The sequence below is a fragment of the Silene latifolia genome, chromosome Y, assembly GCF_048544455.1.
Source record: "Silene latifolia isolate original U9 population chromosome Y, ASM4854445v1, whole genome shotgun sequence".
Classification (NCBI taxonomy): Eukaryota; Viridiplantae; Streptophyta; class Magnoliopsida; order Caryophyllales; family Caryophyllaceae; genus Silene; species Silene latifolia.
Window position 1 is genome coordinate 40,387,871 of NC_133538.1, and position 72,089 is coordinate 40,459,959.

The 72,089-nt window shown below is 37.1% G+C and overlaps 1 non-coding gene across 1 annotated transcript; it reads right to left on the bottom strand.

The window, feature by feature from the left end:
- Window positions 1–29,066: 29,066 nt before the first annotated feature.
- LOC141635183 (small nucleolar RNA R71) lies at window positions 29,067–29,174 on the bottom strand. Its single transcript, XR_012539887.1, has one exon. It is a non-coding gene; the product is annotated as a small nucleolar RNA R71 (small nucleolar RNA).
- Between the last annotated feature and the right edge of the window lie 42,915 nt (window positions 29,175–72,089).

The window sequence follows — 72,089 nt, forward strand, 5'->3', positions numbered from 1 at the left end:
AGACGGGTTAAATAGAAAAGTTACTATATCGGGAAAGTTTCCATTTTTGGGAAGTTCTATCTTTGATAACTCTCTATTTTGGGAACGGGAATAGTTAAGTAATTGTTATCATTAAATTATCTTTCAGAGGGCGAATTGTTGTGGAATATTACTGGACACCCGACCATTTGACTGCAGTACTGAGGTAGGGAAATACACTTGACTTATTATCGTTGTTGTTGAATTGTGTTGACTTGATTCACGGTTGTTGATTTACGTTATGATTCATATACGGGAAGGTGATTGACTGAATTGATCGTATTGAGTATGATGTCACAACATTTGGTAACCGGCATGATTTTTTATGATTTATCAGTTCAATGATATATATATATATATTGTGTTGCATTAATTTCTTTTGAGCATTCATATGCATTGGAGATGGAGGATGTTGTGGTGATGTGGTGTGGTGATGATGATGTTGTGATAAGGCCCATGCGTGTTCTGCAGGACTTGCCCTGGTGTCCTCAACAAGAGTGCGGGCGGATCGGCTACGGTCGATATATATATAGTCTACCGGGGATCGGTATGGCTGGGCGTTCCGGGTTATGAGTTATGAGAAATGAGATATGAGATATGAGTTGAGATGGAGATGGAGGTGACGGAGGATCATGCATATCTATTTTGTTGTTTAATTGTTTTCCCTACTCAACCTCGTGGTTGACCCTGTGTATTCGTGAACACCTGTGATGACCCAAATATTGGCGAGCAGACTTGACAGGTTTAAGAGATAGAACGGGAGCTTGGTGGGCGTGAGACACTGGATCAGAAGACTTAGTAGCTAGATCATCATTTAGAAGACTTTCACTTTTATTTATGTTAGTTCTTTGTAATTTGATGTAAAAGAGGTTTTGTAATAATTAAGTTAAAGTAATTATATAATTTTGCCTTGGAGTTTAATTTGTTATTCACTATCTCGGGAAACCGAGATGGTAACAGTACGGTTTATTAGGGAATGTCTTGCTAAAGGCTCCTTCATAAACCGGGGTGTTACAAACTATGATTATGTTTACCACTAATATAATTAACATAATAATTTCCTAAAACACCCCATTATTTCGGTCATATTGAGATAAAATGGATTCCATTTTATCTTTGTCAATTTGTCACATGTCACATGTCATGTAAAATTGTTATGTATTTTAAACATATTAAAAATCAACGCATTAATAAAATACGTCATATACAAAATCGACTTAGTAATTCATAATTACTTGTACCAAAATATTTTACCAATTATAAATCACAACATTTTGTATTTATAATAAATTATTCATTCAATTGCAATTGTTTCCTTAAACAATAATTTCGTCTAAGCAATAAAACAATTCGATCACTTAGACCGTATCTTATTTAATCAAATTATAATGAGATACGTAAATATTACTTCCAAAATCGTCCGTCAATTTTAAGCAATTTAATTAACCCGTATCGTCATACGATCAATTAAATAATCAATTAAGAGTGTTACCCTTTAGGTATGACCTAAGGGGATGAACTGGTCACCACCGTCGCACGACAGTAATGTCAAACTCTAGTCAGCCAATCATTACCGATATGTGTGGACCAGTTGACAGTAAAATATTACTTCCCAATTGTATCCTTTAAAATGAGACTTAAACATGTGATCATCATGATCGACAGTTGTGATAGCACTATTGTCGGAGGACACATATTCCAACAAAAGTCGGGTCACTTACCGTCTCAATCTGAGAAGAATCCACATGAGACGATAAATTTGATTAACTTGCGCAGTGGTCTTTCTTATGAAGGACCCAAATTGTTAGCTTTTGAGGACATATCAGACCCGGAGGATGTCGTTGCTGACGATGAACAGTCGTCCATTGCTGAAACCATGCTTTATCTAAAGTAAATACTCGATCGACTGATTTCTGGAGGTCAATCGAGTAGAATTGCTGATAAAAATGATCGATCGAGTGGATCTGAGGGTCGATCGAGTAAAGTGGATAATCAAATATTCGATCGAGAGGCTGAAACAGCTCGATCGAGTGAAAATTCTGGCAAAGGTGTTCGATCGAGTCAAATTGTGCCTCGATCGAACAATGCTGATAATAAAGGGCTCGGTCGAGAGGCTGAGAATGCTCGATTGAGTGAAAAAGCTGCTGAAAGACCTCGATCAAAAGGTAAAAGAGATTGATCGAACAGAAATGAGTTTGAACCTATCGAGACATTGGAAGAAAGGAATAAAGGGCTCGAAATTCCTATCACAGTGCCCTTTCCAAGGCGATTGCAGAACAATAAGGCTAACCAACAATTCGGAAAATTTGTTGAGATACTGAAGAGCCTTCACGTCAATGTTCCCTTTGCCGAATTGCTTACCCAGGTACCCTCTTACATGAAATTCATGAAAGAAATTTTATCGCGTAAGAGACATATAAATGACCATGAGAGGGTAGCTTTGACTGAAGTAGAGACTGCCTTAGTTCAGAATAAGACACCACCTAAACAATTAGACCCGAGTAGCTTTTCAATTCCTTGTCATATAGGGACCCATTTGATTGATAACGCGCTATGCGAACTGGGAGCTAGCCTGAGTGTCTTACCCATGTCTCTCGCTAAGAGACTCAGTTTGACCAAGTTTAACTTTACTAATATGAACATTCAGATGGCTGACCGTAGTATATCACGGCCACTAGGAGTTATAGAGGACATACCTGTAAAGATCGGGAGATTCTTTATTACCGTAGCCTTTGTGGTCTTAGACATACTAGAGGACACTCATACCCCTATTATTTTAGGGCGACCATTTTTGTTTACTACCCGTGCAGTACTTGACGTCGGGGGAAAGACCCTTACATTTCAGGTAGGAGACGAGGAGCTAATATTTCATCAGTCCGAATCTCGTAGGGCACCCATGCAAGTTCAACCTTGCCATGCCTTAACCTCTATCGACCAGCTTCAGACACTCTAGCTGAGAAAATTGAATATTGCGCTGCTATTGTAACCCCTCCACCTCAGACTGATAGCAAAAAGGAGGACCATTCTACTGTTTTCCTTGCTGCAGGTACAGATAGAGTGGAAGCTGGAGATGCTATTTGTCAAGCTACAGTTAAAGTCAATCAAAGTGATGGGAATGCCGCCAATACAGATAGGAATGTCAAGGGGAAGAAGAAAGTTCGGGCGTATGTGGATGCCAACTATTCTCCTTCCATCAGTTCGAGTACAAGCTCGTGGCGATCAAAGAGGACGGTCCGAGATGCTGAAGGGACCTCCTCCAGTAAGAAGCCCTCTTATGGGCTACTACCGTGTTTTGGTCGATGGGCGGGGAATGCCCCGTTGTATTAATTTGTAATTTTGAATTTCCGTTAAGACTTTTTAATTGCGTTTTTAGACTGTTAGACATTAGCTTAGTTAGTTTTAGCAAAAACCGAATATAGACTGCATGTTTTTTCTGATTTGGTATTTTCGGGAATTATTTTTGCGTGTTTTTATGCAGGTTTGGGGAAGATAAGTCGCATTGGGACGTGTTCCATAGTAAAACAACTCGATCGAGTACTTTTTGTACTCGATCGAGAGGATTGCCCAGAAAAAGAACTCGATCGAGTGTTTCAGACACTCGATCGAAATGTCAAAAAGGAGGAATACTCGATCGAGTATATCTCTGTTCGATCGAGCAGAATGGATGCTGAAGTTCTCGATCGAGTGAATTCAAATCACTCGATCGAGTGAATTTGTTTATAACACGCAGGAAGTCTTCTTTTTCTTCCTCTATTTTCATTCTAACTCGTACTCTTCCTCTTTTATGCGACATACTTGCGATAAAACCCCCAAAAACCTCCCTTAATCTTCCCCTAATACCAAATCAATCACCCAAATTATTTTCCCTGTGCCTATTTCAACATTAGCCCCCTAATTTCCCCTGAAAATTCGTCTTTGTTACTTTCAATTTGGGTAATTAGAGTTTATTCGGATTTTAGCCGAAATCCGATTATTCTTGCGATTTTTGTCAATTTCTTGGTTCTTCTTGTGGGTTATTCATCAAGTAAGTGATTCTCTTTACTCCTTTGTTGATTTCCTACTGTTTTCGACCTAATTTGAAGGATTAGGGTTTAGGGGTTTTCGAGATTTTTCGAAAAATTAGGGATTTCGTGGTTAAATTGCTAAATTGATTAATTTCCCTCTTACTTATTTGATTAGGATGGATAGTAGCACATAACCTTCGACTAGTTTGACTGTTGCCCCACCCTTGACTTAGACGGTGGTCCCTACTGTTACCATCGTCACCTCTACTACCAAGCGCCGCTACTGGACGGGCTTCCTCTTCAGGTACTGGAGGGCGTGGACGGGGTCGAGGATGAGGCACACCTCCTGCTGGACATGTCACGTTTCGTGCCGATGAGTCTCTTGACCTGCATCCTTAATACCAGTGGTACGTTTCGTTAATGCTATTCATCGTACCCGTTTCATTGACTTAGAGAGCTGTGAATTTGATTCGACCAAATTTTTGTTCCAAAAATCGCCTGAGAAGTTAGGAATTTACGAGCCTGTAGTTGAGATATTGAACGGGGGAGGGATGTCTGGACTAATTACGATGAGTGCCACGATCTATAAGGAGCTGGCCCTCGAGTTTTTCAGCTCATTCACTTTTTCTGCAGCTGCTTATGCCACTAAGAAGGGTAGCTCGTGTGTCTCCTTCCGGTTGTTTAATCGGACTACGACCTGGACCCTAGCTGAGTTTGGTAGTATGTTAGGTCTGTATTTCCACGGTGAGTCGGACCCTCCTAGGAAGGTCTTGCGTATTCTTTGGAGGACTTTGGCACATACACCCTTTGAGGAGCGCAGACTCGCTCATGTCTACCTCCCCCCGGCCCGTTACTTTTTGCATCTCATTGGTGGGACGATTTTCGGCCGTAAAGAGCCCATCTTGTCCCTTTACCTACTGTTAGGGGTAGGATACCTCCACCTTTGCCCTTCTACCACCTTCCACTCGCTCCACCTATCATTACTTCCGCTGCTAAGAAGCGGAAGAGACCTGAGACTGGACAGGGATCCACACAGACCGAGGCTGGGCAGTCTTCCACGCCCACGCCTCAACCGATCCCTATTCCCAGTCCTTCTTCTACACAGTCAGTCTAACCGGCTAATTTTATTCCTCCTCCACCTTTTGAGGCGTCCGAGGTCATTGACCAAGGACGTCGTGACGGTTTGCTTCTTGAAGTTCTTACCAGGCAGGCTCGAATGGAGTGGGACATTGCACTTACCTTGTTACCTCTAGACGAGTATCACATGAGACGAGGATGCCCCGTTCCTCAGGGCTGGCCACACCTTTCTTTTTACCGGTACCCGGCGGAGGGGTACCCACAGCCAGCCAGCGAGGCGGACACATATGAGGAGGAGGAGAGAGCCCGAGCTTAGGAGGGGAGGAGGAGGGATCAGGAGCGAGATTCCGACTTCGTGGTGGTATAGGAGGAGGAGGAGGGTGACGAGTAGCTGCTGGTCTACTCACTTCCCCAGTTTTCTGGCTGGTTTTGGGATGTTCGTCATTTTGTATGTATTTCTTGCTCTTTTCTTTATTTTCGTCTCCTTTCTATTTATTGTTTTTTCATTCATTTATTGGTTGTATACCCTTTCCCATTATATATCTGCTAGTGTATGCTGGAGGACAGCGAGGGCGTTGACCGTTTTGGTTTGGGGAGGGTATTGCATCCTTTCAGTGTGCATTTATATTTGTTTTTTGCTTTCACGTTTACTTTTTTTTTTTGCATTGTAATTTATTTCAACAAAAATTCATCAAAAATCCAAAAAAAATTAGAAAATTTCAAAAATTCAAAAAATATTCACGTTTAATTTTGCATATAGGTTGAATCGGAACGGTAGTTTCCATGATGACACCGCACTTTAACTTGTCATATCACTTAAGCCTTGCATCTAATTGGCATATCTACGAGTTATTGTCAAAAATATAGCTGACTGTGTAGACTTGACCTATAAATTGGCAACCTACATTATAATTTCTGAGTTTTAGAGCCATATAACTGGTGTCATTCATGACCAGTTCATGTAGGAATTGTAACATTTTGTTTGATGTCTATGAGTGTCTTGGTATTGGATTTGATAGTTGATGATATTATGGAGCTAGCAGCATTAGAGGAGGGTAGTTGGTTATGTATGGAGTTGGTGTCGTGAGAGATATATATGTGGTAGATACGACATAGTGAGTCATGTTGTGGAAGTAAACATAGTTGGTGGAGTGGGTGTTAAGAGTTCATGTTCTATGTTCGGTCGAGTTCTTGAGTCCTTAGCTAAGTTGTGGTGTCTTGGTCGAGTCAGTATGGTTGTTTTTATGTATGGGTTGAACTTCGGGGACGAAGTTCTTTTTAAGGAGGGAAGACTGTAATACTCCGTATTTATAAGTCTTTGGGTACTCTATCGAGTAGCCCTTACTCTGTCGAGTAAGGGTGAGTTGCGTTTTAAAATAGTTTCTGACCTATTGGGTACTCGATCGAGTAACGTGGGTACTCGATCGAGTAAGGGGGTACTCGATCGAGTATCTCGGGTACTCGATCGAGTGTCCGGTTTTACGGGGAGTTTTCTCGGGTTTTGTTAATTACGCAATTAAGGTATATAAGCTTTATCGTCATTATTCTAAATCACTTTTGCAAAACCTAAATTACTGTTTAAGAGAGAAAGCAAGCAAGTTCTTCATCCTAATCGCATAATTAGCAATCCCCGGAGTTTGGAAGGTCAGTTATTAGCGTTGCTTATACCGTTGAGTTCCTTGCATCGAGGGTAAGATCTATGTACCCTTTTTGTTGTATTTCCTTTATTTTGGTTAAACCCTAATTAAGGGATTTGGGGGTTTTTGTATAGTTTATGATTCGGTAGCATTTATATGTCGTATGATAGGAGGAGGTTTCATAGAGGAAGCTTTTTGACACAGCAGTAGATACCGTCTGATTGTGTGCTTACCAGGTAGGATTTCCTACTCAGTATTAGTCCCATAATGGGATGATTGTTGATGTGTTGAGATTGATTGTTTGATATAGTAATTGTATTGTGACGGCTGTGATTGTGATTGTACATTGTTGATAAATTCAGACGGTTGTTGATATTGTGATTGTGATTGGTTGCCTATGGTTCTCGAGATGCGTTCTCGGCTGAGTGGAGTCACTTGCGGGAGTGGCTTCACGCCCTAGTTTCGCCCTTCGTGGAACCCGCCACGGAAGGGGATGTGCACATTAATGAACAGGGAAATCGCTCAATATGAAGAGCGGGGATTTGGTGGGTACGGCTGCGTTCCCCCACTGGCAGGGCTGGTCCAGTGGACAGTCGGTGATTGAGATTGTTGGGATAGGTGTGATTGTATGTGTGACGGTGTGAGCTGTCTGTTTATCGGATTGTTGATATGTATACTGACCCCGTTTAAATGTTTTAAAAACTGTGGTGATCCATTCGGGGGTGGTGAGCAGGTGCTTGGCCGGTTATATCTTGGATACGCGTGGGATCTAGCTGGGGATGGAGTCATCACATATCAGAGTCTTTAGTCTTCCGCTGTGTTTGTTAGGACAGTTCCTTTCGGTTGGTTTATAGTTTGAGAGCAGTTGTATTTTGCTTACAGTTGGTTTTGTTATGTAATCACTTAACTTGTTTAATAAAGTATGTTTCTTCATTGTCTTATGATTACCATCTCGGTTACCCATACTTAACTTGTTTAATAAAGTATGTTTCTTCATTGTCTTATGATTATCATGCCTCGGGTAACCGAGATGGTAATATCTTCATACCTGAGTGGTCCTGGTAAGGCACTTGGAGTATGGGGGTGTTACAGGAATTGAGAGTAGTACTCCTTGCATAACATGTTCATCACTTTTGCACATTTATGAAATTCGATTGCTTGTCACTTGCGTACATTCGGGTTTGTGGTCGGTGCACATGCAGGGAGGTGCTTACGATTTCCCCCTTTCTTTCATTTTCACTCATTTAGCTCCACATTAGCCAAAAATAGCCTTTTGACCCATTAGCTACACCCAAATTAAGCTTGCCTGTCAAGCTAGTTTAGTTTAATTTTTGTGGTATATTTTCATTGCTGTTAGTTGGTTTGTTCTCATTTATATGAAGTTGGTAGAAAAGGAAGAAATGTGGGCAGGAAAATGAGAAAAGCATGGAAAAGGATGAAAAATACAAAAAAAAAAAAAAAAAAAAAAAAACGTGAACAGAAAAAAAAAAAAAGAAAAAAAAGAAAGAAAAAGGAGAATTTGAAAAGAAATGAGACCGTATTAAAAAAGGGAAGTTTGTGACGGTCTACTCCTCCACTCTTATTTGTATCTTTTTGAGGGGATTGTGTATTGGGTAGTGAGTTGTGTGCCAATGAAGGGTGCACTTGTGCTTTATTTTCTAGACAGCTAAGATTCGGATGGTCTTATATGGTCCTGTTTAGGTGCTAGATTGACTACCTCCACATTTCCATAATCTGTTTTGCCTTTTCTTACCTGTAACCTCACTTTCCCATATCTTTTGTAAGCCCTCGGTTGTGACGGACATTGTTGGTTGGAATGTATGTATGGTACTTGAATCGTCTATCATTTTTGTTTTTATGTTAGGTCGCAGTTTAGGTGAGTGACTCTCTTCTCTTTCTCTCTTTCACATATACTTTCACCCTTGCTTCATGAGAGAAGAGTGACCCGTGAGAGTTCGATTTTTATGGTCCTTCAAGGTCGACAGGTCAGCTTATTTATGGACATCATACAACTCGTTTGCATATTGATTGTTGTAGCTATGACTGTTAATTTTTTATTGCATTAATTGGTTCGGTTTGGGAAGATTTGATACGTGTAATTTATATAGACTTTTTAGCCTCTTATTGCACGTATTTCTATGCCTTTTTGTATCGCTTTGTATTGCAAAATGCCCCGAATTGGCTACTTGCAGAAATGGACCCGAAAGTAGCGGAATCACCCCTTATTCGTCCCATTTAGCATGCATTGTAAGGAGACGGAGTTGTTAGAGCAAGAGTCGTACCTCGGAATGCGTGAAGGAAGGTCATATGAAGCTGCCAAACAGAGTTGAAGGCTGTTCTCAGTGGAAAGCACTCGATCGAGATGTTCTGGAGTTCGATCGAGTGGTTTGGCAGGAACAGAAGGTCGATCGAGTAGTCTTTTATACTCGATCGAAATGTGATTTTATGGAGTTACTCGATCGAGAGCCTAAAGTGCTCGGTCAATTAGATTTGCTGGAGAAGACCTCGAACGAGTAGTCTTTAAGTACTCGATCGAGTAGATTGCTGTGTTACACGGGTTTTAGTAATCCGTGATAGCTTTAATTATGTTAATTTTCGCTCCCCTATATAAGGGAGTCGTAATTAGGTCATAAAACACTTCTGACATTTCTGCTTAATCTCTCTTCATATCTTTAAACACTCTTGACTGTTTAATCTCTTAACTTTGCTCTTACTTTGGTGGATTGTTCTTTACGTCGGATTCTATTAGATTGTAATCATTCCTTTCTCCTTAATCTCAATACTATATTTACCTTAATTTCTTGTTCTCTTATTATTACTCTTGCCTTTGTCTAATTTATACTTGATTGTTATTCCTTAATCATGTTTTCCATTAGCATGCCTTTTGTTATTATTGTTGATTACATTAAAAACATGAGTAGCTAATTTCCTATGTTAGGATTAAGGGATCCATGCTAGAATTGTGACGATGTAGTAAATAGACTAGTTAATTTACATGTGAGAATCTGTCCCCGTAGCAATATAACTGTAACACATATTTAGTTGAGTGCACGCTTCTAAATAACATTAATTTGGTTAACTTTGTTCCTGGATCAGAAGATTGGAATAAACATACCTGCTATGAACAGTAGACTACCCTAATGAGGACGGAAGTTAAGTTAGTGGAATTCTAGGGTTAATAGTGGACCGGAAGGACCTTTCCCTTGCCCCTCTCACAATAGATTGTCTAGGCTATCTGCAACTGAGTCAATAGACTGCCATGGTGAACCGAAATCCTGACATACCTCTTTTATCTGATTACTTATCTCTCAATTTCTCGCTTTATTACTCTTGCTTTATTTCTCTTGCCTTTTAATCCTGACATAACTCTTTTATCTGATCACGGAAGTTAAGTTAGTGGAATTATAGGGTGAATAGTGGACCGGAAGGACCTTTCCCTTTCCCCTCTCATAGTAGATTGTCTAGGCTATTTGCAACTGAGTCGATAGACTGCCATGGTGAACCGAAATCCTGACATACCTCTTTTATCTGATCATTTATCTCTCAATTTCTCGCTTTATTACTCTTGCTTTATTTCTCTTGCCTTTTAATCTTGAGTAGTTTAGAAAACCAAACTCAACACCCCCCATTTGTGACTTAAATAGACGGACTTACAGATAGATACCTTGACTCCCTGTGGAGATCGACCCTACTTATCAGTAGCTTCTGTTAGTTATATTTAGGTATTATTTTTGGTACATAATGACCGTATCAGGCGACATAAGTGACCATATCATCTGGAGTAGTGCTTGGGGATACGGTCATGTTCATTAGTGCTTGCAGCAAGGCTTGACGATGTTCAAATGAGCTTAAGGTTTGTTGCCAAATGGAGACATCGGCATTAGTATTTTCGAGCTGCTTAATGAGGGAAGCCTCTGAGGTCAACCCTTCAATAAGTGCCTTGACTAAAATAGGTTCTTTTGAGGGTGCCTTGTCCGGGACATCCTTGAAAATAGAGGTGTGTCTTGCTTTCTCAACACGATAGGGGCACCCAGATCGAGTCAAATGATTGGACTCAAGGACATCCCTTCTTAACTTCAAGATTTCATCTTGGGTTCGTGGGACAATTGCTCCTTTGGTAAGGTAGATGTCATCTTTAATATCGTCCCAAATTCCATGGATTTCATTCCCGCTTCGGAGAATGTATGGTGTGCAATTGATACCGAAATCCCCAAATTGAACTTCGTTCTTCGGGCTCGGAAGGTACTTTGAACAATCAATAAGTACTTTTCCTACAAAAGATTTCTGGGCCGATGGTGGCCTGGGACCGGAGAGTCATAATTGATATCCTCTGAGGGTATCAACCGGCTTTTCGTGTGCTCGATTTGTTTCTCAAATTCAGATATTTTCGATGGGGTGGTTACAGCTTTTTCTCCACTCATCCTTTCTGCAATAGCATCTAATCGGGCTATCATCAATTGCACAGTTTCATTCAGCTTAGTGACGGCAGCTTCCATTGCTTTCTTTCGGGTTTGAGGTGGCCTTTCTACAAGAAAAACCTCGAACAATTCAATACTTGAATTAAAATCCCCTGCACAAACAAGTACTCGACTCACAGACTTGACCTTTGACTCAAACCTGACTAAAAGGCAGAATTGGACCCACGAAATGAGCTAAGTGGCTCACTTGTAAAGGGGTCATAAGGGAGAGGGGTCTAGACCTAACAAGGGCTATGACTCAACTCAACTAACTTCTTGACTTAGACTTTCCATCGACTCGGTGTGACTAACCCGTGATTGAACCAAACATGATTCATAGGCTCACGAGAAACGTCCTAGGTGGCCTAGATCGGACGTTTTCGTGGTTTGACTTTGACCAAATGGTCGACATACTTGACTTGGACCAAAGATGTGGCTTGGGTGAATCTCTAGGGTCGTGTTCTTGACACGGTTCACTTGAACCGAAGATATGACTAGACTTGACTTGAAACATATTCTATTTTTGGGAAAGGTGAGAAATCATTTCGGAATTGATTTGAAAATGGAACATTTGACAAAAAAACGAGGTTTCAAATAGGCAGCATGCCGGCTATAAAAAGCTCATTTGGGTCGAGAAAAAGCTACATCTATTTCGGCAGCATTCCGAGTTTGAAAACATGCTTGATTTGAAGACGGTTTTCAAAAAAAAACGGTTTTGACAAAAACAGTTGAAATTTTCGAAAAACATGGAGGATGACCACGTAGCACATAAGCATTCGCATATTAGTCGTGCATGAACCTATACTCTCCTAAGTCTCGGTCGATCTTCTAGTTGGGTCTATGCCAAAGATCCACCTTATCAAAGAAAGTCAAGCCTTCCATAAGTAGAAGTGTGCAATATATTTGGTAAGATCAAGTACTTAGAGATCTCGGCGGTACCATCTTGATACTTAAATCAGCATAGTGGACGTCACCTCCTAACAATTGAAATCGATCCAATGGGTGAGGTGGTCCCCCTAAAGTCTCAAATAGGTGATGCATGTATACAAAATGAATCATAGTAGTAGTCCTATTAGCCATAATTTTCCTTTTCAAGTTAAAACTCCCCAGCGGAGTCGCAAAAATGTGGATGTGGTGATTTGATCGCAATCCACGGGTTTGAAAATCGTCTGGAGTCGCCACCAAATTTAAGGAAATTTGGGAACCATTTTGAAAATGAGATTTGAGTTCGTTGTTGAAATCACGTGATGGGAAGTTCGTTAATAAACAACCACCCCCACCCGTTGTAATAACGGCCTCTACTAAGGACTACGATGGCTAATTGGACAAGACTACGATTCGTTGTAAGAGAATTCAAAACACCATTTTGATCCTAACATGTGAGCTTGGTTTCTAATCGTTTAATGCATCTAATCTACTTTATCCAAATGATTTAGCATGTGAGGTTGATTTGAACTATACTAACCAGCATTCAAAAACATGGCTTAGATGAGAATGGGGTAGCCGTTGGGGAACTAACTATTACAACCCAGACGATTCTCGTCGACTCGATTTGCAAACAATTGAATTAAAGATACAACTCATTCTAAATACAATTTCAAAAACATGACACTTGACTCATGCTTCACACACCTATCTAGGCCTTGAAAAACGTGCCAATGATGAGGCCATGGATCACATAGGACTTCGTTCTTAGCTTCATCATTATTTTGTGCACTCAATTCGATTTAATTGATTAAATACTTCAATTTAACCAACTAAAGCAAAGGTTTTGTAAAACCATTTTGACACAAAATAAAGGACTTACTAGACTCACATTTTAAAGTACAAATTACATTGCTTAACATGAATTACAATAATTACAACGATTAAATTACAATAACAATTGAAATAAAACCGCTACAATTAAATAAGACAAAGAAACTGAACCAAAGTGGCACGAAGGCCGAGGCATCATACGGCCAAAGGGGAGGCCAAAATTGACTATTCTAGTCATCGAATGCAATGAATCGGATGCTAAGCATGCGAAAATCAACTAGCGAGAAATCGTCTTAAGAAAAGATGAATTCATTTAATTCTTTAAAGAGATTCATTTAAAATCCTATGTTGGGTTTTGTATGACCTATGAATGTCTAATTCATTTAATATGCATTCTACATATTAATTAGGCCAAGTTGAGATTTAACAATTGATAATGATACAAATAACATATATGGATCATAAATCAATTCAAACATGCGATTTAATCTAATTATTCCATAATAAAAATCAAACCAAAACATTAAACATGTCAATCAAATCAATTACTTCGTAATTAAAATCATTAATCATGTGATATCGAATTAAACTAACTAAAATTTTATTTTAATTAATTTAAGACACGTTATCGTCATACAATTGCAAACTACTTCATTAAACATGTTAATTATTCTAACTAAGCATGTTATCGTCATGATTGAAAGACTAAACTTATGATTAACGTACTATTTATTCTAAACAACAATTAATCCATCATCAATATCATAATTATGAAACATTAAGTAATGAAACGATAATTAAATGACGATAAAAAAAACGAAATAAAAAGGCCACATGGCCATGACATACACGAGTAAAAGAGCGAAAAAGAGACGGGATTTTGGGCACCCTCAAGTTACATGTAAACTTGGACACCACTCTGGATCCTGTATGCAAGTGTTGCTTCGAAGGCGCATCTTTGACGATTGTAAAACAAATTTCGAAACAATTTCACAAAATCAATTTCGAAAACAAAACAATTTTTCTCGCGTAAAAGGCACTTCGTGCAGCGATTTTCAAATGAAGATTGTGACTTCGTTTCTTACTCAAATCTAAATCCGAAAGATGTTCTGAAATCCTTAGATTCAAAAGATTCTAAATTTAGTAAAAAAACAGAAGAAAAAAGGATTTTGAAATGATTAAAAACGAGTGAGAACAGGTGCAGTTCACACAAGTTCAAAAACGCGATTTTGTTGTACTTCGTACAACGATTTTCAAACGAAGATTGTGACTTCGTTTCTTGACGATATCTAAATCCAAAAGATGTTCTGGAACCCTTATACTCTAAAGATTCAAATTTTAGCAAAAAAAACAGAAGGAAACATGATTTAAAAACACCGAGAAACGGACGTGAACAGAGGCTGTCCAAAACGCGGGAAAAAACAACCAAGAGATGAAATCGATGCTCTAATGCTTGTCTAATACTTTGTATGAACTTTTTAATTTGTTTCTGGGTATGAGAGGAGGTTAGGGTTGCTTTTAAATGTGATATTGATGGAGGTTTGCTTAGGGTTTCGAGCTCTCAAAACTGTGTGCTTTTTCTCTCTCTTTTTTCGTCCAGTTTTAAGGTGTGTGGAGGTTGGTTTATATAGGAAATGGGGTAGGGGATCTAGGGTTAGGTCATATAGTCTGCTTAAGGTTGGCTTGTGGAAGGGAGAAGAGAGTTGGGATGAGATATGGAGTATGGAAGGAGATATGTCAGTTATGGAAAGGATAGGATTTAGGAGATTGTTTCGGTTTTGGTAAGATTGTGTGAGCTGGTATGGGAGGTGGAAATATCTTGTTTGCTTAGGGAACAAGTAGGATAAACGAGGGAAGGGAGTATGGGTTGAATAGGGCTTCAAAAAGGGCTCAGGGAGAGCCCCTTTTGTGCCGCGCAAAACAGGGTATGGGTTGGGGTTGTGGCTGCGGGTTTTGAGCTGGGTTTGGGCATGGGTATGGGTTAGGTTGGGTGTTGGTTTTATGGGTCAGGTTTTTGGGTAGTGTTGGGCTAGTTAGGTTGGAGTTTGGGTGGTGTTTGGTGTTGGTGTAGGCTCGGGAAAAACAGGGGGAATGATGTTGTTGATGTCGGGTTTGGGGTGGAAAAAGGGAAGGGAAAAGGGGGTTGTTATGGGGTTCGAACCTGGGACCTATGGGGGATTGGGTTGGATCAAAGCTTTCCTCGAAACTCGTGCCGAAATCCGTCCAAAAGTCGAGCTTAAAACCGTCTTAAAATCGAACTAAAAATCGCTTGAAAAAACTCGTTTTAAAACCGCTTTTAAAATTAATTCTTCAAATTAAAAATAAATCGATAAAATAAAACCTTCACATATCTCATTTCAAATAAATTAAAATAAAAACTTTGAACGATAATTTATTTTTGAAATAAAATATAAAAGCTTAAATTTTAAATAAACTCGAAAAACGAAAACCGATGAAATAAATTTCATTTATTTCAAAATAATTTAAATTTCATTAAAATTATAAAACTGTCAAATAACGCTTGTCCCGCATCACTAAACGAAATCCAATGACGAGCGGTGTAAGTAAACATGTGTCCTATCATCATCGGGTGTTTTGTCGGGATTTCTGTAAATTCCAATATCGACGGATACGGGTATCTACACCACTCCAAGAAGGATGTGCACAATAATGCCTTGACTTACGGAGGGACTCGTGTTGTTGAGACACGAAGTCTGGCAGGGGATCCGGTTAGCTTCTAGGCCCAGTACGTCTGGGCGTATCCCGGTACCTATTTGTGGTTGGTGGTATGTCTGGGCGTGTCCTGGTACTAGTGTGCTTATCCATATGTCTGGGTGTGTCCCGGTACCTTGATGGTTGTAGGTACATCTGGGTGTGTCCCGGTACCGGTGTGGTGGTTGTTTGATTGCATCTCATTCATGTTATAGTCATGTTACATACTCACACACTTTGAGTTGTGTCACACTTTATTTATTGAAACTACCGTTTGTGTGTCTGTGTAATTGTCACCTATTTCTAGGGTAGTCTGTGTCGATCCATATGATATTTCCGATCATATGGGGAGTAGGTTAAATACGGGTTTTGCTTGTTGACGTGATCTGGATTTGGGCCGCGTCGTGGACTCGGAGTCGAGTAGCATAGCATAAATGACATAGATGATAGTCACCTTGTAATTTGTATAGTTAGCATTTATCATTTGTTTACGTTATGGTTTGTAATCACTAAACTTATTTATTAATGAAGTTTTGTAATTGTAATTCCGATTTCACTGCCTCGGGAAACCGAGACGGTAACATCTCCCAGTTACCTTGGCCGGGTAAGAAGGGGGTGTTATATTAATGACTTGAGTTGTGAAAGGACTCGTGTGGTGAGGCACGACGTCTTGCAGGGTTTTGGTTAACGCATGGGTCCGGTACCATGGATGTGTCCCGAGTACCTTGTTACGGACTGCGGTCCAGCAGTTTGGTGGGGCGGTGCTGCGTTGTCGCCACCGGGTGTGGTATCGTGGGTCTGCCCCTGGTATCGGTGCGATATACCTGCTTTATCATGGTTGTAGTATTGGGTCTCATGCATTCTATGTCGTGTTGCATACCTATAAACTTGTGTCGTGTTTAAGTATTTATATTGTTGAAACTGACGTGTGTGGTTATTTGTAAATTGTCATCTATTTCTGGGGTGACCTGTGTTGATCCATATGATATTTTCGATCATATGGGGAGGACTTTGTATACAAGTTTGGTTTGGTATCTAGCGGGAGACCGGACGAGCCAAGGGCTTTGATGATCAACGAGTCGGGTGTAGTGCTCTTTAGGAAGGTTGTAGTAGTCATGACTTGTACTCTTTAATTATTTATTTATTCATTTTTAATTCATTAAATATGTTAATTATGTAAATGTTTCTCAACTGTAATTCCGATTTCACTGCCTCGGGAATCCGAGACGGTAACATCTCCCAACTACCTTGGCCAAGTAAGAAAAGGGTGTTACAATATCATTTTTAAAATGTAATGTGTTATAATTCCAAAAATCCATTAAATATATTTCCTTGATAGAATTTGTATCGTAACCAAGTAGCACACATTTAAACAAGAGTCTCCTTATTAGGTTTGTTCCTATTTATAAGCCGGAATTTGGCTGTCGAACTTAGTTAATAATACGAGTGTATAACTAGATTATCAAACCAAGTTTATTCAATTTAACTAAGGGACGATCTTAGGCCCTCGGTAGTTAATTCATTATAAGAATTGTTTCCTAGTTCAATTTTTTATTAAGCTCGCTGTATACTATTAACTTTATTAACAGAATAATCCAAGTTGAGAAAATTTGATCGAAAGTGGTAAGTGACTTGTTTTATAAGTCCAATTTGGTACTACTTTCATAGTAGACTAAATAATAATAATAATTATTATAATAAGATCAAAGATTTCGGTTTTAATTAAGAAACTAATTTTCAGTAAATATATGATAAACTTTCGAAATTTGACTCTAAAATCCCAATCAAGTGAAATGCCAAACTACCAATAGTTAAATTTTGAAATGAAACTCTTTTAAAAAATTTAAAGTGATAACAAATGACTCATACAATAAGTCAATTCCAAATTTGACACTAAACACATTTGTCAACTTTACTTGGACTAGTAATATCATGAGTCAGGCCTAAACGATTACCAAGGTTTTAAAATTCTACCTTAATCATAGAAAATAAACAAGGTCTTTAAATTATTACATTTTTGGGGGTATCGAAGGTTAAGTCTCGCATCCAATAATAAAATTATATAGATTCTTAAATAAAATAACGAAACAGAAATTAAATTACAAGGCTTATAATCATACATATTTATGTGACTCATATTTACGCACATTTAGTCCCCTAACTAACCTCGTTTTGTATGCTTTTATGTGATTATTAGAGTTGTTTCTTGTCTTTACCTTTCTATTATGCAATTCTACGAGGTGTGGCGCCTTTGGTAGGAGAGGAGCATTAACCATAAATGGATCGAGCATTTCGGAGCTAAATTGATTGCATTTAACCACCAAGCATCAAAGAGGAGACCAAGAATAAAGGCCTTAGCAAATAAATCAAGTTTTTGGGCAATGAAGGACAATACCCATGACCCAAGAATCAGTCCCCACAAGTTATTGGACAAGAATGACGAGAAGGAAGCTATTATAAGAGGAAATTACTTGGACACAAACCAAGAATCGCTTGTTTGGCTCTAAAACTAGGATAGATAAAACAGCGTCGATACATCAAGTGGCTTAGGCTTTTGAATCACTCCAATAGGAGTCCGGATCAGGAAATGACGTCCGTTTTATAATTCAAATAGACAAGTTGAGCACTAGCTCGCTCGAGCTCCTACTCAGCTCGCTTAAGGTCCTACTAACTCGCACGAGTTCGGTGGTAGGATTGATTCTTCAGAGCTCAGGTCGTGCGATTTGATCCAGGTCTAGCGAGGCGATGGATTCGTCTAATGGGCCTAGCCTTCATTTAAGCTCTTAATTATCAAAGATCATAGATCCATATTAGACTCTCTAATTAAAAATTAAATTATCTCATAATTCATTTTTATGTGATCTATTTAACATGCATGAAAATATAAAAGCATACTAAATAAAGATTAAGGAAATACAATTTCCTTACATTGATTTTGATTGTAATATGGGCACAATCTAGATCACCTATCTAGATTGTTCTTGTGCTAATAAAAGATGGATGATCCTCCTAGAACAAATATTCAAGTTAGAAGATCTCCTTCAATATGCACCCAAGAACAAAACCCAATAATCTAACAAGTATTAACTAGATACTTGTTAAATTTAACCTTGATAATATTTGTAATATTACTAACACTCTTAGTAAATATATATTTTACTAACAAATCTTAGTAAAATGGTTTTATTATTTTTAGGGAGATAAACCAATAATTTTATTTCACATGCAAAAGTGTACAAGTGAGTAGTAAATAAAAGAACAAAATGTTGGTCTATATGGAGGGAGTGGACGGGTGGAGTAGGTAGTGTGAGGGAGTGGATTTTCTCTTTTTTATGTCCAATCCTTTTTCACATGAAAAAAGAACAAAAGATAACTTAGGAAAGAATATAAAGCAAAGTGAAATGATTATATTTATAATCATCCACTACACTCTGTTTTACACGGTCCAATGCCCATTTACGGGTCCATTTTGGTTCTTATATTTGTCGCACAAATACGTGTATTTTACTTTAAACATCGTTTTATGTTTAAATGCTTCCCGATTAATTTTGTTCAAAAACACTCCGTAAATATTCGTGTACCGCTACACTTATTATTTACGTACTAATATTAATCACATTAATCAATTAGCACAATTTTAGTGAATTAATAATTAATTAACTAAAACTCATCTCATAAAATTTATTATTCAATTATCGCATAATTAAATAATAACTTCCGCGCCTAGAGTTCGTAACTCGAAATATCTCTAAAAATGATCGACTAACCTTTTAGTCTATAAATCAAGGGACTAAATAAATTGTATCTCATACAATTAATTAGTTGTCAATTGGGGTTCGTTCCTTTAGGTGTGACCGAAAGGGGTCAGTTGATCACCGCCGTCTCCTGACAATAACGTCAAACTCTAGTCAGCCAACCGTTATCGATTTACGTTAATCAACTGACGAGGATCAAATAATAAATATTCTGATGATATTCCTTTAATGAGATTTATTATGTAAACGCACTATTGTGGAGGACACTAACTCCAACAATCTCCCTCTTGTCCGACACAAGGTGTACGCTACCAATTCTCTTGTCCGTTTTAAGCTCCCACTCAATGCAAGGTGTCTTTCAGGTCGCACTTGCACATGAACATATCGCGAATGGTTTTCTCGATCGGGAGTGTGACTACTAGACCGGAAAAATCTCCCACAGATTACTTCCGAGCGTGGCCACTCATTTATAGTCACAACAACTCGAGTGGCCTTGAGATATAGTTGCCCAACGTGGGTGGACAATTCATGTATGCCCTATATATCTTTACCCAATACAGATCATCATGACTCAGCAGATGTCTTTTGGCCTCCTTTCACGGTACGACCTAGGACAAAAACCAAAGTCTTTCGAAAACTGCACTGACTTAGATAATAGTCTCCAGTCAAAAAAATCGACTCGTAGGAACATCTTAGAGATCCCTGCCACGACAAGGCGTCTATAATAAAACTAAGGGACTCTCTAAATGGTCATTGTACGGCAAAGTGTCACACACTCTGTCTATGTAATCGACTAGTCATCACGTATGACCTCATGGTGTTGAACAACCATCAATCGACTAACAATCTAGTCATTCCGAGACGTCACCTCATTAAGTGACTAGGGGCAAAATACAATGTTCATCTAATTCACTTGAATAGTGTTCAACATTGTCTCCACAACTTATTCAGATAAACAAGGTATTAAAAATTTAGTCACACTAAATAAAAGATTCATAAATGAATGCTTAAACAATGAATGCGATTATCATATATATAAAAAGAGATACTGATGTGATCAATATTTCAGCATATTTAGTCCCCGAATTAGCCTCGTTCTTATGCTTTTTAGTGCATATTTGGGTCATTTACTATCTTTAGTCATTTGTTTTGCATATTCTTTGAGGTTTTGTTTCCTTGGTAGGAGAGGGGTGCAAACCTTGCATTTTCATGGCAAAATAGAGCTAAATTGATCGAATCTAATGACCAAGCATCAAAGAGAAGACAAGACTAGAAGGCCTTTGTACATAATATGGTAGATGGGCAATGATGAAGAAGATCCTTGCATCCCCGACAAAATCCCGGAGGATTGTTGGAAGAAGAAAAGAAAAAAAGAAGAAAAGGAAGCTGAGGCGGAATCCGCTCGTCCAAGCCATCGGGACACCCGTCCAGCAGCTTCCCATGACCCTCGTCCAAGCCACCCAGACGCCCGTCCAGCAACTCCCCAATCCGCCCATCCCGACCCTTGGACGCTCGGATTCTACTCCAGAGGGACACATCCTCTTCTTTCTTCATTTGAGATGCGCATATTTTTGGAAGACTAGCTAAAAGGAGACCCGCATCTTTTCTTGAGAGGAGCGATTCCTCAAGGATTTAATCGTCATTTAAGCCCTTAGTAACCCTAATTTGTGCACCTAATCCCCACTATGTGTGGACCAGTTGACTGTAAAATATTACATCCCATATGTATTCTTAAAATGAGATTTAATAATGATATTTAAATCATGTGATCGCACTATTGTTGAGGACACATTTCCCAACAATCTCCCACTTGTCCTCGACAAGTGTGCGTCACCAATTCTCTTGTCCTATTACTATCTCCCACTCAATGCAAGGTGTCTTTCAGGTCGTACTTGCAAGTGATCATATCGAGAGTGGTTTCCTCGATCTGGAGAATAACTGATTGACCGGATTTATCCACTCTGGATACCTTCCGAGCGTGGCCACGCATTTCCAGTTCATTACTCCTCGAGTGGCCCTGAGATATTGTTTTAACCCTGACAAGGGGATGGACAATTCCTATCGCACTCATTCCCTTCGACTAGCCACAGCCATCATAACCCAAAATATGCCCATTTGACCCCATTTACGAAGGTCGTAGTAACACAAATCAAAGTTAATCAAATCGAGCCATCTTAGGTGAATAGTCTTTAGTCAAAAGAATCGACTCATTTGAATACTATAGCAGCTCTCGCCACGACCAGGCTATATAAATTTGCCAGAACTCTATAAGCGGTCATAAGTCCCGACAAAGTGTTCCTAACAATCTGCCTATGTGATCGACTAGTCATCTCACATGACTGTATGACACTTGAACTTGCCATCAATCGCATCACACTCTAGTCACTTCGAGACCTCACCTCATACAAGTGACTATGGGCGAATACAATGCTAATCCGCGTTCACTTTAACGGGGTTCAATTGTCTTTACAACCCGTTTGGATGTAACAAAGTATAATATAAGAGTTTTAAAGTAAAACTCGAACGACAAATACGATTATCACATATGAATAGTCAATGCCTGATTACTATTTCATATTCTATAATCTAATTTGATCTTGTACGTAGTTTGTTCATTTCAACTCAATTGAAATGACATGACTCATCATGTTTAGCCTTTGAGAAGGCTTTGGTTAGTAGGTTTTATCAACTTCCTGTACCTTACTCAACCTTACTACATACTCGTTTTCCTTTGTAATGTATACATTTGCATTACAAAACTTTCTGAGTACGTGTCGAGATCTAATCAAGACATAGGCCCTCTAGCCTTAGAATAGCTCCCACTGTTTTCACAGTGTGCGGGACTCATCATTCTTGCACATCTCATGATTGCAAGTGTACTCAATTTCCGTTATAAATATCTCTCATTGTTCTTTATTGCCTAGAACGATTCTAAAAAATCTACTTCTTAATTATCATAGCCACAATGGTATCTTAACCATCCTAATGTGTTTTGATTATGGTTTTGTCGGAAACCATGCGCAATCTCAATTGTCAATTGTCACTTGTGTAACACCCTTTACACAAAATTGCATCATAAACACTTTGCTTTACTTCCTTAATTCTTCTGCAAGCACTTAAGGGTAATCTTTATAGCTTACTTGGTAAATATTACTTAAATTCGATTTTTGAAAACAACTCATCATGCTCAAAGCATATGAAGTGTTATACATCATTTCCTTTTAATTGATTCGGCAAATGAAGCAAATGAAACCAATCAAATATGTTCAATTTAATTGAACTGGTCATGAATCTTATCAACATAAGACTTCTTATTGACGCTAATATCACGTGGATTTATCTTCATAAATCCGTATATTAAAGATGTATTATAATACTCCAAAAGTCTTAAATCATTCGCAATGATCAATATGTCATCCACATATAAGACTAATTAAAACTTCCGTAACTCCCACTAAACTCCATGTGTAAACACAACTTCTCGACTTATCGAGAAATGTTTTACCACATGATCAAAATGTTGATTCTAACTCATTGATGTCCTACTTAAGACCCTCTCTTAAGTTTTACATTATCTTAGGATTGCAAGAATCTACTAAACTCAAGACATGTATTGAATACATTCCTTCTATTGAAGAAGTGGGTTTTAGATTCACTCGCTATGTATTTCATAACCTCATGATGAAACACAATCCCTAAGAAGATCCAAATAGACTTAATCATTTCAATTAGTGCAAAATCCTTTGCAACCAATCTTGCTTTGAAATATCTCATTATTAGTGCAAAACCCTTTGTCACTAATCAAGCCCTTTTGTTTCGGATTTTCATGGCTCTAAGCCTTGTATTGAGTTGTGACTTAAACACTCTTATGCAAGTCATATGTTCATTACTTTCTAGAAGTAATCAACTTGAATCAACCAATTTCTTTTGTAAGTTATAAGCTCTTTACTTTCTTAAAAGTAGAATGAATTCATCATCTTTAACAAGTGACGAATTTAACCTCCTAGGTTTTAAAGAAACAACGTCTTACACAAAACGTCTCATGTAGCCAAGAAAGACCAGTTTCTTGCGACATAACATTCTTTGTGGCTCTTGTATAATTTTCTCCCACTCTGTCTTCTAGAAATAAACTTGTATTTCAGAAAGACATCTTCACGAGCCACAAACCCGGTGTACTCGTGATTATAATAAGAAAAATGAGCATTTGTTTCTTGTGAAAACTTACAAACATGGTACCCTTACCATTTCATATCTCATATGATTCTATTTAGTGGAAAAAATAATTTAGACAAAAATGATAAAATCCCCAAAAGTATCAAGTAACTCAAAGTAACTTGATTGAAGTCCAAACCATATCGAATAGCGTTTGATTTCTTATCCAACCACACATTACTCCATAATGCGTGCTAAGAGAGATTAACTTGTGATACTATATCACATTTCCTTTGTCTTATATCAAAGTCTTCACTTTGATAATCCCATCACGACTAAATCATGATTCCTTGAACTCTTTGAATTTCTTCAAAAGATTTTTCTATTTACCTCATCAACTTAAATCGTTGGTAAAAGAAAATGATCAACCTATTTTGGATCAATGATTTACAACCTCGATCTCCTTTTCAACCAAAAGGCACGAGACATCTTGCTTTGAATACAAGATACGCATATACCATTAACAATCTAATGGTTTCAAGAGTACTCGATAACTCTTTGCGTTCATTATTCCAAAACTTAAGGTTTAATCTTGGGTTACCAATTTTGAGTCTTGCATCATCTTCATGATTTATCATTCTAGTTTGGTTTAGAATATAATCACCTTGATAATGGGCTAGCCATATATCAAATCGTGGTGTATAGGGTCACAAAAGTGAAACCTCTTTTGTAACTTAACAAGTTTATATTCTTATTTAGAGTTTATGCACTTAATAGTCACAATTAAGTACAACTATAAACCCAAAACTAGATTGATTACACAATGACTCTATCTCTCAATATGATTGTTGCTAGTCGTCATATTCTAATCATCCTATGTATCAAGTACAATGATGAAAACCTCCATTGGTTTCTAATATTGACGAAGTGATACTAGCAAAATTTATGTTTAATCAAATAAACATTTAAAGAAGAAGGTCCCATTAGATGTCCTACAACTAACTTGTTGATTCTTCAATAATTTGGGGTAGTTTCCTTTCTCGTGTCCAACATTTGAGACAATGGAAACTTTATCGGTCGGGATTGATAGGTTTAGTATCGTCATTCTCAACAACTTTACTTTTAACATTACCTTGTATCAATTCCATTATAATCTTTACTTCTTGAACCTCGTCCTCATCTTAACGGTTTAAGAGAATGCTCCCACTCATTTCAATGAGTCTTTGCTTTGAGTAGCAAAATTGAATTCATGAAGAACACTCTTCATTTGTTCGTTTTAGTCTTAAAAACTTTCATTGAGGTAGTTGCGTTATTTTGGTCAATTACGAATTCTTGACAAAACTAATTACCAAAATAATTTATCGCTTCAAGGTACTTAATTCAATTAAGTATATGAATAAAAATCCATTCTAAGTAGATGTGTTAGTCAAGAATCAAAAACCTGTTTGATAATGAATAACTTTAATCTATACTCTTTACAAGAGATCCTTAGCAATGGTTCATTTGAGGTTTTTAGAAGCAAAATTCAAATTTGTCTCTAGTTACGATGTTTTAATGGAGATTTTGAAAAATCGAAATGATATCGTATATGAATTGTGGTAAAGAAATAGAACAATATAATAACGGAATAGTGGAAAGACTTAACATTTATCGTTTTAAATCATACTTGTAAATAAATTAACAAGATATGAGCATTTATATAGTGACCTCTACCCAACTATAAAAATGATTCCGAGATCCAAATTCATATCAACTTGGGCACGGGGTAGCCGATGCAACCCTTATCAATATAACTCGGTGGATTAACTCTTTAATCGATTCTACTTTTAGAACTCTCGGTCGATAAAATTACATTACCATTTATCTTTAGCCCAAAACACATCCGACAAGGGCACGGGGTAGCCGATACATCCCTTATCAAAAAACTTTTGTTGAGTTCAATCCAAATTTCGAATAAATGTGTCCATTATCCAAACCCACATTAACTTGGGCACGGGGTGGCCGATACATCCCTTATCAACATGAATTCGGTGGATAGACATTTATCACCCACTTCCCCTACGTAACAAGGTTTGTACCCCGGGGTAGCCGAGCGCACTCCCTCGCGAAATAGGTTTTCATGGTTTCTACTATTTGGTAAGGCTATGTCTCAATTGATTGTTTTAGCGAAAGGTCATGTCAATTTATTATCTATCACGTTTTAAGTGAACTAAAGCGGTGAACTACGATAATTTTAATTGACACGGTCGATAAACTCGATAAAATAAGGATGCATGTTTTAGTTATGGCGATTTAGCGATGCATGTGACATAAAATAAAATGCAAGCATAAAGATAAATAAATCCTAGTATGGCCTTTCCTAAAATAGAAAAACTATTTATCTATTACATATTCGGAAACCAACTCCATTGGTCCCTTGAACTTCGGTTGTGGCACGCATCTCGAGGTAACACCGTCTTTATGTATCGCCATTCTTGAAGAAATCCGTCTTTGGGAACTCCGGAATGAATAAAATTACATAATAAATTACATAATTTCCTATTATACATTTGTAACTTAAAATAAAATAAATCTATTTAATTACAAAACGGTGATACGAGATCACAATAAAAATTACAACCGAATCGATATTCCCATACATTTCGGGAAATACCAATTAAAAACTAAGGCCATACTAAGTAAAATTACATAATTCAAAATTACATAAATTAAAATTATGACAATCATAAAGAAAATGCAGCATTATAATATGTATGAACATGCTCAATTTTCTGCTAAATCGCCTTTAATTAGCCAATATCGTACATTACTTGGTTTTTACGGATTTGCGTGATTTCAACATTTTATAATCACAAAAATACATAAACTCATATTTATGCATAAGTTAATTACCCTAACCTCTTAGGACTCAAAATTTAGTCTTCACTAATAATTTGACCATAATTAACCAATATTTTATAAAATTGTTCATAAATGGACCAAAAATTACAAAAATAAGCTATTAAACTTCAAATAAATCACAAAATTTCAAATAAATTCAAAATTCAAAATTTAAACTCATGAAAATTCTGGAAAATTTCCATGACACTCATAATGTTCAAAATATTAGGTTAAAAATTTCGAAAATTTACCAGAAAAACAATGTTGCGGTTTATCGATTTTTAATAAAATAATCATAAAAACATGGAAAAATTACTTTCACTAACTTTTCAATTTTAGATCTGAAAGATAATAAAATGCAACATTAGACGTTTTTCCTAACTCATAGATTATGTTTTATTAATTTTCCACTAATAATGTCACTATTTATGCTATTTTTATTCAAAAATCCATAAATCATGCAAAAAGACTTTTTTATAGCCAATTATTTTACACACATCTTGTAAAATTGCATGTGACAACATATTAATTTTCTATGACCAGATTCGAAATTTAACTCATATTAACCTATTTTTCACCTAAATCCGAATTTAATAATGAAAAATTCATTTTTCGAGCATAACAAGTCCAAAAATTATGAAACTTTACAGATTATCTCAAAATAATATATGTAACAACATATCCAAAAACCAACTGAAAATTCGAAGTATAGCTTATTTTAGACCAAAAATGACATTTTTACTCATAAAATCATATTTAAATGCCATTATTGTAAAATATGAACAATAAAAATCCGTAAAATTAACCAAAATATCCTAAAACATTTTAGGACCAGAAATATTAACATGCATGGATTAATTTCGTGATATATCATAATAACACAAATTTTACAAGTTTTATTTGTTATTCTTATAACTCGGAAAAACTTTTAACCGATTTGCATGCAAACAACCTTGGCTCTTGATACCGATTGAAGGAAATGTAGATCTTTATACATACTAACATTCTCATATATGTTTAAATTAATTTGTCATAAAATTAAATACGGATTTTATGCATGCAAACAAATAAACAATATAAGGAAGAAAAATAATTTTCTCACCATAAAAATCGGATTTATGGGCACAAGTGAATTCACCTACTCACTTGTTCTTGAGCTCTCCAAATGGAAGAACAAGGACTCAAAGGTAGAATCCCTCCCAAAAGCATATACCCAAGGAATACATCTTAATAAACCAATACTGTTTAGATCTAGTAATAATATTAGTTTTACCATAAAAATGACACAAAATAAATTGTATTTTGGCTCTTGAAAATTTCGGTCAAGAGGTGATGTTTTGTGAGATTTTATTTCTCTAGAATTATCATTAATTGTAGAGAGTTTTTGGAGGATTTTCTTACACTAGAAAAAGATGGGAAGAATGAATAATGATGATAAAGAGAAGAGCTCTCCTCTCTTTCTTGTGGGAGGCTGAAAAAGAGAGCATTGGGTAGTATGCCCAATGCCTTTTGTTTTTGCTCTTCTCAAAAGCTTAGGCTTGCAAGGCTAGTACTTAGATATCATGATTGTGTTTTCCACTCAAGATAAAAACACAATACATATCTTACACTACCTCCTCATTTTCGGTTTTTAAGCATAAAATGGAGAATCCATTTTATTTTGTAATTTGTCAAATTTGTCACATGTAACATGTTACATGACATGTCACAATGTAATGTATTTTTAACATATTAAAAATCAACATACTCATAAAATATGTCATTTACAAAATCGACTAGTAATTCGTAATTACTTGTACCAAAAATGTTTCAAAATTATAAACTACAACATTCTGTATTTATAATAATTTATTCATTCCGTTTCAATTGTTTCTTTAAACAATAATTTCATCTAAGTAATAAAATAATTCGATTACTTAGACCGTGTCTCATTTAATCATATTTACAATAAGATACGTAAATTATACTCACAAAATCACTCGTCAATTTTAAGCAATTTAATTAACTCGTATCGGTATACGATTAATTAAATAATCAATTAAGAGTATTTCCCTATAGGTATGACCTAAGCGGATCAACTGATCACCACCGTCGCACGACAGTAATGTCAAACTCTAGTCAGCCACTCATTACCGATATGTGTGGACCAGTTGACTGTAAAATATTACATCCCATATGTATTCTTAAAATGAGATTTAATAATGATATTTAAATCATGTGATCGCACTATTGTTGAGGACACATTTCCCAACATTTTCATCACATTCCGTACCAACCGAGGAGAACCTACTCAATGGTACTCCCACACCACAACACTTAACTGGAAATTTCATTGCAAAATCCGCATTTATCCAATTAGTCGAAGGAAGCCAATTTGGGGGGATGCCTAGTGAAGACCCTCATTCCCACATGGAAACTTTTTGTGACTATTGTGATGCGATTTCATAAACCTGAGTGACTCAAGACCAAATTCGATGGGTCTTATTTCCTTTTTCTCTAATTGGCACCGCAAAACAATGGTTGAAAAGCCTTGATAAGGCTACTCTTGGAATTGACTCTTGGAAGAAGTTGGCTCTAGCTTTCTACAAAAAATTCTACCCTCCGGAAAAGACTAACATGCTAAGAGCTCAAATTACGGGTTTTAAGCAAAGGGACGAAGAATCTTTGTATGAAGCTTGGGAGCGATTCAAAAGAATTTGTCGCTCATGTCCTCATCATGGACATAGCGAGTGGTTCTTGGTACAACAATTTTGGAATGGTCTTTATGAAGACTCGAGAAACATTCTCAACATGGGATCAAATGGTCTGTTCACCGAAGTTGACGATAATCAAACTTGGAACAAGATTGAGGAAATGGCGGTACATAATTAACAATATAGTAGACCTCGCAAGGCTACAAGAGGAGGAAAGCATGAAGTGGACTCTATTACTCAATTGGGTGCTCAACTTAGTGCTCATATTGATACTATCAACTTGAAGTTCGAGAAGGCTATGGCTAAACTTGAAGAAGCCTCAAAATCACCAAAGCATCATGTTAATGCCATGGTGGCATCTTCATCAATCCCAAGTGGGATATGTGAGAATTGTTGAACTTTGGGACATGACCAAAGTGAATGTAGGGGAACAAATAAGCAAGTGAATGCTTTTCAAGCATACAAAAGTGGTACCCCTTATTCCAACTATTACAATAAAAACACCAAATTCCACCCAAATCTCTCATACGAAAGCCAAAATGTTCAAAACCCTCAACCAACATACACCCCACCTCCCATGAGAAACCAAAATCAAAGACCCTTTTACAACCAAAACCAACGTTATCAAAATCAAACTCCATACAATCAACAAAATGACCAAGGTTTTGATGTTCAAAAAGCGGTCCTCCAAATGCAAAAGAATCAACAAGAATTTTCCAGTCAAATGCAAAAAGATAGCCAAGCAAAAGACATCACCATCAACAATATCCTAGCCCACACAAAAATGTTGGAGACCCAATTGACCCAACTAGCATCTTCAAACTCTCAAAGGCAAAAGGGGCAATTACCACCTCAAAATAATCCCCCAAGACATAAAACGGTTAGTGCCATTGACTTGAGGAGTGGTACGAGATATGAAGGACCAAAAAATCAAGTTGAAGATGAAATTGTGGAAGCTAGTGACAAAGAAAGAGTTGTGCAAAACTCTAGGGAAGAAGAACCCACCAATCAAGAAGTTTCAAAGAAAAGTGAAGAAAAGGCCAAAGAGAAGGAGCCCATTGTGATTAGACTTCCATTCCCGAGTCGTCAAGCTAAGCCTAAGTTTGATGACTAACTTGGAAAATTCATGGAGATTGTGAAGAGTTTAGAAGTCTCGATTCCTTTCACGGAATTGATCAATCACGTTCCGGCCTATGCAAAGTACATGAAGGACATCCTTACGAAGAAGAAATCAATCCGGAAGCTTGAGACTATTGCCTTCACTAAAGTGAGTAGTGCCATCTTTCAAGGGAGCTCACCTCCAAAACTCAAGGATCCGGGAAGCTTCTGCATTCCATGCACTATTGGTGACACTACAATCAACAAAGCTCTATGTGACCTTGGGGCAAGTGTTAGTGTCATGCTATATTCGATTAGCAAGAGGCTAGGAATGAGAGAACTCAAATGTACCAAAATCACGCTTCAAATGGCGGATAGATCAACAAAGACACCTTTAGGGATATGGGAAGATGTTCCCGTGAGAATTGGAAAATTCTTCATCCCGGTGGATTTTGTTATTGTTGACATGGAAGAAGACTCCAACATTCCTATTATCTTAGGAAGACCTTTCTTGCACACCGCGGGAGCGGTGATCGATGTAAAGCATGGAGAACTCACCCTTGAAGTGGGAGATGAAACCATCACTTTCAATCTTGACAAGACCATGAGACCTCCCCGATTGCATGAGCCGTGCTTTATGGTTGATCACTATAGCCGGAAAGATGATAGGAAAAAGTTGGAATGGAAAAATAAAGTGGATGATGCTCCATCAAAAGAGAAAGAATGAGAGCTTGAAAAGCTCACTCATGACAAGTGAAGAATATGGCCTCATTAGCCAAGACAAGAAAGAAGGAGAGTTGTCTTTATCAACTCAAGAAAGTTTTAATGATCAAGTAGATGAAGTTTGCGGTTTTTGGGATGATGAGTTCGAAGGGATATTCAATCCGTTTATTGGTAATGCTATGAACCAAGACCATCATGGAGAACAACAAGTGCAAATATCTATTGAGAACCTTTATCATGATAATGAGCAAGCTTTCGACTACTTCTTCAAGGTGTTGAGTAACATCATCAACACCTTGAACATGCCCCCTTGACATCTCACATTGGATGAGAGTTTGGTTAAGTCCTCCCTAAACCACCATTTGTAAATATTCTAACTCGCTAACTTGTATTTCAATTATTACATTGCATTTTTGTCATTTTTGGGTTTGTATTTTTGTACCTTGATCAAGATATTCATCGTTTCGAGAGAAGTGAGGGAGGGACTTATGGTTTTATTAATGTGTAGTGCTTTAGTTTAGTGTAGGGATAGCAATTGCCTAGGCTATTCATGCCTTTATAGTGCCCCTACAATGAAGAACACGAGAATTGAAGAATCAAAATGACACGGGTTACGAAGTACCCACGGATGGACCTGAATTCGTGTGGTTAAGGAGGAATCCGAGCGATCAAACGGATAATCTGCTCGTCTTGAAGACCCCGAGCGTCCAAAGTCACCAGACGCTCGTCTGGTAGAGCTGCAGAATACAAAAAACTGGTATGTTCTCAGCTGAGAATCCGCTCGTTTCATTCTGGACGGTCGTCCTTCACAAAAGACGCTCGTCTTTTTAATGGGAAAAATCTGGGATTTTCTCTGTAAAGGAATCCGAGCGTCCACCCAGAAAGACGCTCGTCCCTACCCAGGAATCTGCTCGTCATAGAAGCAAGACGCTCGTTCTGTGGCGTCTTTTCCTGAGCCAAACATTGGAAGAATCCGCCCGTCCCAATGCCTGGTCCGCTCGTCCTCTGCTGCACTTTCAAATATAACGGTTCATTTAAACCCCTTTTCTCCCATTCATTCTCATTTCTTCAACATACAAACACTACCCACTACTCAAAAACCCCAATAACCCTCATCCTCTCCATCAACAAAATCAAATTTCCTCAACCAAACTCAACCAAATCAATCTAAACTTCCTCACAACAAAAATTAATCACTCCTTTTGCAACAACAAGTGATTCAAACACCAAAATCTTCAACCTTTGAGTCGATTTTTAGGATACAAAGAAACATTCATTCATCCTAAATCGATTTGGGTATAACTAAAAATTGAAGATTTCAATCTCTCATTGGTGTAATCAAGCAAAGGAGAATGGCAAGAACTAAAGGAGGTAACAAGGCACCCCAAAAGAAGACACTTTCCAAAAGGCGACTAGCTCTTCAAGCAAAACAATTGTCAAAGGCATTGGTAGTCCATGAGGCAAGGTTGGAGGTTAAATAACAAGGTTCCCCTATGGAAGCTACAACATCAACAACTCCGGTCATTGAACAATTACCCAATTATCTGGAGGTAACTTTCACTTCCGACTCTCGTAGAGAGAAATTCATTCTCTTTGCTAAAAAAAACATCATGCCTACTAAGTTTATTTGTCAAAATGCATTGTCAAAATTGGGTGTTCTTGAACAAACCAAAACCTTCTTTGAGTCTATGGGATTGGGTAAATTGTTTACAATGAAAGAATTGACATACCCCTCCCTCACCTTTGATTTTTAAGTTCTTTGAAAGTCACAAGGGTGGAGACTCGAACCAACATCGAGTTTCATCTTAAAAATGTTGATAGACGCATAACTTATGGCGAATTGGGTAAGATATTAGGCCTTGGTGATAATCCGAAATATACAAAGACTCCTATCAAGTATGACCCCGCTCCTCTTTGGATGGAAATTTCTGGAAAGAAATTTGTGCGCTTTCATGATTGTCGTGCTCTCTTAGTCCACCATCCGGGCATTAGAGTATGTTATAAGGTCATTGGGAATACTTTGATAGCTAGAAATGGCACAAATCATCTTACCAAACTCGATTGTATTCTTCTAAAGTCGGCGTTGAACATTGGGAGGGAATTTACCAAGCCATACAATACTCTAAGACTTTTGGTTGAACGATGGCTTAATGTCGATTGTGGCAAAGAAGGCGCCGCCTTTATTGTCAATGGAGGACTAGTTACTCATTTGGCTAGGCATTTTAACCAGGATTTCAACAAAAACAACACTTATGTGCCGGTTAAAGGAGGCCATCTTGTTGATATGGACACCATGATTCACAAGTTCAAGTGGGTCAGGCATGACACTCTTGACGATAAATATGGGTGGTTAACAAACGAAGCTAGATCTTTCACCTTGCCTTCCAAAATTTGCCGATTGAATGTTCACCGACCGAACTACCTTCTCCCACTCTCCGAAGAGACCCGAGTATATAATTCAACAACAAAGGGGCGAAATTGCCGAGCCCTCCTCCTCCATTATCACCCCACCTTACCCATTTGAATACCAAGAGTTCAAACCCAAGGATGTCAAAGTGGGAAATGACTACTTGACACTACTCATGTGGGAAATGCACAAGCAAGCTTACAATGATAGAGTGGATGCTTACAAGGCCCAATATCCGCCCCTCCTACATCTAGCTAAGCAAGGACTTCTTGATCCGTCTTGTCCTTTTCCTAGTTGGGCGGATAGGGAAGTATTCTTTCCTAGCATTCCTAGTGGTGGTAGACCGGGTGGAGAGGAGATGGTTGTTGGAGAGGGTGGTAACCAAGAAGAGGTTCAAGAAGAAGAGGTTCAAGAAGAAGAAGCTCAAGAAGAGGAAGAGGAAAGTGAGGAAGAACAAGCAAGTGAAAGTGATAGTGGACATGATTCCACATCTATGGAGGTTGATGATGATGATGATGATGATGATGATGATGATGATGATGATGATGATGATGATGATGATACAATGGGTGAGGATTAGCAAACTTTGGAGGCTCCTACATTCTTACACCTCCTTTATGGTTTATCTACATCTCTTGTTTTTATTTTATCTTGATCATTTACTTTGTGAAGTCCTAGCAACATTAGAGGACTAACACCTTAGCTTTATTAAGGTGTTCTTTACCTTTGTTCCCGATTTGTAAAATCCAAAATGACAATCTTTAGTTTCATGCATTGCATTCGATGTGCATAAACTCCCCCGAAATTTGTGATGTTAGAAATAATGTCTATTTTGGTTTGGGAAGTCCATGCATATGCATCGGGAGCTAATTTAAATTATGCTCTCCGCCATAACAAAAACACATGCATAATGTAGTGTAGCTTAGTATAGCTTGCATTTAGTTTAGAAATCATGCATATTCATTGCATAGTTTCCTATCGTATTGGCCATTGAGGACAATGCCCATACTAGTGTGGGGATGGGAAATTCTAACTTGACTTTTATTCAAAATCCAAAAAAAATCAAAAATTTCAAAAAATCAAAAAAATTCAAAAATTCAAAAAATTCAAAAACATGTTCATTCCTTTTTAGTATAGATTTGTATATATTGTTTTGTATATATTGTGTTTGTTCATCCTTGTTCACATTGATTACCTACGCCACATCCGAGACATGAGGATATTGAAGACCGCATGGTATGATCTTTCCAATCTCCTTTTTCCCTCTTTATGTTAATGACTATGTGGCTTTATTTTGATTGATGAGGTAAAAACAATGTGAATTTAGGATTGCATTTAGATTATTTGGCATATTAGTTGGTAGAAGCATATACATTAGGATGTATATATGTTAGTTGCATCATGGCATATAGTTGCATTTAGGAAAAATTTTGTGAAACCGTCTATTTGGGAAACTTGACAAGTGTATATAGGCCCTAGTAGATGCTTTTTCTTCTTAAGACTTTGCTTGTTAGAATACTTGTAAAACACCCTAGGATATGTCATGCTAGTATCCTTTGACCCATCGATTAAGGCCTAGTCAAGAGTACCTTGTGGTGTGATAACTTCTTGGCTACCGTTTATTCCAAGGTGACCCTTGAAACCATGCAACCATCATTCATCCATGTTCTACCATACATTTTGTCATCAAAAAGGGAATGGGCACAAAAATCATTCAAATTGAGTTCAAGAAATGAAATGAAAAGTCAAAAAAGTTTGCAAAATGCATAAAAAAAAGAGGAGTAACAAAAATAAAAACTCCTATGCTTCAAATATAAGGCACCCTCGTTACTAATTAGGGTGACTTTGAAAATGATCAAAAAGAAAATGCAAAAGTTGAAATAGTCAAGTATTGAAAAGCCAAACATCAAAAGAAATGGCAAAAAGAAAGTGTTCTCAAAATGTCAAATGCCACAAATTGGGGGGGAAAATAACAACAAAAAGCAAACTCCTAAATAAAACTCAATTACTATTGATCCCTTTATCCATCGTATCCATTTTTGTGCATGGTAGAGAGGGAACAACCCTTCTTCTTATCTAGGCAAGAAGGGGAATTCCGCGATCCTCCAGTGTTTCTAACACCATATGGAGTCTATTCTTGACAAAAGCATTTAACGATTGAGGACAAGGGTACCCTAGCTTGACACAACTTGGAGGTGATTTATTGGTATCCTTCTAGGCTTAGTAGTTTGAAGAAAACATATCTATGAAGGAGTGTGTACCCTTGAATTGCTTCCCCTTTAGATAATTTCCGCCACTTAGATAAGGAAAGTGGCTATTCTTTTGTAGATGCATCCATTACTTGATTTTGTGTGCTTTAATGCTTGGATGTGTCGCCATTTTGGCAAGACCCACCTTGCCTTGCAAGAAGGCATCCTACCTCATGGTTGTCTTGTTGTGAGTTGAAGGGGCGGAGTGAGACCCTCTAATTATCTCATATCGGCAATATTTGTAGGATAGTTTAAATAAGGGTCCTAGTTTTGTCATCTCTTTACTCGGGACGAGCAAAGGTTGAGTTTGGGGATATTTGATGTGATCAATATTTGAGCATATTTAGTCCCCGAATTAGCCTCGTTCCTATGCTTTTTAGTGCATATTTGGGTCATTTACTATCTTTAGTCCTTTGTTTTGCATATTCTTTGAGGTTTTGTTTCCTTGGTAGGAGAGGAGTGCAAACCTTGCATTTTCATGGCAAAATAGAGCTAAATTGATCGAATCTAATGACCAAGCATCAAAGAGAAGACAAGACTAGAAGGCCTTTGTACATAATATAGTAGATGGGCAATAATGAAGAAGATCCTTGCATCCCCGACAAAATCCCGGAGGATTGTTGGAAGAAGAAAAGAAGAAAAGGAAGCTGAGGTGGAATCCGCTCGTCCAAGCCATCAGGACGCCCGTCCAGCAGCTTCCCTGAACGCTCGTCCAAGCCACCCAGACGCCCGTCCAGCAACTCCCCAATCCGCCCGTCCCGACCCTTGGACGGTCGGATTCTACTCCAGAGGGACACGTCCTCTTCTTTCTTCATTTGAGATGCGTATATTTTTGGAAGACTAGCTAAAAGGAGACCCGCATCTTTTCTTGAGAGGAGCGATTCCTCAAGGACTTAATCGTCATTTAAGCCCTTAGTAACCCAAATTTGTTCACCTAATCCCCACTATATATACCCCATTAGTCTAATTAGATTATCATGTTCTTGTTATCAATCTTTAGTGTAGTTTATAATATTCTAATCTCTCTTTAATCTTGTAATCAACTTCTAATCAAATATTAATACAAATCTCATTTCCTTAATTTCTCTTTTGTTCATCCTTTATTTTTGGGTTATTGAAGTTTATTTGGGTTTATTGGGAGATTGACAACCTTCCATCAATCATCAAGCACTTCTTTTATTCTTTGCATTATTATTTTGGAATCATCATTAGGTATAACTCTCTTAATCCCTTTTTAATTATTGTTAATCATCTTCATTTATTCATCATGTTTTGCTTTGTTAATATGATTGACAACCTTGTTAACATGATAAACTTGATAATGAGTGAGTAGTTTCCTAAACTAGGGTTACTGGGGAATTAGGGGAAACCAACATGGGGGATGATTCATGCTTAATTTTATATGTTTTCATAATCTAATTGCTTGCTTGTTGTGATATCAACTTATGCACATATTATGTTTGATGAAATGCGAGCCTATGAATCCTTGTATTTTTTACCCATCACCTACCTTTTCAATGAGACTTGTAAGACATAAACCAACTCGAGTCTCATTAGACCATGCATATAGTTGAGTGGGGAGGATTAAGTCGACTTGTAGGTGTTGTACAATCTAATCTATTCGGCTCCGGGACCCAAACCTTCCTAGGATTGTAAGATATAAACCAACTCGATCCTATCAAAACAATAATTGCTTGCTTATAATTTGAGAATATGTTTGTATGGTCAATTCCCATGAATCCCCTATGAACCCATGACGCCCTAGTGCTTTTAATCATTTGTTTACATCTCATTTTAGTCATCTTGCTTGTTTACCTTTATTGTCATTTAGTTTAGTGATCTTCTCATCTCAACCCAAATCATGACACCCCTAGACACCACTACTTGCAATCGAAAATCCTACATCAATACCCGTCCCTTAGGATGCGACCTTTACTTGCCTCTTTACTAATAGTAGAGTTGTTTGTGAAGTTTAAATATTGTTTTGGTCTAGGTGCTCCTAACGACAAGTAACCGAAATCTAAGCTCAAAGCGGACTTGACCAGATACACTATCCAATTATTACATATCCATAATCTAAAGAAAATCTGGTACTCGTCTCAATCCCAATACGACGACATGACCATCATGCTTAGCCTTTGATAAAGGCTTGGTTAAAGGATCAGAAATATTATCATCTGTCCCAACCTTACAAATGTCTATTTCCTTCCTTTCTACATAATCTCTAATTACATGTTATTTCCTTTCAATGTGTCCAGATTTGTTACTAGACTTCGGCTCTTTGGCTTGAAAAATAGCCCCACTGTTATCACAATATAGAGTGATCGGATCTTTGCCGGAATGGACTACTCCTAGTCCCTCCATGAATTGCCAAATCTAAACAGCTTCCTTTGCAGCCTCAGACGCTGGAAGGTACTTAGCCTCTGTTGTAGAATTCCCGATAATGCTTTGCTTGCAGCTCTTCCAGCAAACAGCTCCTCCATTTAGCTTAAACACATAGCCGGATTGGGATTTCATATCATCCCGATTGGTTTGGAAACTTATGTCCGTGTAATCTCTTACACGCAATTTAGTTTCTCCTCCAAACACTAAGAACGAATCCTTAGTCCTTCTCAAGTACTTAAGGATGTTCTTTACGGCTATCCAGTGACTCTCACCAGGCTTGGCTTGATAATGACTTGTCATGCTCAAGGCATACGCGACGTCGGGACGAGTGCAAATCATAGCATACATGATAGACCTAATAACAGAAGCATGAGGGACGGTCTTCATCTATTCAATCTCCTTAGGGGTAGAGGGAGACTGTGACTTGCTCAAAGTAATCCCTTGGCCCATAGGTAGAAATCCTCTATTGGAGTATTTCATATTGAACCGGTCAAGAACTTTGTCAATATAAGCTTCTTAACTCAATGCTAGTATCCTCTTGGACCTATCTCTATAGATCCGGATACCCAAGATTCGTTGTGCCTTTCCCAAGTCCTTCATCTCGAAGTGATTCCCTAGCCACTCCTTAACGGAAGTGAGCGATGGAATATCATTCCCGATGAGCAATATGTCATCCACATATAAGATAAGGAATACAACCTTACTCCCACTAAACTTCATGTATAAACATGATTCTTCAACACTTTTAGTGAAACCATATTGTTTAATAACATGATCAAAACGATGATTCCAACTCCGAGATGCTTGCTTAAGACCATAGATGGACTTCTTGAGCTTACACACCTTCTTAGGGTTAGATGTATCCACAAAACCTTCAGGTTGTATCATGTACACTTCCTCTTCTAGAATCCCATTCAAGAAGGCGGTTTTGACATCCATTTTCCAAATCTCATAATCATGAAACGCGGCAACCGCTAAGATTATCCTAATGGACCGAAGCATAGCGACTGGAGCAAAGGTTTCGTCATAGTGTAGACCATGAACTTGGGTGAAACCTTTTGCCACAAATCTAGCTTTGTAAACATCTACATGTTTATCCACGCCGAGCTTAATTTTATATATCCATTTCCACTGAAGGGGTCGCACTCCCTCAGGTAAATCCACCAAGTCCCATACTTGGTTCTCGTATATGGAATCCATTTCGGGCCGCATGGCTTCTAGCCAGAGCGAGGAGTCGGGACTAGACATGGCCGATTTGTAGGTAGTGGGTTCGTCACTTTCCAAAAGTAACAAAACACCATCCTCGTTGATATTTCCAAGGTAGCGGTCAGGTGGATTAGAAATCCTACTTGACTTTCTAGGAACGATCACCGTTTCAGAGGAGGAGGGAACGTTATCCTCCACATTGTCCTCTACCTCATTCTCGGTTTGTGGCTCACGAACTTCGTCAAGTTCAAATTTTCTCCCACTATATCTTCTAGAAATAAACTCTTTTTCTAGGAAGACAACATCACAAGCCAGAAACACTTTGTTCTTGTGTTTATTGTAGAAGTAATAGCCATGTGTTTCCCTTGGGTATCCTACAAAAAGACATTTGTCAGACCTGGGTGCATGCTTATTGTCAGACTTGATCTTGACATATGCTTCGCAACCCCAAATGCGCATGAATAACAAATGAGGGACTTTCCCTGTCCATATCTCATATGGAGTCTTATCGGCCACTTTAGTCGGGCTTCGATTTAGTGAAAATATTGCAGACAAGAGGGCAAAACCCCAAACGAATCAGGAAGCTCGATTAGACTCATCATAGACCGAACCATGTCTAATAAAGTTCGGTTTCTCCTTTCGGCCACACCATTTAATTGTAGTGTGCCAGGAGGAGTCCATTGTGATACTATACCACAATATTCTAGGTGTGAATCAAATTCAGAATTTAGGTATTCACCACCACGATCGGATCGTAGGGTCTTAATCTTTTTATCCAATTGGTTCTCTACTTCATTCTGAAACTCCTTGAACTTGTCAAGAGCTTCACTTTTATTCTTCATCAAGTAGATATACCCATATCTACTCAAGTCATTAGTAAAAGTAATGAAGTAGTGAAAACCTCCTCTAGCGGTGATGGTTAATGGTCCACACACATCCGTATATATCAGAGCCAAAACCTCACTCGCTCGTGTCCCTTTTCCAGCAAAAGGTGCACGAGTCATCTTGCCTAAAAGGCAAGACTCGCATATACCATAAGATTCAAAATCAAATTGTTTGAGCACTTTTGATGAAGCAAGTCTCTTAATGCGTCTTTCGTTTATGTGAGCTAAACGACAATGCCAAAGGTAGGATTCATTTGGATCACCCGTTTTGAGCCTTTTAGTTTCCACATAATAAACGTCATTAACATCATTTAAAAGATAAATGTCTCCATTAGAAATGGCCTTGCCATAAACCACATCATTCAATGAAAAAGTACAACTATTGTCCTTAATCATAAAATAAAAGCCTTCCGCATCTAACCCGGAAATGGAGATGATGTTCTTGGTTAAAGTTGGTACAAAATAACACTTATTTAAATACAACTCTAGACCACTAGCTAAAGTGAGCACATTGGTCCCCACGGAAACGGCCGCTACTCTAGCTCCATTGCCCATGCGGACATTCACATCACCTTTTGCTAGTGCTTGCACGTCCCTTAAACCCTGCAAATGATTACAAAGGTAAGAGCCACATCCGGTATCTAGTACCCAAGTAGATGTGCAAGCATAATTAACGTCTATCACATAGAGAGAGGAAATCATACCAATAGGCGTCACACGCCCTTCCTTGAGGTCCTCCAAGTATTTGGGGCAACTCCTCCTATAATTCCCTTTCCCATTACAATGGAAACATTCGGTCTCGGAGAGTTTGACATTCTTTTCCTTGGGTTTGCCATTCTCAACGGCTTTCCCCTTTCCCTTGTCTAGTTTCTTTGACGATTTCTTGAATTTGGACTTTTACTTTCCATTTCCCTTCTTAACTCCAAGGGACATGTTCTTTAACTTCATGGTTAGAACATCTCCTTTTCACTCCCACTAGCTTCCATATCCCTCTCCGCTTGGGTGAGGAGTGCATGAATTTCATGATAACTCTTATCCATGCCATTCATGTTATAGTTCACCCTAAAATGGGCAAACTTGGAATGAAGTGAGTGGAGGATGCGATCTACCACAAGAGTCTTAGGAATCTTACACCCTAGAACCTCTAGGATGTCGAAATATTCGACCATTTTTAGCACATGGGGACCAACCTTTTGGCCCCTCTCAAGCTTTGCTTCAAAGAAGTGTGCCGCCGCTTCGTATTGGCGGACTTTTGGTGTTTGTGAAAACATAGTATTCATACATGTGAATAACTCGTACGTATTCAAAGAAATGCATGAAAGCTTGAGATTTGGGGACATCGACCATATCAACACATTTTTGATATCATTAGACATCCTCACATGGTCATCATAGGCGGTCCACCGCCGATGATGCCCTTGAACCGGGCTCGATGGGAGGGGCATCGGTCAAGTAAGTGAGCACGTTGTCGGACAACGCAACACTTTTGATGTTGGATTCCCATTCAAGAAAGTTACTACCATCATATTTTAAGATACATTTGTCCATTACGGACCTTAGCCATGAATCTTTGCCTAGTGTAGTAGTCGATGGAGTTGATGAAGTTGCCATTGCGAATTAAAATGCTACAACAAAATAAGGAAATATTAACATTCATTGTTTTAAAATTACTTGTGAAACATGTTTAACAAGTTTTAACATTTATATAATGATCTCCTACTAAATTATATAAATGATTCCAAGACCCAAATTTTAAACAAAAATGAGCATCGCTTAGGCGAAACATCCCATAATCGTGTAAATTCGGTAAGTCAGCGGTTCACTAATTCTACGTCTTAACTCTTGGTTGACGAATTTCCTTAAATCCATCTACTAGCCGCGGAATACAAGACCGTCTTATACCCCGTTGAGTCCAACCAACTTTGGCGCCTGATAACCGTTTACCACCCTACTTACCCAAGGTAAAAAGAGAACACCCCGCTTGGGCGAGCGTGGCTCTAATGGACAAGGGATTCATAGGTGTTACTAATTGGTAAGGCTAATATCAATTTTAGTTCTGTGAGAGATCTTGTCAATTTAGTCATAAATTCCCTATAAGTGAACTAAGTCGGTGAATGTAAATGACGTGAATTGACAACCGCGAAAATAAAATGCATGTGAATGGCGATTTTGGCATGCGCGGAAAAATAAACGGAAGCAAGCATATGAATAATCCTAGTATGGCCTCCTAGTTAATAAAAACTAGACTATTACATATCGGAAACCAACTCCTTGGTCCCTTGCCTCTTCATTCCAAAAGTGGCCTCTTATTGTGGGATTTGGAACACCTTTCCAAAAAATAGACTCCGTCTCGATGTAAATCCGTCTTTTGGAAACGCCGGTAAAAATAACTATTACAATTAAATTACATAGCTATTCCTATTATACATTAATTAATAAAAAATAAATAAAAAATATTAATTAATTACAAACCGACGATACGAGATCGTATTTAAATTACAAACAAATCGCTATTCCCATTCATTTCGGGTAATAACGATTAAAATAAACTAGGCCATACTGGGTACAACAAAATAAATACTTTAAATAAATGACAATCATTCATTAAACATAAATAAATATGTTTAAAATGCTCTAAAAAGATGCCAAAATCACCCTATCTTACAATCGTTGGTATCTTGCTCGGTTTTGTGGATTTAGTCATTTTTAACTTGTAAAAATCAACAATCAACTTTTAAATCTCATTTAAGTCCAAACTAATTGTGCAAACTGTTTTGGACCTCAAAATTAGTCCTCACTAATTTGATGATGAATAATTAATTTGATTTGGTGATATTTGCTAACTTAATCGGTAAAATCATAACTTTTAAGTAATAAATCCCAAATAATTGAAAATATTACCAAAAATTGAAACAAAAATTTTGAGTATTCTGAAACAATCCCAAGAACACCAAAATATCAGAAAAAAATGCCCAAAAATTTCGGATAAATTTTATGAAGAAAAAGATCGATATTTATCGGTTTTTAACCAATAAAACCAATAAACATCAAAACAAGGTGAAATCACATTTTAAATTTCACTTTTAACTTTTAAATCGTATTTTTGAATGTACATAAATTTATCAAAGGCAGAATCATCCATTTCAAAATTATGATTAATTTATTTCACTTTTATCGACTTTTATCTCATAAAATCAATAAACATGCAAAACTTCAAACCAACCTTCGAAATTTTACATACAATCTATAGAAAATATGCAAGAAACAATCTAAAAATTTCATGACCCGAATCAACATTTAACTATTTTAATTAACTCTTAACCAAAATACGGCATTTTAGACTCGGTTTTCTACCAAACATCATTAAAATAGCAAAATAACTTCACAAGTCACCAAATTTTACCACAAACCTTTTGAGATTAGTAGGTATGCATGTCCAAAAATTTTCGTGCTAAAACCTCTTCTAACACAATTTTTGAGTTTTTCAAATTATCTCATAATTTGTTTAATATGCTTAAAATCAACATGCAAATTACAAGCCTAGCTCTGATACCACTTGAAAGATCATAGATCCATATTAGACTCTCTAATTAAACATCAAATTATCTCATAATTTATTTTTATGTGATCTATGTAACATGCATGCAAATATAAAAGCATAATAAATAAAGATTAAGGAAATACAATTTCCTTTTATTGATTTTGATGGTAATATAGGCACAATCTAGATCACCTATCTAGATTGTTCTTGTGCTAATAAAAGATGGATGATCCGCCTAGAACAAATCTTCAAATGAGAAGATCTCCTTCAATATACACCCAAGAACAAAACCCAATAATCTAACAAGTATTAACTAGATACTTGTTAAATTTAACCTTGATAATATTTGTAATATTACTAACACTCTTAGTAAACATATATTTTACTAACAAATCTTAGTAAAATGGTTTTATTATTTTTAGAGAGATAAACCAACAATTTTATTTCACATGCAAAAGTGTACAAGTGAGTAGTAAATAAAAGAACGAAATGTTGGTATATATGGAGGGAGTGGACGGGTGGAGTAGGTAATGTGAGGGAGTGGATTTTCTCTTTTTTATGTCCAATCCTTTATCACATGAAAAAAGAACAAAAGATAACTTAGGGAAGAATATAAAGCAAAGTGAAATGATTATATTTATAATCATTCACTACACTCTATTTTACACGTTCCAATGCCCATTTACGGGTCCATTTTGGTTCTTATATTTGTCATACAAATACGTGTATTTTACTTTAAACATCATTTTATGTTTAAATGCTTCCCGATTAATTTTGTTCAAAAACACTCCGTAAATATTCATGTACCGCTAAACTTATTATTTACATACTAATATTAATCACATTAATCAATTAGCACAATTTTAGTGAATTAACAATTAATTAACTAAAACCCGTCTCATAAAATTTATTATTCAATTATCGCATAATTAAATAATAACTGTCGCGCCTCGAGTTCGGAACTCGAAATCTCTCTAAAAAGGATCGACTAACCTTTTAGTCTATAAATCAAGGGACTAAATAAATTGTATCTCATACAATTAATTAGTTGTCAATTGGGGTTCGTTCCTTTAGGTGTGACCGAAAGGGGTCAGTTGATCACCGCCGTCTCACGACAATAACGTCAAACTCTAGTCAGCCAACCGTTATCGATTTACGTTAATCAACTGACGAGGGTCAAATAATAAATATCCTGATGATATTCTTTTAATGAGATTTATTATGTAAACGCACTATTGTGGAGGACACTAACTCCAACAAATTAAACCTTAAACTTACTTAATATATATACTTCATTTGTAATACTTAGAGAGGAAAGCCTCTTTCGTTTAGGTTAAGCCTCCTTAGATTAGATTAGGAGTAGATTAATCTTTAATCTTTCCACAAAGCACTTCAATCTTTCAATACTTGTTCTTTCCAATTACATCTTCAATAATTTACATCTGGATCTCTTGGGTATAAATATTTGAAGACTAATTGACAAGTCTCCATCTTTATTCAAAGACTAGTTGGAAAGCCCGTGCGATGCACGGGACTCCTATTAGAATTATCTGTAAAAATATATTCTTAAGTTGATAAAAATGTCCTACTATGTTGTCATTGATGAAAAAAAATTTGTTATTGGTGTAAATGATAAATCGATGAATTATAGTGCTTTTAACATAAAAGTTTTGTCATGGAGAAGTATAACATCAAATGACGTAATTACAGTATGTAGCTAGCTTTTTCATTGTTACAAGCTAGGTAGCACGAATACTTCTCTTAATCAATCGTCCCGTGTTCGACACCGTGTCGGACATCGACACTCGTCGGACACACGCCTAAACGTGTCCGACATCTATAAAGTCGTATCTAACTTTCTAATTTTATTTGGGCACGTGTCCGATGCGTGTCCATGGTATTTGGGCACGTGTCCGACGGGTGTTCTTGGTATTTGGACATTATTTGGGGTGAATGATGTTCTTTAGACCAAAAATGAGATGTCGAAAGAGATTGATTAGAATATAGGTTCGGTTGGAAATGAAAATGAGTTATAATCAAGGCCAAATTTTACCTTCACGTTGATTCGGTCTAAACTTTGTCGTCTAAGCTAACCAATTAAAACAATATTTATAATCTCAACTAACTACTCTTAGTAGAGTTGAAAATAAAGGTCGTATCCCATGGGATGGGTATCGGATTAAGTTATCGATTGCAAGTAGCTATGTCTTAAGGTGTCAAAATTTAATTTGGATTGAGATGGCTATCTAAACTACTAGACAAGTAAAAGAAAGTGAATGGAAAAACAAAGCAAGTAAAGTAAATGGGGATGTAAACAATTGATAAAAGGAACTAGGGTGTCAAGGGGTTATTGAAGGAAATGTAGATTCATATACATGTTAACATACTCATATATGTCTAAATAATTTTGTCATAAAATTAAAACGGATTTTATGCATGCAAACAAATAAAATAATAGAGGAGAAATCATGTCCTTACATTCAATATTTCGGTTATATTGGGCACAAGAGAGATCACCTTTCTCTCTTGTTCTTGAGCTTTTCCCTTATGGATGAACAAGATCTAAGTATAAGATCTCTCCCCAAGCTTTATACCCAAGGCTTAACACTTAATCTAATTAATATTATAAGTACTAGTATAATATTAATCTAGGAGAAAATTGAACCAAAAATATTATTTAACCCTTGAATATTTCGGTTTTTATGAGAGAAGAAGAGAGGATTTTTCTTCTCACTAGAACTTATATTTTGGATGATTAGTTAGAATGAATAATAATACATAACCCTTAGTATATTATTAGGTAAAATTATAGAAAAACAATGATCACATTTGCCTTCTCAAAACCGTGTAAGAGGAGGGCATTAGGGGAGCCAATTCATGGAGAAATTGTTCTTCACAAGGAACAATAGGCTTGCGTGGCTAGGTTTGCTTTTTAATCATTGTGTTTTCCACTAATTACAAACAACATATAATTAGCTTAAATCCTTCTAATTTTCGGCCCACTCTATAATATGGATTCCATATTATTTTTGTCAATTGTCTATATGTTACATGTCACATGTCACATATATTTGTTATGTATTTTTAACATATTAAAAATCAACGTATTATCAAAAATACGTCACATACAAAAATCGACTTAGTAATTTTATAATTACTTGTGCCAAAATATTTTACCATTTATAAATTACAACTGATTGTATTTATAACAATTCATTCAATTTAATTGTTACATTAAACAATTATTTCATCCGAGTAATGATACAATTCAATTACTCAGACCGTATCTTATTTAATCACATTTCAATATGATACGTAAATTTTACTTCCAAAATCGTCCGTCAATTTTCAAGTAATTTAATTAACTCGCAACATTATACGATTAATTAAATAAGCAATTAAGAGTATTGCCCTTTAGGTATGACCTAGGGGGTCAACTGATCACCACCGTCACACGACAGTAATGTCAAACTCTAGTCAGCCAATCATTACCGATATATGTTGACCAGTTGACAGTAACAATATTACTTCCCAATTGTATTCATTTTAATGAGACTTAAACATGTGATCATCATGATCAACAGTCGTGATCGCATTATTGTCGGAGGACACATATTCCAACAATCTCCCACTTGTCCTCGACAAGTGTGCGTCACCAATTCTCTTGTCCTATTACTATCTCCCACTCAATGCAAGGTGTCTTTCAGGTCGTACTTGCAAGTGATCATATCGAGAGTGGTTTCCTCGATCTGGAGAATAACTGATTGACCGGATTTATCCACTCTGGATGCCATCCGAGCGTGGCCACGCATTTCCAGTTCATTACTCCTCGAGTGGCCCTGAGATATTGTTATAACCCTGACTAGGGGTGGACAATTCCTATCGCACTCATTCCCTTCGACTAGCCACAACCATCATAACCCAAAATATGCCCATTTGACCCCATTTACGAAGGTCGTAGTAACATAAATCAAAGTTAATCTGAAACTGTGCCATCTTAGGAGAATAGTCTTTAGTCAAAAGAATCGACTCATTTGAATACTATAGTAGCTCTCGCCACGACCAGGCTATATAAATTTGCCAGAACTCTATAAGCGGTCATTAGGCCCGACAAAAAGTTCCTAACAGTCTGCCTATGTGATCGACTAGTCATCTCACATGACTCTATGGCACTTGAACTTGCCATCAATCGCATCACACTCTAGTCACTTCGAGACGTCACCTCATATAAGTAACTATGGGCAAAAACAATGTTAATCCATGTTCACTTTAACGGGGTTCAATTGTCTCTACAACCCGTTTGGATATAACAGTGTACAAGGTGAGTTAATGATAACTCAAACGACAAATGTCGACATCACACTCGGGTAGTCAATATCATATTACAACCTTGTGATGTATATTATAAGTGTAACCACTTATTGATTGCAATAGAAGTTTAACATGCCATGTGTCCACGCGTTCAAACTTCTTACACTTGCAATCTCCTTCACATTCATGTTCTCTCTCATAGCCTGAATCTTACCAAGTACACATCAAGGTTCCCAACCTTGGTTTCGGTTCTTTAACTTGAAAGAACTTTCTTATCGATCATCTCATAACGAACGAATTTGCGATGAATAATACAACTTGTACCGATCAAGTATTCCATCCACACACAATGCACTAGGTATATGTTTTGTGGAATCTTGTAACAATTTACAAGATTATTTAGCTTAGCACTTCTCACAAGTCCTAGCTTTACTAGGAAAGATTGTTTTTGAATAACCTCTTATTCAACCAAGCATCTTTCCAAAACTTCTCATTTCTCTTTCTAGGCTTGAAAGATTTGGGATTCTCATAAATCCTCATATGTGCTCGGATTTTCTACAATATGTGCAACCTCTTGACACACAATGGAACATTCCGTCAAGCACCGAAATCGCTCATCGGATTCTACTTGAGAATTCATGACGTTTCTATTATGGCTCACCAATCAATCATCATGCTCTTACGCATATGATTCATAATTGGACATGTACATGATTAATCTAATGGCGGAAACATTAGTTACTAATAATCATGAGATCAACCGTTCATAGGTTCAATGAACGACCATGACTGCTAATGGCAATTCCATTTTCATCCACATGAACAACCTATGTGAATGTTGATACGATGTGTATCTCTTAATACTAATCCGACATCCCTTGATGTAATTGGATTCATCATTGTCCATTTTCATCCAGAATTGAAAACTCAAAAGCTTCTTTATGAAAGAAGGTATTAGCTCGTCATTCTTTAATGAGTGATGAGTCATAAATATTCGAAGGATGATTGCTCCCACTAAATTCCATGTCTTCACACGAGAATTTCCTAACTCCCACTCAATTCTACACATTTCGAAATTGACTTCTCAATCGAAATTTATTCAAGAATTGAAATATAAATTGCATTGCCAAGTTATTAAGATAAAACCATATATGTTCCCATCATATCCTTTCAAAATGCCTATTTTGAAGTGGTCTCATCTTAACCTTGCGGAAAGAGATTTTAAATCTCCAACACACTCATGTCATAATGACGTGTAGTAATGTCATTTTCAAATATAAACAATATTTAGAACACATCCTTCGCAAATACCCTTTTGGAAGGAGGTTTAACCATTTCATAGTGAGGTTAAACAATGACATTTGCGTGGTTAAAAACTTTGGCCATTGAAGATATCGGTATATCAATTTTGCAACTCGATCATAACTAGTATGTTACTTTGATTCATTTAGGCTCTTAAGTAAATCTCATGGTTGAAACTATTGGTCAAATGTTTCATAAACTCAGTTAAAACTTGTTGAGACTTTACATTAGTCATTTTCTTCCAAAACTTCTTTTGGTCTCCTCGTGTAGTTATCTTGAGAATATACTCTTATGATAACTACACTTGATCTCTTTAGTCATATAGAACTAACTTAAGACCATAGATCTCATCTATTCGGCATACTATGTAAATAGATATACCTCTATTCAAATCATTCTCTCTTGCGTAGATCTTCATTTACACAAGTACACAATTTTATCTTGCCTTGTGTGTTGTGTCCTCATTTTTCTCCCACTCTGTCTTTAGAATAAATACTCTAAACATTCAAAGATAGCATATGAGACACAAATTAATGATGTTGAATCATAAGGAGAACTACCTCATAGGTAGACTAATTGTTATTGATTTTATATGAGTTCTTGGTGATTGACTTTGCTTTAAGAGAGTTCATAGACTCAAAATCACTTTATAAATGATCATACACATGCCTTAAGCATGTGGACATATAATGAAACCCGTCATTATAATTGTCTATTAGATCACCTTTAAGTGAATAATCTTATGTTTCAAAACGCAAGCATTCAAAGATGAAATTTTAGAACATAAAGGATAAATGATAAAAACGGGTGACTTGGGTTGCAAACCAAGTCACCATCATCCAAAATACAAACCATTATCCAAAATACCTTTCCATGTCGAACACGGAAACTTAAAGTTCTAAAAATTCAAAACATAACTTAAAATAAGACAATTGAAAAACAAAGCTCCATAAAAGCTATCCTAAGCTTCTCCATGGTTTCTCATGCTTGTTTTTCCTTTCCTTTGTCTTTGCTTGGTGGAGGCCCTATTTACAATAAAAAGGGAGATACATTTTCACAACTTTGCATCATAATACAATAGTTGAATTTAGAAACATAAAAGAAGGTTAGTCATTTACCTACTGGAGTGATCTTTCCAGCTTTGATATCACCAAGGTACTTGGAACAATTTCTTTTCCAATGTCCCATGCCATTACAATAATGGCACTTATCAAGAGGACCCTTCTTGACTTTGGAGGTGCTAGCTTCACAAGACTTAGCTTTGGTGAATGTGGGAGCTTGGTTCTTGCCCTTTCTCCCATTCTTCTTGAACTTCCCCTTACTCTTTGTGCTTATGTTAAGCACATCCTTGGGAGGGTTCACATTTAACCCCATGTCCCTCTCGGCTTGCACAAGTAACTTGTGCAACTCCTCAAGAGACACGTCCTTGTCTTGCATGTTGAAATTCACACGGAATTGCACATATGCCTTGACTTTAGACAAGGAGTGTAGAATCCTATCTACGATGAGTTCTTTGGGGATTTCAACCTTTTGAATTTTCAAGGTCTCGACAAGCTCCATGAGTTTGAGCACATGAGGGCTAACCTTTTGGCCCTCTTTGAAGTCGAGATCAAAGAATGCCGCGGCCGCCTCATATTGGACGATCCGCGGAGTTTGTGAAAACATTGTCACAAGTTTGGAGTAAATCTCATTAGCATTGCCCATTTTGAAGGCTCTCCTTTGGAGGTCCGCCTCCATCGCAAATATTAAGACATTTTTCATTGCGGCGGACTCCTTTTGGTAAGCCTCATAGGCTTCCCTAGTGGCCGCGGTGGACCTAGTGGAGGGTTCGGGTGGAGAGGCCTCGGTAAGGTAACGAAGCTTGTCGTCACCTTCGGCGGCTAATTTGAGTTGGGCATCCCAATCGGAGAAATTTGACCCATTCTTTTCAAGTTTACATCGATCCATAAAAGATCGGAGCCAAGATGAAGTAGCGAGTGGTGTAGCATTTGGAGTTGGTGTTGCCATTGTTATGAAAAAGAAGTGGTCTACAAAACAAAATATAAGGAGTAAAACAATTGTCGTTTTAATTATACTCGTAAAAATGTATGATTTAAACAAGTTTTATGCATTTTTCTAGTGACCTCTACCCAACTAGAATAAATGATTCCAAGACCCAAATTCATATTAACTTAGGGCACGGTGTGCCGAAATACCCCTTATTAACATAACTCGGTGGATTAACCTTTTAATCGATTCTACTTTTAGAACTCTTGGTCGATGATGTTTACATTAATATTCATCTCTAGCCCGAAACACATCCGGAAATCGTCGTGAATACTTTCGTTGAGTACAACCCAAATTTCGAATAAATGTGTCCATAATCCAAACCCATATCAATTTAGGGCACGGTGTGCAAAATACCCTTCATTAACATGAATTCGGTGGATAAACATTTATCACCCACTTCCTCTACGTAACAAGGTTTGTAACCCGGTGTGGCCGAGTGCACTCCCTCGCGAAATAGGTTTTCATGGTTTCTACTATTTGGTAAGGCTATGTCTCAATTGATTGTTTTAGCGAGAGGTCATGTCAAATTATTATCTATCACGTTTTAAGTGAACTAAAGCGGTGAACTACGATAATTATATTTGACACGGTCGATAAACTCGATAAAATAAGGATGCATGTTTTAGTTATGGCGATTTAGCGATGCATGTGACATAAAATAAAATGCAAGCATAAAGATAAATAAATCCTAGTATGGCCTTCCTAAAATAGAAAACTATTTAACTATTACATATTCGGAAACCAACTCCATTGGTCCCTTGAACTTCGGTTGTGGCACGCATCTCGAGGTAACACCGTCTTTATGTATCGCCATTCTTGAAGAAATCCGTCTTTTGGAACTCCGGAATGAATAAAATTACATAATAAATTACATAATTTCCTATTATACATTTGTAACTAAAATAAATCTATTAAATTACAAAACGGTGATACGAGATCACAATAAAAATTACAACCGAATCGATATTCCCATACATTTCGGGAAATACCAATTAAAATCTAAGGCCATACTAAGTAAAATTACATAATTCAAAAATTACATAAATTAAAATTATGACAATCATAAAGAAAATGCAGCATTATAATATGTAAGAACATGCTCAATTTTATGCTAAATCGCCTTTAATTAGCCAATATCGTATATTACTCGGTTTTTACGGATTTGCGTGATTTCAACATTTTATAATCACAAAAATACATAAACTCATATTTATGCATAAGTTAATTACCCTAACCTCTTAGGACTCAAAATATAGTCTTTACTAATAATTTGACCATAATTAACTTTTATTTACAAAATTGTTCATAAATGGACCAAAAATTACAAAAATAAGCTATTAGACTTCAAATAAATCCAAAAATTTCAAATCAATTCAAAATTTGAAATTTAAATTCATGAACATTCTGGAAAAATTCCATGACACTCATAATGTTCAAAATCTTAGGTTAAAAATTCGAATCTTTTCCGGAAAAACAATGTTGCGGTTTATCGATTTTAATAAAATAATCATAAAAACATGGAAAAATTATTTTCATTAACTTTTCAATTTTATATCTGAAAAATATAATAAAATGCAACATTAGACGTTTTTCTTAAGTCATAGATTATGTTTTTATTAATTTTCACTAATAATGTCACTATTTATGCCATTTTTCTTCAAAAATTCATAAATCATGCAAAAAGACTTCTTTATAGCCAATTATTTTACACACATCTTGTAAAATTGCATGTGACAACATATTAATGTTCTATGACCAGATTCGAAATTTAACTCATATTAACCTATTTTTCACTTAAATCCGAATTTAATAATGAAAAATTCATTTTTCGAGCATAACAAGTCCAAAAATTATGAACATTTACAGGTTATCTCAAAATAATATATGTGACAACATATCCAAAAATCAACTTAAAATTCGAAGTATAGCTAATTTTCGACCAAAAATGACATTTTTACTCATAAAATCACATTTAAATGCCATTATTGTAAAATATGAACAATAAAAAATCCGAAAAATTAACCAAAATATCCTAAAACATTTTAGGACCAGAAATATTAACATGCATGTAATAATTTCGTGATATATCATAATAACACAAATTTTACAAGTTTTATTTGTTATTCATATAACTTGGAAAAACTTTTAACCAATTTGCATGCAAACAACCGTGGCTCTGATACCGATTGAAGGAAATGTAGATTCATATACATGTTAACATACTCATATATGTCTAAATAATTTTGTCATAAAATTAAAACGGATTTTATGCATGCAAACAAATAAAATAATAGAGGAGAAATCATGTCCTTACATTCAATATTTCGGTTATATTGGGCACAAGAGAGATCACCTTTCTCTCTTGTTCTTGAGCTTTTCCCTTATGGATGAACAAGATCTAAGTATAAGATCTCTCCCCAAGCTTTATACCCAAGGCTTAACACTTAATCTAATTAATATTATAAGTACTAGTATAATATTAATCTAGGAGAAAATTGAACCAAAAATATTATTTAACCCTTGAATATTTCGGTTTTTATGAGAGAAGAAGAGAGGATTTTTCTTCTCACTAGAACTTATATTTTGGATGATTAGTTAGAATGAATAATAATACATAACCCTTAGTATATTATTAGGTAAAATTATAGAAAAACAATGATCACATTTGCCTTCTCAAAACCGTGTAAGAGGAGGGCATTAGGGGAGCCAATGCATGGAGAAATTGTTCTTCACAAGGAACAATAGGCTTGCATGGCTAGGTTTGCTTTTTAATCATTGTGTTTTCCACTAATTACAAACAACATATAATTAGCTTAAATCCTTCTAATTTTCGGCCCACTCTATAATATGGATTCCATATTATTTTTGTCAATTGTCTATATGTTACATGTCACATGTCACATATATTTGTTATGTATTTTTAACATATTAAAAATCAACGTATTATCAAAAATACGTCACATACAAAAATCGACTTAGTAATTTTATAATTACTTGTGCCAAAATATTTTACCATTTATAAATTACAACTGATTGTATTTATAACAATTCATTCAATTTAATTGTTACATTAAACAATTATTTCATCCGAGTAATGATACAATTCAATTACTCAGACCGTATCTTATTTAATCACATTTCAATATGATACGTAAATTTTACTTCCAAAATCGTCCGTCAATTTTCAAGTAATTTAATTAACTCGCAACATTATACGATTAATTAAATAAGCAATTAAGAGTATTGCCCTTTAGGTATGACCTAGGGGGTCAACTGATCACCACCGTCACACGACAGTAATGTCAAACTCTAGTCAGCCAATCATTACCGATATATGTTGACCAGTTGACAGTAACAATATTACTTCCCAATTGTATTCATTTTAATGAGACTTAAACATGTGATCATCATGATCAACAGTCGTGATCGCATTATTGTCGGAGGACACATATTCCAACAGTTATAGGGGAAATCATGGTGAAGATCATACAAACAAGTTTACATAGATGCAAGCAAATTATTATTGTGGTGGAATCGAGTTAGTTTATGTCTTACAATTCCTAGGAAGATTTGGGTCCCGGAGCCGAGTTGGCCAAGACTTTACAACACCAACAAGTCGACTTAGTTTCTTCCTATTCAACTATATGCATGGTCTAACAAGCCTTGAGTTAGTTTATATCTTACAAGTCTTGTTGAATGGATAAGAGATTCATACTAGATTGTCAATCAAGCATAACATGTGCATAAGTTGAAACTACAACAAGCAAGCAATCTTATGAAAACATATTAAATTAAGTATGGATCTACCCCCATGATTAATTCCCCTAATCCCCCTATAACCCTAGGTAGAAGACTACTCACTCATGATCATGGTAAACATGCTAATAAGGGTGTCAATCATACTAACAAGGTTAAACATTGTGAATGAGTAAAGCATTAAACAATAATTAAGCAAAGGGTAAAAGAGATTATACCAACTTAAGGATGATGCAATTAATAAGGAAATAATAATAGAAGAAAACTTGATGAATGATGAAGAGTTATCAATTCTTCAATAAACACCAAATAGTCTTCAAACTACCTAACTAAATCTAAGAACACTTGAATGATTAAAGAGAGATTAAGATTTGATTAAAATTGAATTGTGTGATTACAACTTGATTAATACTAATAAACTCTTCTAAAACTAGATTAGGAATTGGTAAATAACTTGATGATTAATCCCCAAACACAATGGGGTATTTATACTAAGTACAATTATTAGGGTAACTAACGGCTTAAATGACGATTAAGTCCCTAAGAAGAAGATTAACGCCTTGCAAGACCTTAAGGAGCCTCACGACTCACCTACGTTGGACGCTTGGTCGGACTTACTTGGAGCTTCATTTTCGGTTACTTGTCTTTAGGAGCACCTAGATCAAAACAATATTTATAACTTCACAAACAACTCTACTATTAGTAAAGAGGCAAGTAAAGGTCTGATCCCAAGGGACGGGTATTGATGTAGGATTTTCGATTGCAAGTAGCGGTGTCTAGGGGTGTCACGATTTGGGTTGAGATAAGAAGATCACTAAACTAAATAGCAATAAAAGTAAACAAGCAAGATGATTAAAATGAGATGTAAACAATTGATTAAAAGCAATAGGGTGTCATGGGGTTATAGGGGATTCATGGGAATTGATCATACAAACATATTCTCAAATTATAAGCAAGCAATTATTGTTGTGATAAGATCGAGTTGGTTTATATCTTACAATCCTAGGAAGGTTTGGGTCCCGGAGCCGAATCGATTAGATTGTACAACACCTACAAGTCGACTTAATCCCCCCTACTCAACTTTATGCATGGTCTAATGAGACTCGAGTTGGTTTATGTCTTACAAGTCTCATTGAAATGGTAAGTGATGGGTAAAAAATGTAAGGATTCATAGGCTCGCATTTCATCAAACATAACATGTGCATAAGTTGAGATCACAACAAGCAAGCAAATAAATTATGAAAACATATTAAATTAAGCATGAAACATCCCCCATGTTGGTTTCCCCTAATTACCCATTAACCCTAGTTAAGGAAACTACTCACTCATTATCAAGTTTAACATGTTAACAAGATTGTCAATCATATTAACAAAGCAAAACATGATGAATAAATGAAGATGATTAACAATAATTAAAAAGGGATTACATGAATTATACCTAATAATGATTCCAAAATAAAGCAAAGAATAATAGAAGTGCTTGATGAATGATTGGAAGGTTGTCAATCTCCCAATAATAACCCAAATAATCTTCAATTAATCAAAATAAAAGATGAACAAAAGAGAAATTTGGGAAATGAGATTTGTATTAATATTTGATTAGAAGTTGATTACAAGATTAAGAAGAGATTAGAATAATATAAACTACACTAAAGATTGATAAGAAGAACACAATTCATCTAATTAGACTAATGGGGTATTTATAGTGGGGATTAGGTACACAAATTAGGGTTTACTAAGGGCTTAAATGACGATTAAGTCCTTGAGGAATCGCTCCTCTCAGAAAAGATGTGGGTCTACTTTTAGCCGGTCCTTCAAAAATATGCGCACATTTCATGGAGCAAGAAGAGGACGTGTGGCTCTGTAACACAATCCGAGCGTCCAAGGGTCGGGACGAGCGGATTCTCAGTTGGCTGGACGAGTGGATTGCTGGCTTGGACTCTCGGATTCTGGCGTGGTTGGACGGGCGTCCCTATGGTAAAGACGCTCGAATTCTTCCAGTCTTGGACCGGCGTCCTGCCAGGTTGGACGAGCGGATCTTGTCCCAGCCTTCCTTTTCTTCTTTTCTTCTTCTCTTCTCCCAACAATCCTCCGGGATTTTGTCGGGATGCAAGGATCTTCTTCATCATTGCCCATCTAATACAATATGTACAAAAGCCTTTAAGTCTTGTCTTCTCTTTGATGCTTGGTCATTAGATTTGATCAATTTAGCTCTATTTTTCCATGAAAATGCAAGGTTTGCACTCCTATCCTACCAAGGAAACAAAACCTCAAGGAATATGCAAAACAAAGGACTAAAGATAGTAAATGACCCAAATATGCAATAAAAAGCATAGGAACGAGGCTAATTCGGGAACTAAATATGCTCAAATAATGGTCACATCAAATATCCCCAAACCGAACCTTTGCTCGTCCTGAGTAAAGAGGTGACAAAACTAGGACCCTTACTTAAACTATCCTACTAATATAGCCAACATGAGATAATTAACGGGTCTCACTCCGCCCCTTCAACTCACAGCAAGACAACCATGAGGTAGGATGACTTCTTGCAAGGGAAGGTGGGTCTTGCCAAAATGGCAACACATCCAATCATTAAAGCACATAAAATCAATTAATGGAAGCATCTACAAAGAGAATAGCCACTTTACTCATCTAAGTGGCGGAAATTATCTAAAGGGGAAGCAATTCAAGGGTACAGACTCCTTCATAGATGCAATTTCTTCAAACTACTAAGCCTAGAAGGATACCAATAAATCACCTCCAAGTTGTGTCAAGCTAAGGTACCTTTGTTCTCAATCGTTAAATGCTTTTGTCAAGAATAGACTCCCTATGGTGTTAGAAACATTGGAGGACCGCGGAATTCCCCCTCTTGCCTAGACAAGAAGAAGGGTCGTCCCCTCTCTACCATGCACAAAAGTGGATATGATGGATAAAGGGATCGATGGTATTTGAGTTTCATGTGAGATTTTGCTTTTGTTGTTTGTTTTCCTCCCAATTTCTTGTGGCATTTGACATTTGAGAACACTTTCTTTTTGCCATTTCTTTTGATTTTTGGCTTTCAATACTTGACAACTTTTCAACTTTTTGCATTTTCATTTGAACATTTTTAAAGTCACCCCAATTAGTAATGAGGGTGCCTTATATTTGAAGCATAAGAGTTTTCATTTTTGTTACTCCTCTTTTCTTTTGATGCATTTGCAAACTTTTTGACTTTTCATTTATTTTCTTGAACTCAAATTTTTGAACAATTTCTTTTTGTGCCCATTCCCTTTGATGACAAAAATATGGTAGAACATGGATGAATGATGGTTGCATGGTTTCAAGGGTCACCTTAGAATAAACGGTAGCTAGGAGTTATCACACCACAAGGTAATCTTGACTAGGCCTTAATCCATGGGTCAAAGGATACTAGCATGACACATCCTAGGGTGTTTTACAAGTATTCTAACAAGCAAAGTCTTAAGAAGAAAAAGCATCTACTAGGGCCTATGTACACTTGTCAAGCTTCCCAAGTAGACGGTTTCACAAATTTTTTCCTAAATGCAAACTACATGCCATGATGCAACTAACATATATACATACTAATGCATATGCTTCTACCAACTAGTATGTCAAATAATGTAAATGCAATCCTAAATTCACATTGTTTTTACCGCATCAATCAAAATAAAGCCACATAGTCATTAACATAAAGAGGAAAAAGGAGATTGGAAAGATCATACCATGCGGTCTTCAATATCCTCATGTCTCGGATGTGGCATAGTCAATCAATGTGAACAAGGATGAACAAACACAATATATACAAAACAATATATACAAGACTACACTAAAAAGGAAATGAACATGTTTTTGATTTTTTCAATTTTTCAATTTTTTTGGATTTTGCGAAATTTTTGATTTTTTTTGGATTTTGAATAAAAGTTAAGTTAGAATTTCCCATCCCCACACTAGTATGGGCATTGTCCTCAATGGCCAATACGATAGGAAATTATGCAAATATGATGCATGATTTCTAAACTAAATGCAAACTATACTAAACTACACTATATGATGCATGTGTTTTTGTTATGGCGGAGAGCATAATTTAAATTAGCTCCCGATGCATATACATACATGGACTTCCCCAAACCAAAATACAAATTATTTCTAACGTCTTGAATTTCGGGGTAGTTCATGCACATGGAATGCAATGCATGAAACTAAAGATTGTCATTTTGGATTTTTCAAGTTGGGAACAATAAAATGAACACCTTAATGAAGCCAAGGTGTTAGTCCTCCATGTTGCTAGGACTCCACAAACATAAGACAATTATGGTACAAATTATCAAAACATCAAATTCTTTTCATGAAAATTAAAAAGAGAGAGGATAAGGAAACTTCACTTAAGCTTTGATGGGTGCCTCATGCACGCTCCATCTATCTATGAAGAGATCTCTATAGATTGCCATTATCCCCCTCTAAGTCACTATCCCAAACTTCTTTGGATGCATCACTCGCATTGAAGTCCATGAACTCATCTTCCTCACTATTGAGCTCCACCGTATCTCCACCACAAGATTTATCGCTCCCTTCGCCTTCTTGCCCATTTGCTCCTCCATTTGCTTTTTCCGAGTTTGGGAAGAGAATGTCCATTTGGGCCCAAGAGGGAAACATTCCCTCCTCGCTAACCTTCCCTTGTTAAACCAAATGTTGGAATTGTGGATATAAAGCATCGTAGCTATCCACGGCAGCTTCATATTTACGGAAATGCATGTCTTGGAGAATCCCTGACACAAAATCATCTCGGGGAATAATGAAGGGGTTAGGGTGATTATATGGTTGGTATTGAAAAGGGTAGGGAGGTATCTTGATCTTTTCATTTTGTTGTTGTGGCTCTTGTTGTTGTTGGGGGTTTGGTGGTGGTGGTGCTTGATTTTCTTGGTTCGGGTTTGCGGGGATGAGGTACGATGGGATTGGGGATAGGGGACCCCTCCTTGGTGAAATTCTCGGTAAACCGGTCATTGGCAAGTAGATAGGGTTACTTCCCTTTGTTATCCATTTGATCCTCTTTTCAACACCTTTGTGTGTTATCCAATGATGTTGCACAAGAAGTAGTTCCTCATTGATCCTTGTATTCCAGGAGAGTGGATTGTACTCATTGTTTTCATTGAACCTTGGATTGAAGTGCTTCGCGAGCCTTGTAATAAACCCTCCATTGACGATATGCTTCATCCCATCGTCATCCCCATTTCTAAACTTAGACCACTTCTCAAGTTGTACAAGAGGTGCATTAAAATGATATCCACCTTGTCCTTGGATTTCAAGATATGACTCCATGAATACAAGATCGCCCCACACTTACTTGAGCAGACCAGGATCGATTTATCGGATTCAGACATTATTGATCGATATGACTCCATGAATACAAGATCGAGCTCATTCACAATTGCCGGGTCTCGGCGTGCAAGAATAGTTCCGAATAAGAACCGGTAAGTGAGCCTTAGAATAGGGTTTTGGATGTGAAACGCCAAGCATTCCTTGATATACAAAAAGTCTCGACCGGTTATGGCTCTCCACAATGGTGCCACACTATACTTCTTAGGTCTTGATGTTCGGGTAGGCTAAACATCCAAATCGAGTATATTTGCAAACTCAACAAGAGTCATCATCCTTGCCACATTCTCCAATCTAAACTCTATGCAAATTGTTTTTTTCAAATTTGTGATCTTTAAGAAACTTAAGAACTCAAGAACAAGAAGTCGGTAGGTTTGCTCATGTAAGTGGAACAAGGTAGAAAGACCAAACAACTCAAAAGGGCTTCCGTTTGATGGTATATTCCAAGCTTTCTTAATGTTTTATGGCATAGAAATTTGGTAGGAAGAATATTCTTACCAAGTAGTCGGTGAAAGACAAGCCTTTGAACATCGTTCACAAATTCAATGTTGGAAAAATCGTCAAGCTTGGTGAGATCCACAATATCTTCATGTTCCCTCCTTAGAATGTTGATGTGAGAAGTAGATGAGCTTCCTCTCACTCTTGGCCTTCTTCTTTCCCTAAATAAAGATCCTCTTGGTCCCATTCTTTGATTGTATATTTGGAGTTTGATTTGTTGAAATATGGAGATGCTCTTTGTGGATTAGATCTTTGCTTTTGAATCTTTTGAAACCCTAGAAATTGGGGGTTTTTTTGTTTTTGTGGAGTGAATGAGTGCTTGGGATATGTTTTGGAGTCATAAGAGAGGGGGTTTATAATATAAGTGGAAGGAAGGATGAAGTGTCACAAATTGTGTGGTGGGGGAGAAATAAAATCGTGAAAACCGGAAATAAAGGTCGCAGGGAGATGAGCGAATTCGACCTTGGGACGCTCAGATTCCTTCGTTTTGAGACGAGCATATTCTTTTGAAGACGCTCGAATTCTCTTACAGCGAGTTTTTCCAAAATTTGAAACAGCAAGGACAAGCGGATCAAAGTCGGGACGAGCGTCCTTGCTGAAGTTGGACGAGCGTATTGTCTAAGAGACGCTCGGATTTCGTTACAGGGAAAAATCCCAAAATCTTGCAGCAAAAACACGTGTGGATTGTTGACGCGACGGGCGTCTGGGGAAAGACTAGCGGATTGGCTCCATAGACGCTCGAATTCTGGATCAGGATAAAATATCTGCTTGTCAGCTCTTTTTGGACGAGCAGATTCTCTGTTGGCCGCTCGGATTCCTATTTGGACGGTCGTCCTTACCTCGGGACGAGCGGATTTCCCTCGCTTTTCCTTTACTTCGATAAAAAGCTTCCCCCTACTTGAAAACTAGTTCCTTCATCCATCAAAAAGATTAGTGACCCTCCCTCACTTACTCTCATGGAAAAAATCATGTTTATGATAAAAGGATGCAATAAAGTTAAAAATATAAGTTCGGAGGGTTAGTATATTTACAAGTGGTGGTTTAGGGAGGACTCCACCAAACTCTCCCTTTGATGATTTCTTCAAGGATGAGGAGGCCCAAGGTAGGTGACCTCGACCTCTCCAATAAATGCTCCCCCATAATATGGCTTCAATCTTTGGCCATTGAACTTGAATTTACTTCCATCTTCCGCTTTGATCTCAAAGTCTCCATACTTGCCTACCTCGGTGATCACATAAGGACCCATCCATCTAGAGTTCAACTTCCCGGGGAAGAGTCGATATCGGGAATTGAATAGAAGGACTTTATCTACTTTGTGAAAGGCTTTTTGCTTGATTCTCTTATCATGGAGCAACTTTGTCCTTTCCTTGTAGATCTTGGCATTCTCATAAGATTGTAGTCGGAATTCTTCCAACTCTTGAATTTGTATCATCCTCCTTTGACCACTTAATTTGAGGTCAGGGTTAAGAGCTTTGATTGCCCAAAAAGCTTTGTACTCTAACTCTATTGGCAAGTGACATGCCTTCCCATAGACAAGTTTGTAAGGAGAGGCTCCTATGGGGGTCTTATAGGCCGTCCTATAAGCCCAAAGAGCGTCATCAAGCTTCATGCTCCAATCTTTATGAGTCTTGTTTACAACTTTCTCAAGAATTTGCTTGATCTCTCTATTTGAAACTTCAACTTGACCGCTTGTTTGAGGATGGTATCCTAAGCCGGTTCTATGTTGAACACCATATTTGGTCAAAAAGGATGCGAGCTTCTTTTCTTAAAAATGCGTTCCTCCATCACTTATGATTGCTCTAGGGACTCCGAATCTTGGGAATATTATCTTCTTGAAGAGCTTAGTGACCGTTTTTGCATCATCGGTTGGGGTGGCAATTGCCTCCACCCACTTTGAGACGTAGTCTATGGCCACAAGGATATATTTGTTTCCCTTGGATGTCACGAACGGCCCTTGGTATTCGATCCCCCAAACATTGAAGATCTCCACCTCTAGTATGCCCCTTTGTGGCATTTCATTTCTCCAAGAGATATTCTCCGTCCTTTGACAAGCATCACAATGAAGGATGAATTCCCTTGTATCTTGGAACATCGTAGGCCAATAGAAGCCCGATTGAAGAATTTTTGCAATGGTTCTCCATGCTTCATGGTGTCCACCGTAAGGTGATGAGTGGCAACCTTCCAAGACTCCTTGAATCTCCCATTGAGGGATGCACCTCCGGTAGAGCCCATCGCTACACTCTTTGTAAAGATTTGGGTCATCCCAAAAGTACCTCTTTACTTCGAATAAGAACCTCTTTCTTTGGTTGTAGTTTAAGTTTGGAGGGAGTACTCTTCCAACAATATAGTTGGCATAATCGGAAAACCATGGGGTGATATGTCTCTCAAGTTGTGTTTGAATGGCCATCAAGATATCGTCGGGAAATGAGTCATTGATCGGCGTTTCTCCTTCCTCATCATGAAACCGGATCCTTGACAAGTGATCCGCTACTAGGTTCTCGGCCCCATTCTTGTCTCTTATTTCTAAGTCGAATTCTTGAAGAAGTAAAATCCATCTCAACAACCTTGGTTTTGCCTCTTTTTTTTTTAAGAGATGTCGGAGAGCACGGTGATCCGAAAAGACAATCACTTTGGATCCAAGTAAGTAGGAACGGAATTTGTCCAAAGCATAGACAATGGCAAGAAGCTCTTTTTCGGTGGTATCATAGTTCACTTGGGAAGAATCTAGAGTCTTGCTTATATAGTAGATAGCATGTATAGCTCTCCCTACCCGTTGGCCAAGAACCGCTCCAACGGCGTAGTTACTAGCATCACACATAATCTCGAATGGTAGTTCCCAATTTGGTGGTTGAATGATCGGTGCAGAGATTAGTGCTTCTTTAATTCTATTAAAGGCTTCAACACACTCATCAGTGAAATGGAATTGGGCATCTTTAAGTAAGAATTGAGTGAGGGGTTTCGCTATTTTTGAGAAATCTTTTATGAAACGGCGATAGAAACCCGCGTGAACGAGAAAACTTCTCACCCCTCTAACATTCACTGGAGGTGGGTGTTTCTCTATCACCTCAAACTTAGCTTTATCGACATTGATGCCCTTTTCCGAGAATAAATGACCCAAAACAATTCCTTCATTGACCATGAAGTGACACTTTTCCCAATTTAAAACAAGACTAACATCTTCACATTTTTGCAATACAAGAGAGAGATTATGCAAACATGAGTCAAAGTCTTTTCCATAAACGCTAAAATCATCCATAAAAACTTCCATTATGGTCTCTAGGTAATCGGAGAAGACACTCATCCTGTATCTTTGAAAAGTGGCAGGGGCATTGCACAAGCCAAAAGGCATCCTCCTATTTCCAAAAGTACCATAAGGGCATGTGAAGGTGGTCTTGTGTTGGTCATCCGAGTGTATAGGGATTTGAAAGAATCCCGAATACCCGTCAAGGTAGCAAAAGAACTTGTTGGAGGCTAACCTCTCAAGCATTTGGTCAATGAATGGTAGTGGGAAATGATCCTTTCTTGTTGCGGAATTCAATTTTTGATAGTCAATACACATACGCCAATCGGTGATCTTCCTTGTGGGTATTAGCTCATTCTTTTCATTTGTCACCACCGTGGTACCTCCTTTCTTAGGTACCACTTGAACGGGGCTAACCCACAAAGAGCTTGATATGGGATATATGATTCCCACATCAAGTAATTTCATAACCTCTCTTTTGACAACTTCTTGCATGTGGGGGTTTAATCTCCTTTGAGATTGAATGGTAGGTCTATGGTCCTCCTCTAGATGAAATCTATGCATGCAAAAGTTGGCACTTATCCCCTTCAGGTCATCTAGACTATAACCTATAGCCTTTTCATGTTGTTTCAACACATCAAGCAATTTTCCCAATTGGTTTTCATCAAGTTTGTCATTAACAATCACGGGTTTGGTCTTAGATTAATCAAGGTAAGCATATTTCAAATTTGGGGGAAGGGGTTTTAAAGTTGGGATTTGTACCTCACTTTGGTCCTTTGAAGGTTCATTGAGAACTTGCTCCATTTCCATTAAACACTCCATTCTCATGGCATGCTCAACTTGTTCTTCAAGCTCACTAATCTCATCATACTCAAACTCCATAACATCTCCTTCTTGCTCTTCGGTTTGTAAGATGTCTTCTATGATTGCTTTCTCTTGTTCTATAGGTTGATATGCTTCCACAAGGATGTTATGTACTAATTCGGATTGCTCATGAGTAAGTTCTTTGTTAGCTAGAGCGGCCTCAAAAAGATCTACCTCTAATTCTCAATGCATATTTTTGGCCTCACTTGCTTCCAAGGCTTCCAATGCTTGCATGGGGTCTTTGAAGAAAGGTATACTGAAGTGGTCCTCAACAAAACAATCTATAATATCCATCTTGCAAAATATCGAACAACTTGGAAACAATTAGAACAAACCTTGAGGAGTTTTACTTCCCCAAGGCAAAGAAAGACACAACTAATAACAATCAAAGAAAATCAAATCAAGTTAACACCGTCCCCGGCAACTGCGCCATTTCTGGTTGGACTCACTTGGAGCTTAATTTTCGGTTACTTGTCGTTAGGAGCACCTAGACCAAAACAATATTTATAACTTCATAAACAACTGTACTATTAGTAAAGAGGCAAGTAAAGGTCGGATCCCAAGGGACGGGTATTGATGTAGGATTTTCGATTGCAAGTAGCGGTGTCTAGGGGTGTCACGATTTGGGTTGAGATAAGAAGATCACTAAACTAAATAGCAATAAAAGTAAACAAGCAAGATGATTAAAATGAGATGTAAACAATTGATTAAAAACACTAAGGTGTCATGGGGTCATAGGGGATTCATGGGAATTGATCATACAAACATATTCTCAAATTATAAGCAAGCAATTATTGTTGTGATTTGATCGAGTTGGTTTATATCTTACAATCCTAGGAAGGTTTGGGTCCCGGAGCCGAATCGATTAGATTGTACAACACCTAAAAGTCCACTTAATCCTCCCTACTCAACTTTATGCATGGTATAATGAGACTCGAGTTGGTTTATGTCTTACAAGTCTCATTGAAATGGTAAGTGATGGGTAAAAAATGTAAGGATTCATAGGCTCGCATTTCATCAAACATAACATGTGCATAAGTTGAGATCACAACAAGCAAGCAAATAAATTATGAAAACATATTAAATTAAGCATGAATCATCCCCCATGTTTGTTTCCCCTAATTACCCATTAACCCTAGTTAAGAAAACTACTCACTCATTATCAAGTTTAACATGTTAACAAGGTTGTCAATCATATTAACAAGCAAAACATGATGAATAAATGAAGATGATTAACAATAATTAAAAAGGGATTAAGAGAATTATACCTAATAATGATTCCAAAATAAAGCAGAGAATAATAGAAGTACTTGATGAATGATTGCAAGGTTGTCAATCTCCCAATAATAACCCAAATAATCTTCAATTACCCAAAATAAAAGATGAAAAAAAGAGAAATTAAGGAAATGATATTTGATATTTGATTAGAAGTTGATTACAAGATTAAGAAGAGATTAGAATGATATAAACTACACTAAAGATTGATAAGAAGAACATGATTCCTCTAATTAGACTAATGGGGTATTTATAGTGGGGATTAGGTACACAAATTACTGTTTACTAAGGGCTTAAATGACGATTAAGTCCTTGAGGAATCGCTCCTCTCAGAAAAGATGCGGGTCTCCTTTTAGCCGGTCTTTCAAAAATATGCGCATCTTTCATGGAGCAAGAAGAGGACGTATGGGTTTGTATCACAATCCGAGCGTCCAAGGGTCGGGACGAGCGAATTCTCAGGTGGCTGGACGAGCAGATTGCTAGCTTGGACGCTCGGATTCTGGCGTGGTTGGACGAGCATCCATATGGTAAAGACGCTCGGATTCTTCCAGTCTTGGACGGGCGTCCTGCCTGGTTGGACGAGTGGATCTTGTCCCAGCCTTCCTTTTCTTCTTCTCTTCTCCCAACAATCCTCCGGGATTTTCTCGGGGATGCAAGGATCTTCTTCATCATTGTCCATCTACTACAATATGTACAAAGGCCTTCTAGTCTTGTCTTCTCTTTGATGCTTGGTCATTAGATTTGATCCATTTAGCTCTATTTTGCCATGAAAATGCAAGGTTTGCACTCCTCTCCTACCAAGGAAACAAAACCTCAAAGAATATGCAAAAAAAAGGACTAAAGATAGTAAATGAACCAAATATTCACTAAAAAGCATAGGAACGAGGCTAATTCGGGAACTAAATATGCTCAAATAATGGTCACATCAAAGCTCAAACTGCATAGGGAACCGGCCGGCCTGAGTGTGAGACGCTCGGTCTGAGCTCAGGATGCCCGAGTTGTTCTTGGGATGCTCGGTTTGAGCCTCGAGCCGCCCGGATCCTAGGTCAGCATGGTTTCCTCTTCTTTGACTGCCTTAAGATCCGTGGGGATTATTGAGGGGTCATGGGGGTCTTCCTCATTTCCCAATATACTTGTTCTTTCTACTTAGGCCTTTAGTATCGGTCTCCTCTCTTGTTGCTTGGTCGTTAGATGCGATTTATTTATCTCCAAATTGCTCCATAAATGCAAGGTTAACATTACTCTCCTACCAAGGACACAAAACCTCAAAGAATATGCAAAGTGGGAAGCTAAAGATAAGAAACGACCATAATACATGCAAGAAAGCATAGGAACGAGGCTAGTTCGGGGACTAAAAGTGTGCAAATATGAGTCGCATCAAATATCCCCAAACCGAACCTTTGCTCGTCCCGAGTAAAGAGGTGACTAAAACTATGACCTTTATTAAAACTACTAGCCGATGTGAGATAATTAGCAGGTCTCACTCCGCCCCTTCAACTCACAACAAGACACATATAAGGTAAGATGCCTTCTTGCAAGCCAAGATGGGGCTTGCCAAAATGGTGATGCATCCAGTCATTTAAGCACACAAAAACAAGTAAAGGATACATCTACAAAAAGAATAGCCACTTTCCTCATCTAAGTGTCGGAAATCATCTAAAGGGGAAGCAATCTAAGGGTTCACATTCCATTGTAGATATTATTTCTCCAAGTTACTAAGTCTAAAAGGATACCAACAAATCACGTCCAAGTTGTGTTGAACTAGGGTAATTTTGTCCACAATTGCTAAATGCTTTTGTCAAGAGTAGACTCCCTATGGTGTTAGAAACACTGTAGGATCACGGAATTCCCCCTCTTGCCTAGACAAGAAGAAGGGCCGTCCCCTCTCCACCATGCAACAAAAATAGGATAATCAATCGATAAAAGGGATCAATATGCTTTGAGTTTCACAATGGTAGTTTGATTTTGATTTGTTCCCCCCCCTCCCTCCCAAATTTTTTATGGCATTTGTCATTGAAGGATAATTCTGTTGGAATAAGTGTCCTCCGACAATAATGCGATCGGAACTGTTGATCATATTGATCACATGTTTAAATCTCATTTTAAGAATACATGTGGGATGTAATATTTTACAGTCAACTGGTCCACACATATCGGTAATGATTGGCTGACTAGAGTTTGACATTACTGTCGTGCGACGGTGGTGATCAGTTGATCCCCTTAGGTCATACCTATAGGGAAATACTCTTAATTGATTATTTATTTAATCGTATGCTTATACGAGTTATTTAAATTGCTTAAAAATTGACGGATGATTTTGTGAGTAAAATTAACGTGTCTTATTGTAGTTCAATTATATTAGATACGGTCTAAGTAATTGAATTGTTTTATTACTAAGATAAAATTATTGTTTACGAAACAATTGAAACTGAATGAATGATTTATTATAAATACAAGACGTTGTGATTTATAATGGGTAAACCGTTTTGGTACAAGTAATTATGAATTACCAAGTCGATTTTGTACATGACGTATTTTTATTAATACGTTGATTTTTAACATGTTAAAAATACATTACAATTTCACATGTCTAGTAACATGTCACATATGTCACAATTGACAAATGACAAAATAAAATGGACCATCCATTTTATGTTATAAGTACCGAAATGGCGGAGGATGTATTATGTTTTAAATTGTGTTAATTGTTTGAGTGGAAAACAAAATGATTGCACACCTAAATTTAGCCATGCAAGTCTATTTTTCTTGGGAAGAAAATGAGTCCATGCATTGGCTCTCCTCCACCCTCCCAACCGGTTTTCAAGAGCATCATAGAGGGTTTTTCCTCTAACTTTATTAATTCACAATTTGACAATATTTTCTAGTGTAAGAAAATAGAAAATACTCTCTACATCTTATGTAAAATTAGAGAGTTAAAATCTCCAAAAAATCCTCCCTCTTGAACCGAAATTTCAAGAGCAAAAATAACATTTTGTGTCAAATTTAAGTATGATTAATATTATTACTAGATCAAAATAATATTAGTTTTTATGAGTTTTCCTTGGGTATATGCTTTTGCGAGAGATTCTATACTTGAATCTTTGTTCATCCATTATTTGGAATGCTCAAGAACTAACAAGAAGGAGATCTTGTTGGTGCCCTTATAATCCGAAAATCATATGGTGAGAAAACGATTTCTTCACTTATCTATTTTAGTTTGCATGCATAAGATTTGTAATTAATTTTATGACTAAATTAATTAGAACATATATGAATATGTTAAGTAATGAGATATAGATTTCTAACAAATTCTTGCCATTTTTTATGTTTGGCAATTTTGATACCTGGCAATTCTTTTCAATTTTGCATTCTTTTTGAACATTTTCAAAGTAACCCCATTTTGTAACAAGGGTACTTTTATTGAAGCATGGGAGTATATTTTTGCTTCTCTTTTCATTGATGAAATTTTTGCAAACTTTTGTACTTTCATTTTGGTACTTTAACTCAAATTGGAGATTTTAGTGACCATTCCTTTTTTGTTGACAAAACATGATGATAGAAATGAAAGGACGGTTGCATGGCATTAAGGGTCACCTTGGAATAAACGGAAGCCAAAGAGTTATCACACCACAAGGTACTCTTGACTAGGCCTTAGTCCATGGGTCAAAAGAAACTAGTATGACACATCCTAGGGTGTCTTGAGGGTATTCTAGCAAACAAAGTTTCAAGGAGAAAAATTATCTACAAGGGCCTTATATATACTTGCCAAGCTTCCCAACTAGACATTTTCACAAAAAATTTCCTAATATGCAACTGCATGCCATGATTCAACTATTATATATACAACCTAATGCAAATGCTACTATCAACTAATATGGCATATAAGATAAATGCAACTCCTATAATCACATAGGTTTGTACCGCATCAAACAAAAAGAAGCCACATTGTCATCAACATATAAGAGGAAAAAGGAGATTTGGAAAGATCATACAATGTGGTCTTCATATTCCTCACACCTCGAATGTGGCGTAGTCGGTCCCAAGTGATAGATGTGAACCACAAACAAACGAATATATACAATATATACAATTCTACACTACAAAGGAAAGAACATGTTTTTAGATTTTTGAAATTTTTTGAAATTTTTATCATTTTTTGAAATAAGTGTTAGAATTCCCCATCCCCATACTTAGAATGGACATTGTCCCTAATGGACAAAATAATAGGCAATTATGCAAATGAATGAAATTATATGATGAATGATTTGACACTAAATGCACACTACACGTGAAATATTTACATGTGGTAAGTATATACAAGTGATGCAAACTAGACTAAACTAAATGATGCATGCTTTTTATTGTTCAGAGAGCTAATTTAGATTAACTGGCATTCCTTATAAGGGAACTTCCCCAAACCGGACAAAACACTATTACTAATGCAAAAAGAGGGAAGTTCATTCACAAGGCATGCAATGCAATGCATGAATGAAATTTGTCATTTTGGATTCTTCGTAGTGGGAGCAAAAAGATAGACACCGCAATGTTGCCGAGGTGTGAGTCCTTTGAATGGTGCTAGGACTCAAGAACTCATAACTACCAAAGAGCCCAAAATAACTCTATAGATGAGCTAAACTAAATGTTATAGAAGTTGTACAAGTCATGTCAACAATGTAAACAAGAGATAAAAACAACAAAGCAAAAGGAGGGGTAGGAGACTCACAATGCAATAGGTCGAATTGCAAGCATAAGCCATCAACCCTGCACATGTGAAGTCCTCCTTCATGCTTTGTTCAACCATCAATCCTCAATCATATCATCACAACTTTCCTCCAAAGAGCCGGAGGATTCACCATTATCTTCTCCTTCATTTAAACTTCAATCTTGCTCATCATCATCATCATCATCATCAGGGCTAGACCTACTACCTTCCCCTTCATCATCATCAAGGACCTCTTCAATTTCCCTAGTTTCCCGGGCATCTCCATCTTCATCTCTAGAAGCTTGTGGAAAGAACACTTTCCTATCCGCCCACTCCGGCAAAGAACTCGTGGGATCAAGGAGTCCTTGCCTAGCAAGGTGGTAAAGGGGCGGATATTGGGCGTAATAAGCATTCGCCCGATCATTGTAGGCTTCCTTATGGATATGTTTCATGAATTGCACCATGTAATCATTGCCCGCCACAACACTAGGATCATTTGTTGTGAACTCTTTGTAGGCAAAGGGGTAAGGAGGTACCACTAGGGAGGAGGTTTCTTTACTTGGAATTTGTTGCTCTTTGATGATGTTTGTGGCATTCTTTGAGATGGGGAGAAGGTAGTTGTTCTGGTGAACGGAAATGTATCAAATCTTACTTGGCAAGAAAGTTGAGTCGGCATCCTTGATAAGCCATTCATATTTCCTAGCCTCAATGTTATACTCCCTCAAGACCGACCGGCAATGGCATTCTTTGAAGGTGGTCAACTCACGACCGGCAATGGCTTTCCAAAGGGGCTTGGCATTAAACCCTGGAGGCTTTTTGAAGAAGCTTCGATAATCTTTGAGCCCAAATACCTTACCTAGATAACTTTTGCACATTGTCCTACTCTTGTTTTGAAGGCGAAACTGGACTTATTTCCTAGCCTCAATGTTTTACTCCCTCAAGGAACTAATGAATTCCGATGTCAAGGAGGGGTAAGTTAACTCATTCATTTCGAAAAGGGTGGATAACCCCATAGACTTGAAAAATGCCTTAGTTTGTTCAAGCACACCCAATTTATCCAAGGTATCTTGACACACAAATTT